The sequence below is a fragment of the Ursus maritimus genome, unplaced genomic scaffold (assembly GCF_017311325.1).
Source record: "Ursus maritimus isolate PB19 unplaced genomic scaffold, ASM1731132v1 scaffold_19, whole genome shotgun sequence".
In the NCBI taxonomy this organism is placed as follows: domain Eukaryota; kingdom Metazoa; phylum Chordata; class Mammalia; order Carnivora; family Ursidae; genus Ursus; species Ursus maritimus.
The window spans coordinates 36,203,693-36,269,552 of NW_024424341.1; the positions used below are offsets into that span (position 1 = coordinate 36,203,693).

Here is a 65,860-nt window from a genome sequence, read left to right on the forward strand (position 1 = left end):
GCAAACAGTGGAGGAGAAGTAGGGGATCGTCCCCTCTGCCAGCAAGAGGGAAGACCGGGCCCCCGGCAGCACTGTGTCGGGGAGCCGGGCTGGCCTGGGTCTGAGGAGGCGCACTCGAACCTAGCTCGGTTGTGGAGCAGAAAGTTGGGCCAGAGCTGGAAGTCTGCCCATTGTGCCCCCAGCCTGGGGCCGACACGGGATGGCGTCCAGTAAGCCCTGGATGGATACATACACAGAGGAACTGAATGGAGTGGGGGACACTCGTGACCTCCCTCTCCAGGGGATCGTGCTTACATGCTAGGACCAGAATCCAAAGGAAAGGACATTTTTGTTCATTTTTCTGCATCCCATGTAGGGCTTACCAGGCTAACGATGAGGATACTTAATTAATGGCCCCCCAGCTCTCCCTTGGAGAGATGGTGGTGGGGGTTACAGGAAATAAGATTTATTTTCTTCCAAATAATTTTCCACACTTTCTAAATTTTCTACAATGAGCATAGGTTGTTTTCATATATTCGTACAAAATATGTCTATCTAAAAAAATCCAAATATACACCCTCCTCTCAAAAAAGAATCCACTCCCATCTTGTCATGCGTGTCTCCAGACCTGTGTGAACACACTTCCTTCATAGTAAAGCCTTGAGGCTTGCTGCACGCCTTTCAGCACGGCCTCAGCTCTCCCAGCAACTGTGAGATATGATTTTACAGATGAGGAAACATGCTCAGAGAGGTTAAGCAACTTGTCCGAGGTCACACAGGGTGATGGTGGGTCTGACACCTGAGTCCTTGCCCTTAAAAATCCTGCTATACTACTCCATCCCTGTAAACATAATATAGCAAAATTAATTTGCAAATGTATTTCTTTTATGTTTTAAAAGGTGAATTTGTTTGTTTGCCTTTGTGTGTTTTTTGCAAGCAAAGGTCAGGATTAGAGCCAGCTGATCGGTGCAGAGGACTTGATGACTTCTTTTCTCGTGGCTGAAAATGGCAGTGGTGAGACCACCAGCCCCAGAGGAGCCTTCTGGAACACCCTGGAACTAGACTTTTATGGTCACCATGGAAAACACAGAAAGCACAGAAATAAACATACCGGTGGGCCTTGGGGCTGGGAAGACCAGGATGGCCCCCTCTTCCAGAGACCCTGCTCTCCCTGGCACACCAGGCTGTCCTTTGTCAACTCTAAGTCCCACCGCATAGGAACTCTCTCCAGGCTCTCCTTTGCTCCTGGTGCACTCTGTGGCCCCTCCAACCAAAAGGCACATGTCACAGAGTGCCCTTGGGCGGGCCTTCTCCCGGTGGCTAAGCAGGCAAGTGGGGAAGAAGGAATGGAAGGTTCTAGCTCAGCCCACTGCCCAGGCTCCGGAGGGAGGAATGCCCAACCCCGCCCCTAGCCCGCGCCCCGTCCCCCGTCCCCCCTTCCCCCGCCCCCAGCCCCGCCCCGCGCACCCCCCCTGCCCCGCCCCGCCCGGGTGCTGCCGGCGCCTACGTGGCTCACTGGCTGGGAAGGTTAAAGGGCAGAGGAATGGCACTTTCTCAAGTCTTGAGCCCTAGGTCTCTGCCCGTCCTCTCGGTCGTTTGGATGGAGCTCCCTTCAAGAGGGTCAGTAATCATTTTGATACCTTCAGATGCTGTTTCCCAAGCTGTGCGGGTGGGATTTAACTTAGCTGTAGCAGGAGTGTAATTGTGCGAAGTTGCACCGCCTTACTCCGACGGCAGGTGTTGAGGGCTTTGAAGATTCAAGTATGAAGAGAAATTAATTATTTAAGGAAAAGCGCTGGAACTGGAGACAGGATAAACCTAGATTAAAAACCGGGAGGTCCAAATTGTCAAACACGGGGCGGCATGCTCTTCATGCTTGACAAAAGACGAGTAGCAGCTGACATCTGCATAATGCGTTATAATTTACAAACTTGGACGATGTGTTTCAGTCTTACTGGATTTGGCAGGTGTTTGATACCGTGGTAGCACTCCAATCTGACAGATGAGGCTGCCCAGGCCCAGAGAAGTTGAGTGCCTGGCCTGGGGTCACACAGCTTCAAAAGACCAGAAGAGAAAAATGGACCCCAAGTTCGAAGGTCCACTGTTTTCTCTGAGGCCAGTTCAATAGAAGAATATATTCATTATCGCAGGAAGTGTTCAGTGAGGGTGTCCGTGACTCTGGCTTTTCCTATTCACGATATATTGATTTGTGGTTGAGAAACAACCATTTGCCAGTGTATTTAGAAAGAAAAATAAATCCCAGGATGTCGATGGGTATACTTAAGCTATCAGGATTTGCACGGAAGACTTACTGTTGCTTTAAGTAGAACGTGGGCTGCTAGTTACGGTCAACGGATGAGGATGATAACGGCACCATAAGCAGGCGACCGAATGGTTTCCCACAGCCCGATTCTGATCCTGGGCGCACAGAGAAGCCAGATTTCCATCTGAGCTCAGAATCATCAAGCCCAATTGTCTTCCAGCCTCGAAACTATTAAACGCCTGGGGTTGATGTAATTTTTAGAGGGTGAGATGGTAACTGTCTCTTAATGGGGCAGAATTTGCAACTGTGGTTAAGCACTGGATAATTGGACAGACCCACACAGAAACCTCCATGCCACCCCCCCCCCCCGGGAGGTGTGGCTTGAGGCAAGACTCTTCGGCTTCTGGGCTAAGCCTCCATCACCCGGTGCCCCCCTTGGGATGCTAGGAGTGTTGCAGGGGAGGTCTGATGGGTGCCTCCTGGGTTCCTAGCAGGTGATCAGTAAACACTCAAGGGCTGCTACTGTTGCCAGTAGCACTGGGTTGTGTGCACACATGCTTGCACACACGTGTGTTTCGAGGCCATGAAAACAGCCAGAAATAAGGAATGGGATCCCAGAGACCTGATTTCTCATTTCAAATGCACAGCTCATCGAGGACTCTGCAACCCTGGGCACCTAGTTTATCTTCTTTGGTCTCCAGTTTCCCCATCTATAAAATGCTCTTAATTGAGGTTATCTCTAAGTTTCCTGTCTACATAAGACATTCGTAGAATCTGCCGTTCTTGTTGCCTCTCATATAGTTGGCAAAAACCTCACCAGTGGGGGAGGGGCTGGTCATTACAAACACAGATGGGCTGTGTGGGACTGGGAGGCGATAGGGAGGGGTGGGGTTTGTGGTAAACGGAGGAGGGTGAGTCCCATCTAAAGGGGTCGCCACTACTCGGAGCTGCCATGTGGAAGAGCTGGCTCCCTAATGCCAAATTTTCTTGTTTGTTCAAGAGAACTGGAAAGACAGATTTTTATGTGAAATTTTGCATTTTTAAATGCTGGCAGTTAGTTCAAATGAAAATTTAAAGACCCGAGATCCCAAACAGAGCTGTCTGAGCATCAGATTCAGAATCAGCCCGTATCTGTGGCCTCCCCAGCAGCCACATCTCCAGGCCAGCATCATGTCCAGGCAAGATGACCCCGAGGACTGGGTGATCTTTTATCTTAACATTGTTTTATTTTAACATTAAGACCCACATTATAGCCTTAACAGCACCAAGGGGGAGATGAAAAAGGTCACTCTTCTAGAAATGGTTCGTCTGTTTTTAGCTCCTGGGTTCGGTGTGGTCGACGACATCATTCTGCAGGGCTGCTCTTCTATGCAGAGTGTTTCAGGGAAGCTGAACGGTCCTGGCGCCCCTAAATCTTCCTCAGACGCCCGCATTTCCACGATTTGTGCTGGTGCCTCCAGCCTCCTTGGATCCAGACAGGGTCCCCCACCTCAGTCTGTTACAAGACATTTTTACATTAGTGCTGATGAGTTTCAGAGTCCTTTGGGGTGTTTAAAAAAATAATAGAAAAATATATCTATAAATACATATTTACAAACCATATAAATAAAAATATGCATAACGTAAAATTGACCATTTTTACCATTTTTAGGTGTCTGGTTCTTTGGCATTAAGTACATTCATACCGTTGTGCAACCATCACCCCCAACCTTCTCCAGACTTTTTCACTTGCAAAACTGAAACTCTGTCCCCATTAAATTCCCCAGTCCTTGACAGCCACCATTCTCCCTTCTGTCTCTATGAATCTTATGACTCTAGGTACCTCCAATGAGTGGAATTATGCAGTATTTGTCTTTTTGTGACTGGCTTATTTCCCTTGGCTTCATGGGCCTCAAGGTTTATCCGTGTTGTAGCAGGTGTCAGAATTTCTCGCTTTCTTTAGGCTGAATACTACCCCACTGTATGTATAGACCCCATTTGTTTATCCATTCATCTGTCGCTGGCCACGTGGGCTGCTTCCATCTTCTGGCTGTTGTGAGTAACGTGGCTGTGAACATGGGTGTGCAAACAGCAGTGCATGTTCCTGCTTTCAGGTCTGTTGGAGGTAGACCTAGAAGGTGGATTCCTGGATCCTATAGTAGTTGTATTTTTAATTATTTGAGGAACTGCCCTACTGTTTTCCACAGCCCCTGCTCCATTTGACATTCCTTCCAGCAACGCACAGGGTTCCAATTTCTTCACATGCTTACCAACCCTTCCTATTTCCTTTTTGTGAAAAATAATAGCCATCCTAATGAGTGTGACGGGGTCCTTTTTTAAGGCTCAACATAAAGGGAAGAGGGAGAGACCATGAAGGCCCTTGAAGAGCCTTCTGTGAAGAAGTCCTTGAGAGGAAGCAGTAGAAACCACTTAGTCACATGACACGAGTGCTCCAGAGCTGTGCTGTCTAATAAATGTCACTAAAAATCCAGTTCCTGGGTGGTACCAGTACATTTCAAGTGCTCAGTAGCCACGTGGGGGAGGGGTGGCTGCCATATTGGACAGTGCAGATCCAGAACATTCCATCATCACAGAAGGTTCTATTGCACAGTGCTGCTATGGAATTTACAAAATGCATGCACGCAAATATGTCTCATTTTGACGCTTGAGCCTCGATATTGGCCCTGTTTATAGGTGAGCACACTGAGGCATGGAGGCCACGGAGATTGATCTAAGTCATGCCACGTCTGGGTGGCAGAATGGAAAGCAGAGTCCCTCAGATTCCTGGGCCAGCATCTCACCGCAAGCTCCCATGAAATACGGAGACGGTGAGGGGTGGAGTAGGTTACAAAGGGTACAGGCTCCACAGCATTTCTCAGGATTGCTTTTTAAAGACGAGTAACCTGTGTGTTGGTTTCCCACGGGCTGTGCTAATATTTCTTGTCTAGTGGTTTATTAAATGTAATGGACCAGATGTTCCAAGGATTATATCGCCCTCATGGCCTGGTGGCTCTGACAGCTTTTAGCTTTAATCAGCTTCCTGACTGCAGCAGGCTCACGAGATTTTGTGACCTCTTTCAGCCAATTCTCTCTTCTGGCGCAGTAACATTATGTCAGCTACGCACGAGGGTGTGCAGAATAAAGACTACATTTCCCAGCCTCCCTTGCAGCCACATGTGGCCATGTGACCAAGTTCTGGCCAATAGGATGTCAGTAGAGGGTCAACATGGAGGCACCTGGGGATCTAGTTTAAGAGATAGCTGGAAGGCAAGTGCGGCCTACCTCTCCCTTTCTCCCTTATCCCTTTCTCCTGTACTGTTGTCTGTAGCTGTCATCTAGGTTCCTGAAGACGAGGTCGAAGGTTAGGGATGGAGGCATGGAGAAGAGCCATCACGCAGCCCTGAACTGCTAACATTTGACGTTTTATGTGAAAGAGAACCAAGCTGCTGCGTGGTTCAAGCCACTGTTATTTGCACGTAAATCTGGTCTTCACTGATGAACAAAGTAGCGACCGCGGGTAACTATATATCAGGCCCTCTCTGTAAACTGTTAACATTCAGAATACTTTAATAAAGTAGGGATTGTCAACGGGGGGGGGGGGATTTTGCCCCAAGGGGACGTTAGGCAACGTCTGGGTTCAGTTTTGATGGTCCTGACCAAAGGGTGGGGTGTGTGCTATTGATACCTAGGGGTGGAGGCCCAGGAGGCGGCAAAATGTCCCGCCATGCCTAGCACAGCCTCTAGGACAAGAACTGTGCGGTTCCAAATATCAATAGTACTGAGGTTATAAAGCTCTGGTCTTTGTTTTGTTACAAAGAAGGCTATTTAAAGCAAAAGGGCTTAAGTCACTTGCCTTGGTGACATAGCTTGTAAATGGCAGAGTCAGGATTCAGACCAGGTGAAGTTTGGTGTGCACCATGAGCAAGGCATGGGATGCATTCAGTAGGTTCCCCAAATACCCTGCATGTTCCCACCTCCTGTCCAGAAGTCCAGCAGCTCCTGTGTTCAGGTCCTGGCTCTGCTGCTCCCTGGAAGACTGACTTTGAGCTGGTGACCTCTCCCGCCCCCCAGTTACTTCCACACTATGAATGGGGATGGTCAAGCCCACGTCACTGTTGAGAGTATTGGTGAGCCCAGCAACATGGCACTGACCAATCAGTGGATCCGGTGGACCGTAGAGTCCCAGAGGCTCCTTCTGTCCAGGGTGAGCCCTTCTGTTTCCATGGGCAATCCGAGGGGGGGGATCATGGAGGCTGGAGTGGGGGGGCACTGGGGATGGAGGGGGATGGGCCGTTTGCTAATTGATATGGTAAGATTTCAATACTTTAACCACAGGTATGGCCATTCTGGTATGCACGGGCCCCATGTCAGCTTGAGTAGGGAGATGTAGAAATTGCTCAGGTTGGGAAGGTTTGGAAGAATGAGACTGCAGAGCCAGTCTCCTTTAACTTCCAAGCTCTCCCACTGCTGTGAGTTTAAAGAAATAAAACACAGGCACCATTCAGATGAAAGATTACGGAGAGAGCTGATGCCTGATGAGCTCCACCTTAGGCCAGGGGCTTTGCTATGGTACTCACTACCCTCCCCTGGCCTGGGCTGGGGGTTTACTAGTTGCTTTCATTCTGTAGATGAGGGAACAGCGACCGGAGGGACTGGTACCACTTCCAGGATTTCAGAGCCGGTGAGTGAACTCAGGCATTTATGGAACCATCCTGTCAGAAGGCAGGGGGGTGGGATTTGGGGTCTGAGGCCATCAGAGATTTGTGTAGTCGGGGAATGTTTACCCCTCAGGAAAAATGGGGAAACGATCTGGCCTCAGCATGCTTTTGGCTCAGTAAGTGCGTTCAGTGGGCCTGGCACCTAGACTTCACCGGGGAAGAGACAGATCATTGGGACCTTGACCCCAGGGGCCTGCCTGCCCCATCTGCACTCCCAGACTGGCTCCCTGGGTCAGCACTAGCCCCAGGGTCTTCGTGCCCCTTCTCTACACTCTCTGGTGGGGTTAAGCCGCCTTTGGTTTAGGGAGGTGCTGACGATTTGATATCTCAGCCCAGGGGTTTAATTGATCCTTTAAGCTCAGCTGGAAAAATTCCCTCCCTCAAATAGCTGTTTTATCTTCCGGCCCGTGCCACCACTTTAATTATACTAAGTCCTCATCAGATGCCTCCAACGAGAGGGAATTAAAAAAAAAAAAAATAGGCAAGCCGTCGGGGCAGGCTGCGTTTCCTTTCTAGACCATTTGGAACAGGATTGCTTGTTATCACCCTTCGAATCAGCAGCGTTCACCTGGAGATTAAAAGGCGCTTCCCCCCTTCCCCCCCTCCTCCACTTGAGATGAACAATGAGGCGCACAGGAGTTTAATCTTCTCTGTGGTCATGAAACCCAGGTTTTATGGGACATCGCAGCCTCCGGCTTCCCATTTCCCTCCGCAGGCTATCAGTCCCCGTGGCAAAAACGGTGCCCTGGGAAAATTCGTGCCTCTACAAAGTGGTTAATGGTGCATGAAACCATTTCAAAAATGCAACTAGAAAGCCATTTCCAACGTTAACCTTCTGTAGAAGGGACACTATGGACAGGACTCAGGGCTTTTCAGGTTTCCGAAGCTGGAGGGTGAATGCCTTTGTTTCTTTGTTTTCTTTTTGGTGTTTGATTTTAATGTAAATTTGACCTTAATAAAATTAAAGACTTACCTTTTTTTTTTTTTTTTTGCTTTTAGCATAACCTACAAACTTTTAAACTTTCACGCTTGACTTGGACCTTAGTAAAATGGGAAAATGACAAGTTGAAACAACAGATGTGTGATTCAGAACAGCTTCGAGACGGAACGCATGATTCACGGAACTGTTCCGGAAGTGGCGTGGGCATCCCAGAACGCAGCCAGCCACATGCAGTTTCTCAGGGTTTGGATGAACATGGTGGGGCCTGACCTTCCGCGGGTTGATACTATAACTCAGCCCTGTGAGTTCTTCAGTAAGAAGCTGTCAGTGCCAATCGGTGTTCATCTTTAGCAGCTAGTGTGTACCAGCGTGCCTGGGTTTTGATGGAAGGGGACAGACTCAGGGTAAGACGTCCTGTCGGCAGCTTCGGCGGCAGCAGGAATGATGAATCCCATCTGTTGAGCATTCCGGTGCTTTCCAGGCAGGATCCCGCCTGATCCTCCCAACAGCCCCATGGAAGAGGCATTATTACTGCCCCATTTTATGGATGAGTCCATTGAGGTTTGGAGAGTCCAACAACGTGCCTGTGAACATGCAGCCTGCGGGTGTGTTGCCCTGTGGCCTGACACAGCTCCTGGCTGCACTTCTTACGTGGCTGTGAAGGTATAGCGATGAGACTTGGACCCCGGCAGCACCCAGGCAGGAGTGTGTTGGGTTGGCCCTTGCGGTGTTATTAAAACACAAAGTGAATGAAGTGGAATTTGGGAGAACCATCGTGAAAACCCGTTGGCAGTATCCACTAAGCAGAGCATACGCCCACCCCATGGCCAGTAATCCCACGCCCGCCTTCTTACTCAGCAGAGTGAGTACTCTCTCCAACAGACACGTCCTGGAAGAAAGTCCGCGACAGCTCTCCTGAGAGTAGCGCCAACACAGATGTGCCCAAATGCCCGTCAACACGGGTAAATGGATTATCGTGTGTTCATACAGTGGAGTACTGTGCAGCCATGAAGCCAGATACCGACATGGGTGCGTCTCACCAGCGCCAAGTGACAGAAGCCGGTCATGACGGAACACACGCTGAATGATCCCGTTCGTAGGAAGGACTAGAACAGGCAAAACTAGTAGACGGTTCGAGGTCAGGATTGCGATGACCTTTTAAGAGTACAGAGAGAGGGCAGAAAACGAGCTGGAATATCGGGGCGATTTGGGACGCTGGCAAGGTACTGCCACTAAGGTGAGTGGTGGGAACTGGGTGCACTTACTTTGTGAAAATTCACCGAGCTCCATCCTTTGTCTTCTATATCATTTTCATTTTCCCAACAGCTTTATTGAGATGTAACTCACCTACTATAAAATCCACCCACTTACGGGGTAAGATTCCGTGGGTTTCAGTGTATTCGCAGGGTTGGGCAACCGTCCCCACATCCAGTTCTGGAACATTTTCATCACCCCAAAAAGAAAGCAGGTACCTGCCAGTAGTCACTCCCCGTTTACCCCCACCCCCCAACCCCGGGCGGTCACTGATCTACTGTACGGGTTACACGCTCTTGATGTGTGTGTATAGGGTGAATTTACAGTGACGAGGTACTGAAATAACCCAGGACACCTGACAGGCATTGCGCTATGCTCCTAACTTCTAGCATTTGTCTGTGTTGCGTAAGCAATCACCCGCCTGGCCCTGTAGCCATTCGAAACTGTGATTTCGGGAACAGACGATCCTGAGAGTGTTTTCCAGTGGGAAAATCCCTTTTCTCTCATTTCTCCTGCGTGGGAGCAGGTCTGGGTCAAATCATCCTTTCATTGAGAGAGTTGAGTGAGGACGCGTTTTAGAGCCAGCTGCTGGCGTGGGTGAGTCTCCTGCACCCAAGCCGTGGCTTTCCCTGGACGGAGGACATGCATCTGGATGGAGTCATTTTCCTGGACTCCTTCCCTGGCCCCCCAGGGCCCGCTGCTCTGGGTGAGTGGAAGACGTCTGTCCCATCCCCACCCCCGTGTGCCTGGCCGGGACAGCCCAGCACCAGGCAGGACACAGGAAGACAAGGCAGGCAAGGGAGCAGCGAGTGTAGATCTGGGCAATTTGGGCACCTAAGAGTAGCCTGGTCTTGTATTGGAAGGAACAGGTTTTCCCTTGGCCGATCCGAAGGTAAAAACTGGCAACCAACAACTGACCATCATCACCTGCGAGGTACTTTCACCGACTCCTCATATCACCCCCCAAAAGTAGGAATCAGTGTCCCCGTTTTTCCTGAGGAGGTAGGGCCTCCCCTGGGGTGGCTCCAGAGCCAAGGGGCTAAGAGGGGGGCTCTGGGGTCAGACTGTCTGTTGGATTCCAATCCCAGTTTCTGTTGCCAAGAGCTTGAGCCCGTCACTTGAGCTCTCTGCCTCAGTTTCCTCACCTGTAAAATGGGGAGAACAATCATCCCTGCTTCACAGAGGTGTTGTCAGGCATACAGGATATGCTTGTAGAGCATTTAGCACCATGTCTGGCACATAGAAGTTCTCAAACGTAAGTTGTCATCGCTGTTATTCTGGTGAACATGACAGTGGTGACGTGATATTGGCGAGGAGGATTACCCAGGCTAAGATGCATAGGAAAGAGTGTTCTGAGTGGAGGGAATAGCCTCTGCTAACACCGGGAGCTGAAAGAACCTGAAGTCTAGAAGGAATTCACAGGAAGCCGGTGTAGCAACAGGCAGAGTTTGGGGGATGGTGGTCACACGCTGGAGGGGTAGGCATGGGGTAGACCAGAAAGCCCTTGCGGGCAAGGTTTAGGGGTTTTGTTCTATGGCTAGCAGTGGCCTGCTGGGACCAGGTTAAGGCTCTGTTGAGGGCGGGCTGGCTGGCTGGCTGGCTGCAGTGGGGCTAAGTGGACAGAGCCAGGATGGGGATGGGGCGGTGGGTGTGGGGACCTCTGCCTCATCCTTGTCAGAGGGAAGGCACCTGGTGGTGGCAGAGAGGGTGGGAGCCTGGGGGGCTCAGGCGCTGCAGGAGCTGGGGCAGCTGACACTTGGCATTTGATGGCGTCCACCTGGGTCTCTGCTCTGGGGGATGGGGTGGATCCTTCCAGGACATGGATAACGCAGGAGGACCAGCCTTGGTCAGGGGTGACAGTGGCTCCTGTTGTGAAGATACTGTCTTTAAGAGACCAGTGGCGCTGCCACGCCATGACACTTGAGCCTCAAGAGTGAAGGCCATTGCCGAGCTGGAGAGAGGGGATGACAGGGTCCTAGCTTGAGAGAACAGTACATATAGGTGCTTGGAGGCCTGGGGCAGCAGGGTCTGTTCTCACATTAGAGAGGAATCTCGTATGGTGGCAACTGAGAAATGAGGCTGGGGAGGTAGGCAAGGGCCAGGATGTGAAGGACTTCGAGTGCCCCAGATTTTGCAACTGTTCTTTGAGCCACAGATTGCTCCTTGGGGTTGCAAGCAGGGAAGTGATATGAACAGGGGTTTTGTTTTTATTTTGGAAGAAGGCCAGAGGGACCCCGCTGGTGGTGGGAGAAGTTGGTGCTAATGCTTTGAACCAGGATTCTCAAGCCCTGTGATAAAGCAGCTAAATCAATAGCTGGGAGTGGGGAGCCAGGCATCGGGTGGGGAGTTCATGAAATATAGATATTTGCTGATGAATTAAGATGACTATGGAGTCTGATTCAGAGGATTAGGGGCACAAACAGCCTGTTGACTTCTGTCACTTGGAAACAAAAGTCCCCATCAGAAAGGTATAGAGCAGCCAGACCTCTTCAAACACAGATGGGAGGTGGTTAGCATCCACAATATAGCTCAGTCTGGCAGCCACCTCTTGGGGGTTTTACATCTCTCCCCCTTCCATCCATTTACCCTTCCGACATCCTATCCATTCTTCCATCTTTCCTTCCATCCACCAGTTTTCTGCCCATCCATCCTTCTATCCAACTATCTACCCATGCTTGTATCTCTCTGTCCATCCATCTGTCCGTCCTTCCATCCTTCCTTCCATCCTTCCTTCCTTCCTTCCATCCATCCTTCCATCCATCCATCCATCCATCCATCCTTCCTTCCATCCATCCATCCTTCCATCCATCCATCCATCCCTCCATCCTTCCTTCCTTCCTTCCACCCACCCACCCTTCCTTCCATCCATCCATCCTTCCTTCCTACCTTCCTTCCATCCATCCATCCCTCCATCCATCAGTATATGGATGCCTACTGTATTCCAAGTTCTTTTCTAGCTATCAGTGTGCAAGATAGACAAGGTCTTCTCTCAGCAGCCGACCTTCTTGAGCAGGAGACAGGCAACACACAAAATAAACAGGAAAATGTGTGAGTCTTAGGTGTGGCAGGAGAATTAAAATAAGGCAGTGGAAGTGATGGGTGGCTACTTTCATTAGGGTGAGCAGGAATTCCTCTTTTTCTGAGGGGTTGACATTTGAACCAAAGCTTAAATGATAAGGGGTCAAAGAGGCAAACACTTTTTTTGGTAGGGGAAGAAGAGCATTCTGGGTGGAGGGAATAGCGAGTGAAAATGATTGGTCCAGAGATGGATTTGGTTGTTTGAGGGACAACAAGGCCAGTGCAACTGGGAAGGTGATGGGCTGGAGGAGGAGGGAGCCAGGGCTGAGAGCACCACTAAAATAAGACCCTTCGACATGTCAATTACAGTAAGCCAAACTGGTGTTCACCTCAGGGCCTTTGCACCTGCTGTGTCCCTGGTCTGGAATATGCCTGACCTTCTCTCTGCACAGGTGATTCTTTTTCATCACTCCCGCTTGACTAGGATGTCACCTGTTCAGAGACATCTTCCACATTTTTCTATGCACACTCATAAAAATACACTTTTCTTTTTGCAAAAGCTGAAATATACATTCTGTTGTTTAACTCTTTTTTATGTCTTAGCAATATATTATGAACATTTCCCCAAGTCAGTGGAGGTACGCACCACTTTGATAGGGCCATGGAGTTCCACTGCCTACATATAGGTAACTCTCTTAAGCAGTTCTCTTATACTTTGTCCCTCCTGCCCCCACCACCTTTTACCGTTAACATACCGTGCGGTGATGGGTGTCCTTGAGCACGTCATCTTTCCCTGTAGTCGTCTGTGCTTCGCAGATCCGGTGGAGGTGATAGATAAAAGGTAGACCAGCGCTAGCCAAGGCATGACGGATTTCATTTTATTAAGGTAGAAAATTAGTTGACCAGGCCCTCCAGCTTGGAACCAGACGGTGTTACCTGCCCTTAGTGGGAATACCCACTCCTTTCTTCTGCAATGGCTGGCCGCTTCCAGTAGGGGGTGTCGTGAGCCAGCCCCACCTTAGTCCTTGACCCGTGCCACCGACTTTGTAATTAATGGTAGGTTCCTGTCCCCACTGGGTATTACCTGGGGCCATTGGCTCTTTCAGGATCTGTTGGCAACTCCAATTCAGATCAATCTCCCTCCTCCCTTCCTCCCTTCCTTCTCTTTCTCTTATTCTTTCTGCAAATTCAATTGTGCTCACTCCCTCTACCCACCTTGGACCAATTTTCCCAGACTTCTGTTAGACACATTTATCAAGAATCAGAGATGTTGCTCCTTGATCGCTAGGGGACTTTAAAAACACACACGGTGAATTAAATCAGGTCATAATCGTAAATGCCTTGAACAGTGGCTGACTCACGGAAGCACTGTTGAAAAATACATGAGGCTGTTTTTAATTACTAAGATTGTCTCAAAAAGGTTATGAAAACTGCCCAGTTTTCTCCAGGGCTGGGAAGTGCTGGATACAGGTGGCTTGGTGCTTGCCCAGAAGGGTCCTCGCTCAGTGAGCAGGTGACACTGGAAGGAGGTGATTGCACAGCTGCTCTGGTTGAAGGAAAGGGGGCTCATGGTTCAGGGCTGAGGGCCTCACCTACTTGTCCTCCAGGAGCTGCCGTGTCCTTTCCCCAACCCTAGGAGGTTCTGGGCCCTGACGATGGGGAGTAGGATTTAGTGAGGAGCAAGGAGGGGCACCAGCAAAAGCAAGTTGGCGGGAGTGTGCCTGCCACACAACGCGCACCGAGGCTTCACCACGGAGATGCTCAGGGAGGGTCCTTGAAGTCCTCGGGGAGCGGGGCAGGGTGTGGGCTCTTCTGCCAGCCTCTGGGAGAGAAAGTTCTCCTCAGCTAGGCCAGGCTGGCCCCAGCGTACAGGTCTGAGCGGTTGTGTTGAAGTGGGGTGCTTGTTTCAGGGAATCCTGGGCTCAGGTGACCAGAGGTACCTGAGTGGGGGGGAGCTCATCCGGGCCTTGGGCCATCACGTGACTTGGGGCTTATCTCCAAGTGAGATGTCAGGGTAGCAAATGACAGAAACCCCAGGTGACAGAGGGATTCTGATTATAATGGAGCCAGTTCAGCCATTAGGCAGATGGGTGACCTTGGGCAAGCCACCTCTGAACCTCAGTTTCTCCATCTGTGAAATGGGGATCATAGCAGTGCCTGCGTCTTAGAGCTTTTATATGCATTAAGTGAGCGTGTGAAGTTCTTGGCTTAGAGGAAGACTAAGTGTGCTGATAACTTCTGTGGCTGGAATCAGTTATTGTAACCCCCCTCCTCCTCTGCCCTGCCCCCAGGCCCCGTGGGTGCAGCATTCACAGCTTCACCTTCAGAGGAACAAGAGGTGGGTGGGGACTTCTTACGTTTTCTATCAGCTTGGAGGCCCCTAGGGCCCCACCTGCCCTCCTTGTGGGGGTGGGGGTCGGACCCTCTGCTCAGCCGCCGTCCGCTGTCTGTGCTGAAGCTGTCTGCTTTGCGGGCTGCTGCCTTTGATACCGACGCGCACGTCTCTTAGTCCCAGACAGGCTTGTCACTCACCCCCGCCTGGTGCCCGTGCCTTCTGGCTGATCTGCAGGCACGAGATCACTCCTCGGCCTTTAATTTTCCCGGTGTCCTCACTGAGTCACTGTGCACCCCCAAATCACAAGCACCGTGAACGCCCGTTATTTAGAGTCTCTTTAGAGCTTCCTACGATGACACTACCATGATTGACACTAACAGAAGTACCATGTGCCGTGTTCTATGCGGAGGACTTCCGAGGAGTTCCTGTTTTAGTTTGTGTAGCAGTCTCCTGGGGCAGGTACCATCACTGCGCCATTTGCTAGAGTGGGAGATGAGTTCAGCGCTCAGGGGATGTTTCTGGAAAGTGGCAGAGCTGGGATTTGAACACATGGTCATCCATTTTCTTAGTAACACATGATCCATTGTACACAAATCAGAAACTTTAGATAAGATTCAATTCCCCCCAGTTCTACCATCCAGAAAAAGTCACCGTGAGCGTTTCTGATGGGAGATCCAAGGGAATCCGCCGTGCACCCTCGCTTGGGACCTGCTTTCTGCCCATTTGTTGTATCACAGGGTGCTCTGGCCTGTGCAGCTGGGTGCCCGCTAACACCACGACTCTCAAACCCACCCCTTAGCAGTTTGCATTTGTTAATGTAGTTGAAAAGGCTTTGCGATTTGGGTGGAGAGAAGAGAGACCAGAGTCTCTGGAAGGAAGAGCTGCCCCCAGCGGACAAAGGGCCTGAGTGCCTGGAGGGACAGCCCTGCTGTGTGGTCCCCTTGAGCCTCAAACCTAGCTTCCTCTCCAGGAGAACTCAGAGCTCAGCGGCGTGAGCTTGGAGTTTGCACAGGCCTGCACAGGATTTTATAACAAAGTGTCCTAATATTGTACAGTGTGGAGCAGGGAGATTCCACATGGGGCCCTCAAGAAGCTGTTTCTTGTTTCTGCACCATTAAGTCGAGACACTCCGACAGGGTCAATTACATTATGAATCTTGTAACAGCCAACCTAGTGTTTGCCTCAGGACCTTTGCACCTGCTTGGAAATATGCCTTGACCTTCTGTCTATACAGGTGACTTATTTTCATCACTCCAGTCTTGACTAGGGTGTCACCTGCTCGGGGACATCTTCCCACCCACCACCCCAGCCAACTCATTCTCACTGCTCAGCACCGTTTTACTTTCTTCATAGTGCCCACCGCTCTGGGATTATCTTGTTCATCCATTTGCTTCTTGTTTGTCGTATATCACTTCCCACCCCCAGTTAGAATGCAAGCTCCCCAGATCCCAGGGCCTGGATGAATGCCTAGCACCTAGTAGATGCTCAGTGAATAAGTGTTGAACCAATGAATGAAAAATTTCCACCATCACTCTGGGTTCTATCAGCTTTTGGGAAAGAGGAGGCAAGGGAAGGGAGAGAATGCAGTCTCCTGTGTGTGTGGCCAGGTGGCTGTGTGGCTGGGTGGCTGGGGGTGTGACCACCTGCACTGGGCCTGGGCCTCTTTGCCCCCAGATCCGCCCTCCTCTCCCCCCTCTGGGGGACGTTCCCAGAGGCCTGACTCCTCAGGCAGCATGTCCCCTGCTCTCATGTCACTGGGCTTAGCCTGCGGGAGGCCCCGATGGGTGGCTGGAGGGCAGAAGGAAGGGAGAAGCCAGGGGGTTTATCCTCGTCTCTGGGCCGTGGAAGGGACTCGGGTGGTGGCTGTGTCTCCTCTGTGGCTCCAGCATCCCAGACAGGCTTCTTTGGGGTGACCCCAGGCCTGAGCCTGAGAAACATCACCCCCTCTCTTTGCCGCCCCCCCACGCCCCACACTGGGGTTGGGGGCAGTGGCATCTTGTTGTTGTCAGTCTGCGAGCTGCTTTCTGTACTGCGTAAAGGAGGTCCTGCCGGAATCCCCCTGGTTTAAATCCCCACTGTCGTTTCCACTTTCCCACTGAAAGATAAGTGAACAAAAGTTGGGAAAGCAGCTGGCTACTGATAGTAGAGGAACGGACGAAGAAGACGGTGGGACATGGGTCCGAGGGGTGCTGTCACCTTTCCCTTCTGCCTGCCAGGACTGGGGACCCTGCATGCTCAGCCAGGCAGAAATCACTTTCTGAATTTATGTGCCCGTCACACGGTGACTTATGGCAGGACAGCTTGTGTTTGCCAAGTGATAGATTTATTTGCACTGGGCACTGAATAATAAGGGTCAAGTATTCTTGCTTTCTCTTCTTTTCCCAAACTCTGCCAAGCTAAAGCATTCTCCAGGGTCCCCGCCAGGAAGGGAGCAAGAAGCTCAGAGCGTTCTGGGATGCCTGGGTGGGTCAGTTAAGCATCCGACTCTTGATTTCAGCTCAGGTCATGATCTTAGGATCTTGAGATCGGGCTTTGCGCTCAGCGGCAGGGAGTCTCTTGAGATTCTTGCCCTCTGCCCCTTCCCCACTCAAGCGCTCACGTTCTCTCTCTCTCTCTAAAATAAATAAAAAAATTTTTTAAAGAAGCAGCTCAGGGTGTCACACTGTCCCTGTTGACCACTCCTGGCCAAGTTGCCTGACTTGTTGACCCCAGGGAGGAAGAAGGAAGAAGGAAGGGTTCACATGGAATGAACATGTGGGTTGTGGCAACGGTGTCTCCACAGTCGGATGGGACCCAGTCAAGTTCCCCGTCTCTCTTGGTGGGCTTCTGGCTCTGGGGCGCTGCTGGCCATTTGGCAGATCAGCATCCTTTTAGGTGAGGACAGATGTTGGCAGAAAACAGTGTTCGGCTCAAGCTGAGGCCCCTCCCCTGCTGGGGTAGCACAGTCCCACCTCTGGAGAGAGGCTGGCCACGGACCGAGGCAGACCTGGTTCACGACCTGGTCCCGCTCCTTGGAATTAGGCAATCAGCTTTCAGCCTGTTTCCTTTTCAGTTAAGTGGGGATAATTGGGTCAGCTCGAAGGACTGATCTGAAAATTAAGGAGGGGCCTACGTAATGTGCCTGGTACAAGTGTGGCATGTAGTGGGTGCTCAAGAAATGCTACTTTACTCTTTCCATGGCAGTCTTGGCTTTCATGGATGCTGGTCGGCCAGGTTAGATGTGAACTTGGTGCGTATCAGTCAGGATATATTTGGCACTCAGTAATAAAAAGCTCCAACTCAATCAGTTTAACCCTAAGCAAGATGAGTCTGTCCCACATAGCATGAAGCCCAGGTGGAAAGCTCTAGGACTGGCCAGACTCAGCGGTTCAGCAAAGTCAGTAAGGACTCAGGGCTTTTTTCCCCCCACACCGCCATTTTAGTATTGGCCTCCCTCTCCCAACTGTCTTCTCATGGTGGCAAAGTGGCTGCTGAAGATCCTGGCATTGCATCCTAACCGGGTAAAGTCCAGATGCACAGAGGAAACATCGCTTTCCTGCATGTCTGTCAGGTGTAAGGACCACCTTCCCAGAAGTATTGCGCCTGACTTTCCCTGATACCTCATTGGTCCAGACCAGATGGCTAACCCACTCCTGAACTGATCACCAGTAAGAGGGTAGGTGGGATACATGGTTGGCTCTGGCCTCCGGGGGAGTCAGGCACCCTCAGCCCTAGGTGACTTTCCTTTGTAATCCTGCTCCCACCACCCCTTTCTCCACTTCCTCCTCTAATCTCTGGATGCAGTGAGAGCTTCCTCCTGCCCCTTAAACCCCCATGATTTTACAGTGTGGCGGTTTTGGGGCCAGAGCAGGTGGCCCCTGCCTGGAAGATTCTTCCCACCACACTCTCCCCCTCAAATTGCTGGGCTCCTTCCCATCTCTGGGTTTAGATGTCACCCCTTGGATGCTGCTCCTTTCCACCCTCTCTAAAGAGGGTCCCCCATCTGACACGGCACCCAGCATGCCTTCCTTAGACTTCTGAGTCCTTAGAGCATTTAGCATAATTTACCTGTTTTCTTGGTCTGTGTCTTCCCACTGGATTGTCTCCTTCCTGATAGAGGGGATCTCTCTCACATCTTCTCCGGGTCCCACTGGGTAGCAGGACCTGTCACCAGAGACTTCCATGTCCCAGATTTCCCAGGACAACACAAGATGAGGCTGCATGCGGAACAGGGGGAGTGTTTACCTCCCTGGAGGGCTGGGCGTTCCCTCTGGGGCAGGGCTGTGAAGTCTCCGGCTCGGCCCCAGGCCGTGAATCCTATCAGCAGAGAGGGAATGGTCTGATGCCCAGCTGGTCTGAAGCCAGAGATTTTTTGCTTTTGTGTTTTTTAAGGACATCTTAGCAAATACCATCTTGGATGGCTTGGCCTGGCTCGGGTTTTGTGGAGTCAACATCAGCATCTCCTGGGGTTGTTTGACCTTGACCCCCTCCATCAGGGACCTTGAGCCCCCACCTGGACCACAAAGGCAGGAGGGGGTGAGGGAGTGGGCCCTAAGCAGAGGGCCGAGTGGCCAGCCTGAAGCGGCGGCTGCACACGGAGCTGAAATCCGGTTCTGCTCACCTAGTCTTTTTTAGTTTTGTTTCCACTTTGCTTTTATTGAAGTAAAATTTGCATTAAAAAAATAACCATTTTAGGGGCGCCGGGTGTCTCAGTCAGTTAAGCGTCTGACTCTTGGTTTCAGCTCAGGTCCTCATCTCAGGGTTGTGAGATCGAGCCCTGCATCGGGCTCTACGCTGAGCATGGAGTCTGCTTAAGATTCTCTCCCTCCCTCTCCCCCTCCCCCACACTGCTCATGCTCTCTCTAAAAAAATTTTTTTAACCATTTTAAAGTGTTTGATTAAGTGGCATTTAGCACATTCACATGGTTGTGCAACCAGCACTTCCGTGTAGTTCCAAAACATCTTCCTCACCCCAAAGGGGGCCCCATCCCCATTAGCGGTCACGGCCCACGCCCCCGGGAACCACCAGTCTGCTTTCTGTCTCTGGAGGTTTGTCCGTCCTGGATATTCTGTGCGGGTCTGACTTCCTTCACTTGGCATCATGCTCTCAAGGCTCGTCCGTGTTGAGGCGCGAATCAGTACTTGATTTATTTTATAGCTGCATTGTAAATAGCGCTATGAATATCTGTTTGCAAGTTTTTATTTGAACACCTGTTTTCAGTTATTTTGGGTATTTACCTGGGAGTGGAATTGGTGGGTCATGTGGTAATTCCGTGTTTACCTTTTTGACGAACCGCCAGATGTTTGCACGGCGGATGCTCCGTTCTCACCAGTGATGGACACGGGTTCCGTTTTTCCACATCCTCACCAAGACTTGCTGTTTCTGCATGCATGTGTGCGTGCGTATGTGCCCATGTGTGGGTGCATGTGTGTGTGCGTGTGTCTGGGTGCATGTGTGTACATGTGCGTGCGTGCTGTGTGCATGCGTGTGTGCATGCATGTGTGTGTGTGCGTGTGTGTGCACGTGCATGCGGGGTGCTCGCCGTCCCAGTGGGCGGGAGGGGATGTCTCACTGTGGCTTTGATTTGCACTCCTCTGGCAACTAGCGATGCTGAGTGTCTTTTCGTGCGCCTGTTAGCATCTGTATATGTTCTTTGGGGACATGTCTGTTCAAGACCTCGGACCATTTTTTAAATTGGGTTTAAATTGTCTTCTTGTTGAGTTGCAGGAACTCTTTATATATTCTGCCCTTTTAATTTTTTAGGCCTCTTTATCTTGATGCCGGTCAAGCCGAGACGTGAGAATACTACAGGAAACATCCACACACCCTCCACCGGAATCCGCCAGCAGCTCGCACCTGGCCCCAGTTGTGTCGTCGTCGTCTGCTCTGCCGGAATGGCACATCTCCGTAACTAGAGCACGTTCAGAACTGGATGTTGGAGGAACGCTGGTGGTGGGGATGCTAAGTCGCGCTCGCACCCCACCGTGAGCTCAGTAACCCAGGGACGAGGGCGGCTGTGGCTCCACTGTGGACGAGAAGCAGAGGCCCGGGAAGAACAGGGCCTCGCTGCGGGCACCAGCCACAGCAGGCGCAGAACCTCAGGCCGACTTCAGAGCCCGTAACCTCCGCTCATGCTTCTGCGGTTTGTTACTGGGTACTGCTTTTTGTTTTTTTCTTTTAATTACGAGTGTGAGTTTATGCGTGTGTGTGTGATTTATACAGACAGACAGACATGCACGCGTGCTCGGTTCGGCCATGACCATAAGCCAACGCCCCGACTCCGCTCTGTTCTATGTGGTCGGCTCCAGTGATGCAGGAGTTCTCACCTGGGAGAGATTTGGTCCCCAGACTAGGGGGCATTTGGTCATGTCTGGAGACATTTTTGGTTGTCACAGCTGGTGGAGAGGAGACCACCACTGGCATCTAGTGGGTAGAGGCTAAGTGTCCTTCGGCACACAGGGCGGTCCCCATGACAGGGAATGAGCCAGCCTCAAATGTCAAGGACGCCGAGCAGACTTCCGGCCCGGCTGGCAGAGGGCAGGTGTGTCCCTGGCTCCTAGGACACCGTCTAGCACAGGTTGTGGCTGGGGAATGATGACACCTTGGGGGCAGGTGTGGCTGTAGGTGTTCACATCTGTCCGATCAGGTCAGGGGACTTTGGTGCCAGGCGGTGGGGGACTCTAGGGTCCCTGACTGCCGTTAGGAAGTCACAGCAAAGTTACCTGGGAGGAGCCCTGAGTGGGGCGTGGGAATATCTCTTTAACCACGCAGTGAATGTTCGCTGAGCTCCTACTATGTGCTGTGGGCATAGTAGGTGAAAAAGAAGAAAACCCAAACAATGAAGAGATGGTCCCTCCCCTTAGAGTACTTACCATCTATTGGGAGATTCAGGCATTGTCACAAGAAACGTCACTTCCACTCTCCCGTGGCGTGGGTCCTTTCCAGCAGAGGCACGTGGTCCATGAAAACCTGTTGTAGGGGAGCCAAGCTGACCTGGAGATCAGGGAACGTTTTGCTGGGAGTGGAGACAGGTGGAAGCCTGAACAGTTTCCTCAGCAAAGACAATAGGGAAGGGTGTCAGGGAGAGGGAGCAGTGCATGCAAAGACCTAGAGCAAAGGGGCAGGTGAATAGCCTGTGGGGGAGGCCAGTCTGCAGTAGCAGGGAGGAGGGAGGGAGCATGGAGGTGGGGCTGGGGGCCCATCCAGGAGACACCAGATGCGTCAGGGCTCCTGGCCCCTGCTGCTCACCGGAATCAGCCAGGGACCTTTGCAAACTACCTGTTCTGATCTCGCGGACCTGGGTTCTGACTTTGGTCTGGGCTTGACCTGGGTGCGGGGCTGGTTGAAACCCCCTCCTGCGGGAGATGCTAACATGCACCCGGTTGCGTGAGTCCAGGTTAGACCTGCAAGACCTGTGGGGTTGTGCCTGTTTGTCCTTGTCCTAACAGGTCCATGCCAAGGTCTAGGGCCTAGGAGGTGGGGCGTGGAGGGGTTTCACAATCAGATTTGCTTTGGAGGGAGAAACAAAAACACGTGGCCAAGTCACATGGAGAAGAAGCCAGAGAAGCTCGGTGAACACCTGGCCTGGCAGCTAGAGAGGCGCTAATAGGACCAGAGTGTCAGCCAGGGGTCGAGGGTGCAGAGAGCCAGGTCAAACCTGACCTTTTGACCCTCATGCATTGGCTTCAGGGATTCCTACTGCTTGAAAGGGGACGCTTTCTCCTGCAGCAACTCGGAATGGGAAGGAAGTGGGGGAGGTCCCATTGGCCAGAGCCAAAGGGTCAGTTCCTGGATGGTCTGGCCCCAGAGGACCGGTCACTCTGGGGCAGGGGGAGGAGGCCAGCAGGCTTGCTGGAGGGGGGACAGAAGCTGGGAGCTCCCTAAGGGGGAGGGCATGAGCTGTGAGTGGAGGGGGAGACAGACAGTGAGAGGAGGTCAGTAACGGGGCGGTTGGGGGGGGGGGAGGTGAATGGAGGCCAGGGTCTGGCTGTCCAAGAGCAAGCAGCTCAGGGGACATCTGTTTTCATTCACTGCCGGGAGCAGAGCTGGGCGGGCCTGTGCTTACGGCCGACTGCCAACTTGAGGCCCTCTTCCACTTAGGGCCGCCCTGGCTCACAGAGGACATGGTCAGGAGGGGCTGGCAAGGACCAGGCACCTCCCAGGGGCCCAGTGGGCTCATGCACACTACCCAGCTCTCTGGCTCAGAGAGTGCAGAGACTTGCCCCATGTCACACAGCGCTCTTTGGACCCACGGCCATTCTCAGGCACGCTGTCTAGGGCCCACGAGACTTTTAGGGGCTCCGGAAAGTGTCTTAATTTCTCTGAAAATCAGAACAAACAAACAAAGAATGTATTCCAGCTTGGGTTCTATTTGTCTTTTCATCAATGCAGTTGCAATAGATCCTTGTTATTTATTTATTTTATATTGAGGGTGGGCCCCGCAGAAGCACTCTAACCAAATCCGTCTGTCCAGCCTCATCCACCAGCGCTCAGGTGTGTGACCGCTTCCCCAGGGAGCCCCGCGAGGGCTCCTCTGTCCAGCACCCCACACCCGCCCCTCGCCTGCAGCTTGGCTCCCCTGTGAGCATGTGGTTTAGTGGTTTTGAGCACAGGCTCTGAAGGGAATGTCTGGGAGTGACTCCCAGCTCTGCCAGTTGTCCGTGATGTATATTCAGGCAAGCTGTTCGTCTCTCCGACCTCAGTTTCCCTGTCTGTAACATGGGGATACTAAGTGTACCCAATAGAGTGCTGATGGATTAAATGAGTGAATATTTTTAAGGCACTCAAAGGCACTGAAAAGTGCCATCTAACTGTTAATGAAAATCATGGTTGGATTAATACCTGACTTGTCCACTCGGCAGGAAGCCCCAGAAGGGCAGGGCTTGGGCCTGGTTTTACTGTCCCCAGTATCCCCAGGCCAGGCACATAGTAGGTACTCAAATGTTTGAATGGATGAATGAATGTATCCTGGTCCTCTTTCTTGTGCCAGGATATTTCTTTCTGCTACAAGTCATTCACACTTCAGTATGACTTATGGATGAATGCCACCCCGGCCCCTTTCCTACAGCACTTACTTGCTTGATCTGATCGCCATGGAAAACATGTTCTGCCTTCCACGAAAAGCTTCAGTGATCAGGTGGGGGAGTTTTAACAGGGGTGGTGGGGCAGGATATCTTCCTAGGCCCCGTAACTGTGAGCCCCGTCCTCTGCTCCGGAGAGGGAGGCCCCTACATACTTGTGCCCTTAATATTTCTAAAGGAGACCGTTTCCTCTTTTCTCAGAAGGAGAGATGCCCTTGGCAGGCAGCCGCTGTCAGACCCCAGGGGGCCCCTCACTCAGACTTGATAAGAGGCCTCCTTGGCTCCAAGGCTTTCCCAGAGGAAACTTCCCCGCCCCGGATCTGCAGGAAGTCACACTCATGGGTCGGTGAGTCCTGGGAGGACAGGCCACGAAGCTCGGGATCAAATCCAGGTCTCCAGAGCTCAGATAAACTAGAAAGACTTCCGCCGCTTGGAACATAAAGTTCTGAGGCCTGGCAGAAACCCCGGGCGGGGCTGGCGGCCCCGCAGGCACGGCAGGCCCCAGGCCCTGGCTGTCCCATCAGCGCCCGCGGGGCTATCCAGCCTGGCTGTCAGGCCTGGGTGCCACCTCGTATCTGATCAAAGGAAAGCGGCTGGTTTTCCGGGCAGATTTGCTCCATGTTTACTTCACTCCTCAGAGCCTGTCTCCTTTCACATCAAACCTGGAGCGCATGTGTCCCTGGGTGTCCCCTCTCCTGTCCTGAAGACTTTGCACAGTCATTTTTATAAGTTTATCTTTGCAAGAAATTACCGAGCTGGTCCCAGCTCGGTGCCCTGGGTCCCTGGGATCCGAGTACTGCTGTGGAGCTGATTTCTCAGCCGAAGAACATGTGTTGAGCACCTACTGTGTGCCAGCCCTGTGCATGTACTGGGACTGACTTTTGCCCTCCATCTCTCACCTGTAGATGAGGCATACTTCCTTGTAGGGTCATCGTGATAGTTAAACTTATTCCGTGCCCTGAGCCCGGACTTGCTGAGGGCTGATGCAGGCCAGGCCCTGCGTAGACAGTAAGAGATGTCTACCTTGCAGAGCTGACAGCCCTCTTGGGGGTGTCCGAGCTGCTGCTGGCACTGTAGCTAAGATCACAAACTTAGTGTTACAGGTGAAAGAACTCGGGGAGGCTTTCCCAGCACCACACAGACACGGGTGAGCTGGGATGCCGCCCAGGCGTGGCTAAGTCTGGGGCCTGAGTCCCTTCCACATTCCTGATGGTAGGTCACAGTGGTCAGACGGGCCTGGGGCCGAGCCCCAACTTGGCTACCTGCTGCCTGACCTCACCCAGTGTTTGTACCTCTGTTTCCCCATCTGTGAAATGGGCATCACAGTCGGGGTTGCTGCCGGCAGGCGGCAGAATATTTGTCATTTACGGAGCATAGCGCTTTATGTATGTGTACAGAACACATACAGGCCGACACTTAGGACACACGATGCGTGTGACCCGGGTCACAGTCAAAACGTCACTGAAGTCTCCCAAGGAACACACGACGTAACTCTTGGCACACCCACATGAGGGAGGAGGACACCAGAGTTCAAGGGGGTGAGTCCTCTTCCCACGGCCACGTGATCAGGCAGTCCCCATCCAGCAATGTTCTCCCAAAGAAGCTTCCATGGGCAGACGGTTTGTCGGCTCAGCTCAAAACTTGGACGAGGTAGAAGCCACGAACCCCCACCCACCCTGCTGGGCTGGTTCCCCTATATGCCCGCCCCCACCCGGCACTGGGCCCCCCAGCCCCGCAGCCAGCACACCTCCTTGGGGAGGAGAGCCCGCCCCAGCCTGCAAGGAAATGCTCATTATCCCAGTGGGACAGGGCCACTCCCGGCCACGTCTCCAAGCAAGCCCGGTGCCCCCTCCTCCTGCCTCCACCATCTGAACTGCCTCGGCTGCAGACGTCTGTGGTAGAGCCTCTGGGGCCAGATGTTATAGGGGCCAGCTAAAAATAACCGGGCGGGCGGGCCACCATCGGGGGTGGGGGTAGGGGTGGGGGCATGTGCTGGGCGCGGACACATGATCTCAGCGACCCGGCTGACTGGAGCTAAGAGTCCGGCAGACCGTGCACACTTCTGCTCCCCACTTACAGGACCCACCCGGCCAGAGGGCCCCTCTTCCCTGAACATGTGGGAGGAAACGCCTTTTTCCAGCCGCGGGGTGGGCAGCGGTAGAAGGAAGGTCATCTGGGCTCTGTGCTTCCTGCTGCTTCTCCTTGAAGCCGGCTCTGCCAAGAATCTCTGGAAACGGGCATTGCACACTAGGCTGGCTGAGAAGTCCTACGTAAGTGCCTGGGAGGGGGAGGTGGGGAGGGGCTAGGCGACCCCCAGATGCTGTATGTTCTGCAAGTGCTCCCCCCAGACTCGGGCAGGGCAGCGTCTTGGTCGGAGCATGCCAGGGTCGGGAGGGGGGCAGATGAGGTCGCCTTCAGAAGGCTCCTTGTCTGTAAGCAGAGAAGCAAGGGGCACACCAAAAATGTGCAGGGGGACTGGGACATGCTTTTGCCTACCCAATGTATTTCCTCCTGACAGCACCTAATTTAAGACTCCAGGGACTTGAAACTGAGTTTTTTGTCTCAACAATCAATAACCAAATGTTTATAAAATATAATTAGACATTCATGCAGTTATTTATTCATTCAGTAAACAGTTAGTGGAAACTGCTCTGGGCCAGGCACTGTGTGTGGTCCTGTGGGGACAAGATGGAGACACCATCTCCCACCCTCTGGGGCGACATAGTTGAGTGGGGGAGGCAGTCGGGTGACACATGGTGGTGGTGTGAAGGGACAGTGCAATGTAGCAAGTGGCAAGAGGCATGCAGCTTAGAGCCAGCTGTCCGGGTTTGCTTCCAGCCTCTGCTGCTCACCAGCTGTGTGACTTCGGGTGCGTTATTTGACATCTCTGAGCACCAGTGATCTCATCTGAAAAAGAAAGAGCGATGCATTCCTTTTGACAAATGTGTTTGATCACTGCTGTTGACCAGGCACTGTTCTAGGCTGTGGGCACACAGACTGCAGATCCCTGCTTCGGGGAATTCACGATTTAGTGAGAGAGGCAGAGAGTAAGTAAGAAATAAGGAAAACATAGTGTGTTTGGTGACCAGTGCCAAGGAGAGAAATAAAGCAGGGAGAGGACTAGGAGAGACAGTGGGAGAGGGAGGGTGTAAATTTAGTGTCCCCCCCCCCAACACACACACAGAGGGAGCACAGAGGCATGGAGGGTTCAGGGAACGGACTCTGGTGCTCTCAGGGTGAAATGACTCACGATGCATGAAGCACTTAACACCTAGCAAAAGCTCAGTGCATTTTGGTGACTTCATTAAATCATTGGGAAATTGGCTAGTGCTTGCCTCCCCAGGTGCAATGTAGGCTCCTCAGGGTGAGGCCTGATTTTGTCTCATTCAGTGCAGTGTTCCTGGTGCCATGCCAGGTGCCTGCCGTTAACTTGGCGCTCGACACATTCTTGTGAGTAAATTATGGGCAAATGCATCGGAAGCACAGAAAAATGGGTTCAGCTCCACCCCGGAAAAGTCGGGGAGGGTTTTCCAGGTTTGGGGACATTGAACATTGGGCTTTGCAGGGTGAATAGGAGTTTGCCAGCTAGATAGGGAGAAGTGGGAATGTTTAATGACCATTGCCATGGTGAGATGCATGAAATGTATTGAGGCTAATCTTAGCCTCCTGGGCTCACGTTCTGCAGGTCAAGCAGGCAGCTGCTGAGAGCAGAACAGAATCGTAGCAAGTGAAAAGATGGGAGATGTTTGGAGAAGGGAAAGCTTGTATGAGACAGTGTAATCACAGAAGGCTTCCTGGGGGAGGTGATACCCTGGCCAGATCTTGAAGAACTATTAAGAATTAGGAGGAAGAAGGACATTCCCGGAAGAAGATTCAATGTAGGCAGAGGTACTGAGGCAAAAACGGTGCATCTGGGAGCCCCTCACTACAGGAGAGGGTTTGTTTGTGCAAGGAGGGCGAGAGACCCTTCTCGGGTTTGACACCCCCGTGCTCTTTGTTGGCCCAACAGGACGATTTAGTCCTCCAGGTAGTTAGCACTTTGGTTCTAGCACCATAGAGGGATTTCCAGCACATCATCCGGTCTGATCCCTGCTTCGTCACAGCGTGTCATAGGACATCTCTGTGGCACCTCTCTAGGAGGAATGGGGAGGCGGGGCAGTCAGGGATGATGTGCATGGGGGCCGGGGAGGTGGGCTTCTGAAACCAAATTGCTTCTAGCCACCATCTGCCGGAACACAAGGGCTTTGAGCGTGCCCCTCCCTGGATTGGCGCTCTCCCCGGTTATCAGCAGGCACCAGTGTCCCTCCCCAGTGCTTGGACCCAGGAGAGGCTGTGCCAAGAACCGGCCTCAGAGAAAGCACCTGGGGAAGGATACAGGCTGTTGACTTGTGGGCACCAGGCCCAGGGAGTCATCTCAGTGGCATCTCTAATGAGCTGTGTAGCCTTGGGCCACTCACTGCCCCTCTCTGGGAAATGAGGCAGAGAACCAGATGACTTTCAGGGCCCCTGCAAATGTCCAACAAGGAAATTAGGAGTATAGGACACAGCTCCCTCACACTAAGAAGCATGACTTTCCCATGCAGCACCCCCCTCACCCCACCCTGAGGCAGGTCTGCAGCCTTGGCCGTGGCCCCTGGAGGGGGTGGGGCGGGTGTCCAGCACTGTGCTGAAGCCAGCTCGTAGCCACTCTGGGGAGTTCAACGGTGCCCTTATTAAAATTAAATCCTATAGGCTTATCATTATACAATTGATATTAAAAAGGAAGTAGGTGCTTCTCATTAGAACTGTCTTATTAGAACTTGCTCCTTATTAGAACTTGCTCATGGTTTTGCTACTTCGTACAATTCCATCTGCTCCGGCGGTTCTTAGTATCTGCGCGCCTGCGTGCTGAAACACGGGGTATCAAGGGGCTGCGCGCGGCCCCACCTGCTCCTGGCCCCCCAGCCGTCCTCACAGTGGCCGTTCTTAGCACGAGGAGTGGGGGGGGGGTGAAGCTGGTCATCCAGCCCTGGGCAGAGCGGGCCCAGGGCCCTTCTTGAACCCTGTGTCTGTTTGATGCACAAGGACTTAGAGACACGGCAGAGAGGGAGGCACTGCGTCTGTCCCCAAGGAGGCCATTGGGGGACTTGTTGTAAAAAAGGGGGCTCCCCTCCCTGAGCCTCGGCCTCCTCCTCTGCAGCGTGGGGAGCGGAGGCCCCGCTGGGCCCTCCAGGGACAAGGCGCCAGGGAGCTTGCTGCTCCGTGCCTGGCCCAGAGCCCCCTTCCCTACGTGCGCGCTATTAAAAATAAAACCAGACCAGACAAATGCACGGAACCAAATATTTGCCAGGCTGGAGAAAACAGAAGCAGAATGTTTGTAAATAGCCCACTGGCCTTTTGTGAGGGAGCTCAGTTCGTTCTGTGGAGCTGGTGTTTGGGGCTTGTCTTTCTTAGCATTTGGTGACAGTCCTTTACTGAGCGCTCGCTGTGTGTCGGGACAGACGTTCACAGTGCGTTAACTCTCACGAGCCTCGACAAATCCTACCGCGTGGGGCCCGTTGCCGCCACCGTGTCGGCCCAGGAACTGGGGCCCAGCGGTCTCTGCGTGTCTCTGTGGCTCAGTCTCCTTTATCCCCTCAGCTCCCACCCAAGGCAGCTGGAAACAGTTGGGCAGTTTGCAGCCTGCCCCGGCGGGCCTGCCCAGCAGAGGGGCCGTGAGGGGCAGCAGCAGCAGGAGCAAGGGGGGCCGCTTCATGATGCGTGCTGCCTCACCAGGACCCCTTTGCTCGGGTAGCTCTTGCCCTGTAGGAGTCGGCCATCAGCCCCTGCCCTGCCCTCCCCAAGCTGGTTCTCCTTCCCCTTCTTATTTCTGTGAGCTCCAGAACCTTCTATTGCCTCTCTTATTTTTTGCTAAGTTAGCAAGAGTGGGAGAGACAGAAGGCCTGGAGCTGTGCGTACCTGCCGTCTGCTCTCATCGTCGGAAGACTGTATCTCTCCAGTGGGGGGCTCGCCCCGCTGGCACCCAGGACTGGCCATGACCCTGGGGGTTCACACTGTGGGAGCAAATGGAACTGAAGGACGGCCCCAGCACCTCATCCTTGGGTGGGACACCTCTGAAGAGCGGTCTGTCTGGTTTCTCAGAGCTCCAGGCGTCCCTCCAGTCTCCTGCGTCCTCACCCCCCTTAGTGGGCCTCGCCCCCTCCCTACCCCCTCCCTGTCTTACTTCCCCGCCTGCTGGAGTATATGCCCTGCACTAGAATCCTAGTCTCAGCTCTGGGTTTAACCGTGTCTCTCAAACACGAAGCGTTCGAATCTTAACCCCCGGTACCTACGTGTAAATGTGGCCTTATTTGGAAACAGGTTGTTACAAAAGATGAGGGCGTATGGGAGTAAGGCGGGCCCTCCCTTAACCTGATGTGGCTGCTGAGAAGAGGGGAAGAGACGCAGAAACAGACCCATGGAGGGAAGGCAGGTGAAGGCGGAGGCAGAGATCGGAGGGATGTGTCCACAGGCCAAGCGATGTCACGTCGCCAGGAGCCCCCAGAAGCCCGCAGATAGGTGTGGCACAGAGTCTCCCACAGACCTTCCAGAAGAAAGCAACCCTGCCAACACCTTGGTTTCCGACTTCTGGCCTCCAGAGCTGCTGGAGCGTACGTTTCTGTAGTTTTCAGCCCCCACCTTGTGGCACTTTGTCAGAGCAGCCCTGGGATACTCCTCCAGGCTACTTCTGGGCACCAACATGGTCAGCTGCTGGGGTCGCAACCAGCACCCCTGATGACAGACATTTCCAGACAAGGAAATCGAGGCCCTGGTGAGGAGTGTTCTGGCTGGGGATAGGTGAAGTGATCAGTACACCCTCAGGGTCCTGGGGACGTCCCTTGCTCCTTGAAAGATGTGAGAGCACAGTCCTGCAGGACCCCATCGTCAGGATCTCTAGGGTGCCTCCAGCTAGAGGAGCAGGTGTGTCTCGTGGGCCCTCGGGTGTTCCTGGCTCAGGCCCCGTGGCTCCTGCCTGGGGCGGGAGAGGGGAGGTGGCATGCGGAGGTGAGACAACCCCACCGTGGGCTTGGCCATGGCCTGGTGTCTAGCACGGAACCAGGCACACATCACAGACATGTGAAACATTTTAAGAATGTGGCGGGGAGGTGGTGAGCTGGCTGGCTGGGTGGGTAGATGGAAGGAAAGAAGAAAGAGTAGCTGGATAGTGTGATTTGGGGAGTGACCTTGAGCAAATCACTTTCTCCTCTCTTGACCCGACTTCCCCATCTGGGGTTCCAGTCCTGAAATGAATCCCAGGTGGAAGTGAGTAAGGGATGAGGCAGCCAGGCCGTGTGTGGTTATGATCTGGGAGCATGCAAGAGAGAGGCAGGCAAGCAGAGGGAAAGTGCGTGACTGTGCGAGCAACACTAGTCAAGAACAGCCACAGCTGGAAACAGCCCCAGGGTCCAGAAGCTCCAAGCAAGGAAATGAAGTCTGACCTCTCTGTGCAGTGGAATATTATTCAGGCAGGAAAAAGGAATGAAGTCTTACACCTGCTACAGGATGGGTGAGCCCTGATAACATAGGCTAAGTCAAAGAAGCCGGTCACAAAAGGCCACATGCCATATGATCTGACGTACAAAACATCCAGAAGCAGCAAATGCATAGAGACCAACAGTAGGTTAGAGGTGCTAGGGGTTGGGGGAGGGGGTGAGGAGGAACTGCTCGATGAGAACAGAATTTCTGATTGGGTGATGTAAGCCCTTCAGAAATAGACGCTCTGGTTACACAATGTTGTGAATTAATGCCACTGAATCGTACACTCGGAAATGGTTCAAATGGCAAATTTTGTATTATCTGTATTTTACCGCATTAATTTTAAAGAAAGGGGACAGTGGAAACTCAAGGTAACTCTTCGGGATTCTGAGGGTCCATGGGTTCCATGTGGCCAGGGCACTGGACAGTGGTCCCCTCTGTCCCCAGCACCCCAGGTGAGCGTTCCCAGTGCTTGCTCTGGGCACCCACCCATCGCCTGGTCATAGTGGGTCTTAGCTTCACACTTTTCTCCTCAGGCTGTTCCCTTAAAGGTTTTCATGGTGTCCTGACCTCTTCATAGCCTTTAGCTGCATTACTATTACCTGCGTGATTATTGTGTTAGTATGGCTTTAGTTTTTCATTAACTACTTTTGCAGGTGACAAAAAAACAAAAACAAAACCAAACACAATGCAGTTCATTTGCTTTATCTGTGTGAGGTCTGGTTTGGGGTTTGTCACTTGTCCTGGAACTGAGCCTCTTGAAGGCAGGGACATCTTCTGGTTCAGCTCAGCTGCCCTTGGAGCCAGCCTGGTGCCTGGCATGTAGTCGGCCTGGGAACTATGAATGTACCATGAAGTGAATGAATTAAATTACGTTAAAACCTTCCAGAACAGGATAGGAGGGGATGGAAAGTTCCAGAAGACTTCCTGTGCACAGCGGTGCGCGTGGAATGCCAGTTTGCTCTCGTCATGCACCGAGATGGGGTTGTCCCTGGCATGAGATCCGGGTTTTTGAGTGCCTCCCTGAGGAAGTCCCCTTAGCCGTGCACCCAGTTCCGCTCCCGGAGCCCAGCGCTGACGTCCCAGGGCGTCAGGAAATGGCATTCATCAAGGCACACTGAACTCGAAGCCTCTGTTCCAGGGAGAGACATATTTTTAGAACTTTGACGTCCAAATTCCAGAGGAAGAGCAAGTAATGCTTGGAGGAAAACTGGCTTTCTTCCGGCACCGAGCAAATCAGTCCTGGGGTGCATTTTTATTGGTCTGACCCTTAAGTGGCTGGAACATTCCAAAGAAGGGTAAAGCTCTTGCATGCGGAATGAAGTGGGGTGGAGACCACAGAGGGAGGGATACGGGTAAATTGGGGCAGCTTTGGAGATTGGATTCTTTCTCCTTAAATGGAAATGGTGCAAAATTGTTTCCTCATTATAAAAATAATGTTTACTGTAAAAGAAATTCAGACAATACAGAAAGTTACAACCGCATAAAAAAGATCTAAATTCTTCCTCCAAGACATAAGCTTTGTTGACATTTTGGTGTGCGTGCGCATAGACTTTTCCACGAAACAGTTACACTCACCCATTTTTTTCTTAATGGTATTTGTTCCTATTGTTGAAGAAGTTTTTTATTGGGATGAGATTCCCATAATGTAAAATTAACCATTTTAAAGTGTGCAGTTCTGTGACACAGAGCACATCCACAATGCTGTGTGACCACCACCTCTATCTAGTGCCAAAGCACTTCCCTCCCCCCGAAAGGAATCCGCTCTCCGTCTCTGTGGATCTGCGGTTCTGGACAGTTCGTGTGAACGCAGTCCTACACTCTGTGGAGTTTGAGTCTGGCTTACTGCTACTGTGTTTTCTACCTTGTGTTTTTCACTGGACAGTATAGGGTGGATATGTTGACCCGGTAGCTCTCTGTCCTCTCCTCGAAGGCTTCTGTGGTGTTCCACGGTACTGGTGGGCAATTACTTCTTTATCCAGCCTCCTCTGGTTGGACACCAGGCTGTTGGCCTCAGTAGAAACCAGACTTGAAGACTTGGGCTTTCCACTGAAAGAGTCCAGACCTGGCGTTTCCTTAACCCGCTTCCTGAGGGTATCGGAAGCACAATGGCTCTGCAGACCCACAGAGGCTTCCAGAACGATCTCCCTGAGGAGTGAGAAACATGGCCACCAGGTGGGAAACCTTAAGGGAGTCATTTTTATCTAAGTAAGGCACGCAGCACTGGTAAGTTCTTGTCTGCGCTGTACCGTAAATGTGTGTTCAGCAGCTGTTTGGAGATGGACTTGGGATCACTCACTCCCTGAGCAGGAGCGAAAATAAGAGATGGAAATCACAGGTTGCCCTGGGATTTTCATGAAGGATGTTGTCAGTCTGGGGCAAGCCGCCACATTTGTCCGGGGGACTTGGCATGCCAGTATTTTATTTTCAGCTAAGTGGCCGCGGGGGGCAGGGCTGATGGGGTTGCAGAGGATGAGGGCTGCGATGAGTTCTTTCTAGAATATGTACCTGGGGGAGGCAGTTCCATGACTGCGTCCTGAGCTGGGGCTGGCCACGGGCAGGCAGGTGGTGGGGGTGTGCGTGGGGGGCCCCCGGAGCTGACCAAGCAGGAGGGAACTCACAGGCAAGGGTGGGAAGCCGCTCCTCAGATCCAAACTCCTGGTGCAGGACAGACCCGGATGTGAATCCCGCCTCTGCTGCTCGCCAGCTGGGTGGCCTTGGGCAAGTGCCCGTCCCCTTTCTGTGCCTCCATTTCCTCATCTGTCAAGTGTGTTAATAACAGCAGCAGCCTTGGAGGCTTATGTGAGGATTCAATGAGATTTTGTAGGGAAGCACCTAGCTCAGCACTGGCACACAGTAGGAGCTTCGTAAATGCTGCCTGCCCTGCTCTTATTATGGATCAGAGCACCCAGGTTCCGAGGCTGGCGCCTCCCGGTGTAGTGACTGTGTGGGTGCCTCAGTTCCCCCACCTGTACAATGGGGACGGCAATTGTAACTACAGGGTAGGGGCAGACAGTACTTTAGGGCATCCTCGGTGCTGGGCATGGCGGTTTCCACATGCCCCCTTCCTTTTAGGAATTCTGCCGGTGGTTTGCCCTCGTCCAACATAGACGCAATGAGGCTGCCAGGTGCCACATGGCGTTGTTGCTCGAACATCTCCTGGAGGTGTGCCTTCAGTTCCCAGCTAGGTCCAGACTCCTCGGGGGCCGGGACAAGCTCTCAGGTTTCTTTAGCATCTGCCTCAGCCTCAGCCCTAAACCATCCTGTGAGCGGTGGAGGGCAGAAAGGAGGCAGGAAGAACGGAAGACCTGGGGAGGTGAAAACCAAAGCTACCATGAGCTGACAGACCACTGGCTGTGGGGCAAGAGGCCTCCAAGGCTGCCAAGTCGACAATAAGAGAAGTAAGCATAATTCCAACAGTTTGGTGTTGCCGGTGACACAGGTGCGAGCTCATGGGCTCCCACCACAAACGCCTGCAGGAGGTGTGACCTTCGTGCCCATTTTGTAGATGAGGAAAACCGAGGCTCAGATAAATGAGTAGTTTTCCTGCTGATCACAGAGCTACAGGGTTCAAACCCAGACTTGTATGAGAGACCAGCTCACACTGGTCAGAATGGTTAAAATGAACGACTCAGGAAAAAACAAATGTTGGGAGGATGCAGAGAAAGGGGGACCCACGTTGTTGGGGGGAATGCAAACTGGTGCAGCCACTCTGGAACAGTATGGAGGTTCCTCAAAAAGTTAAATATAGAGCTGCCCTTTGACCCAGCAGTTGCACTGCTAGGTATTTACCCAAAGGATACAAACGTAGGGATCTGAAGAGACACCTACACCCCACTGTTTAGAGCAGCAATGCCCACAACAGCCGAAGTATGGAAAGAACCCAGATGTCCATTGACAGATGAATGGATAAAGAAGATGTGGTTCACATATACAACGGAATACTACTCAGCCATCAAAAAGAATGAAATCTTGTCATTTGCAACGATGTGGATGGAACTAGAGGCTATTATGCTAAGCAAAATCAGTCAGAGAAAGACAATTATCATATGATCTCACTCATATGTGGAATTTAAGAAACAAAACAGATGAACATAGGGGAAGGGAAGGAAAAATAAAATAAGACAAAAACAGAGAGGGAGGCAAACATGAAACTCTTAACTCTAGGAAACTACCTGAGGGTCGCTGGAGGGGAGGTGGATGGGGGATAAGATAATGGGGTGATGGGCATTAAGGAGGGCACTTGACATAATGAACCCTGGGTGTTGTATGCAACTGATGAATCACTGACCTCTACCTCTGAAACTAAGAATACACTCTATATTAACTAAATTGAATTTAAATAAAAAAAAATTAAAAACAAAACCAAAAAAACCCCAAACAAGCCCAGACTTGTCTAGTTCCTAAGCCTGAGTTAGAGCCCTGCTGACCTCAGCCTGTACTGTTTATGAGGCCACAGGCCTTGGCCCCATCCATCTCGATACACTCGAGAGTCAGACGTAGCTCTGAAGTTCTTGTCCCAAAGAAAGAGGAGGCGTCAGCTGGGGAAAGTTCCGAGTGGGGGAACAGTGTGTGGAAGGCCTGAAGGCCAGGAGGAGTAAGGGATCTGAGCAAACCTTCTGAAATCCAGGTGGCTGATTCTGGATTTATACTTGGGGTCCATTACTTGGGCTTTGGGACAGAGGAGTGGAATCCTTAGGCTCATGACCCTTCTCAGCCTGTGGCCTTGGGCAGACCTTTCCTTCTCCGGGCCTCAGGGGCCTCACGTTTACTGTGTATAGTAATAGGACTTCCCCGCTGGCCTCGTATGACCGGAGGAGGGTTCCGGTGCAGGGTAAGAGAGGCCGCATGGATGCGGTACAAAGGGACGGCTCCTGGTCAGTGAAGGCCGCCCGGACAGCAGCGCCAACCTCACAGGGCCGCTGCGCATGCAGGCTGATCCGTCCCCACACAGAAGCGCTTACAGGGAGGCCTGGGGAACCACCGGCAAGCAGCGGTCCTCGTGTTCAGCAACGTCATTCGTGCAACCTTCGCAGATCTGTGCTGAGCATCTGCTCTGTGCCAGGCACCGCTGTGACTGCCAGGGACACAGGTGGGAACAAAACCCAGGGGGAGGGCGCGTGTCAGTAGAGACCTGGGGGAAGTGAGGGCCGAGCCAGGCTGGTATCTCAGGCAGGAGACACAGCTCGTGCAAAGGCCCAGGGATGGGACTCCTCCAGAGACCTCAGAGAGGCCAGGACGGCTGAACAGGAATGGGCAAGGGAGGCGGTGAGTCTGGGAAGTGGAGGGGCTGGGGGTAGGGGGGCCAGCCAGCTCCATCTGACCTTTAACCCTTTGTCCTTCCCAGGCTGGGGCCGGGGGCGGGGCCGGTGGGGGGCGGGAAGGTGGTGCTCTGTTTATCTCTCCGATAAAAGTCAGTTTTTTCTCAGAACTCTGGGCAACATCCTTTTTCGGGACCCTCTTTGAGCATCACCTCGTATGACATGAAATATTTTCCCAAACATTTAATCCTTTAATCTGGGCCCCTCGGTGAAATCAGTTCTTTATCACCCATGACCATCTGTTGTTTGGGCCACACCGTAAATAACTCGGGAGATTTGACTTCTAAGGCGCTTATCTCTTTTGTTCTCTCCGAATTCTGGGAGACGACAACAAGACAACAACGTTTGAATTTTCCTGGGAGAGGAGAGCAGGGACACATCTAAAATCGATCTCTCTGTACTGCACCCCCTCCCCGGTGGGCCCCTCCTAATGTCCCTGGACTGGGAAGCCGGACTGGGAGGCGCCGGGGGTTGGGGGGGAGACAGTAACTGACCTGTAAATGAAGCCTCGTGTACAAACAGGCTGGGCGGAAAATCCCACCGGGCCTCCCGAGCGCGTGCACACCGGCCTCATCACCCTCCCAAGGAGGCCCGGGCAGCTGTCACGTTGGATTAGAATGAAAATGGTCGGGCCCCAACATGGGTCCAATTTTGTTAATTCTGAAGAAAATGAACTAAGAGCTAATGGCATGGGATTATGTCCCCTGCTTGCAGCTTGAAAATTATTCGATGATACAGGAAATACAGGGGCTGGTCTGAGCAGGGGGTGGTGAAAAGGCTGAACCAGTTTGAAAATCCACGCTCTGGTCTCCCCCTTGTTCTGGGGGAGAACCACCAATTTCCTGAAGCCTTCTTTTCCTTAGAAGCCAAATGTTGGCTTTGTGTTCGTTTCTACATTTCACAAATTAAATGACCGACATATCTATGGGAGAAAAGATGAATTCTCTGGGAGAAGGTGGGGTGGGGCCACGAGCCCCACCCTCCTCAGGCTGCCCCTGCCCCAATTGGTCACTGCTTTCTTGTCCCTCTTGCCCTCCAAGCCCCCGCCGCTCCCTGGGAGGTAGTTTGAAAACCCGGTCGGTATGCTTGCACCAATACCAAGATGCGCCTGGTCGGGTACCTGTCCTCGGTGACCCGACGCCCCCTACAGGGCCCCGGGAGCAGCGCATGGAATTGGCAACCACCGTTAACAGCGGCGGGGGGGGGGCGGACGGGCAGGGGGAAGACGTGGACACATCTTTGATCTTCTCTCTTTTTACTCTGTTGAGGTCAGAGGACATATGCCATTTTGTTCCTTGCTCTATTTTGTTGTTGTTTTAACTAATGAAGTCTTTTTCCTGTCATTAAAAATGCTTCGTAAGTACTAATCTTGTTTTTGAAAATTTTTGATTGCGTTCTTTAAATTGAAAAAATAGCGTGTGCATGGCAAAAATAATATCGAAGCAGGGCAAGTGAACAGGCAATGAAAAGAAATCCTCCTTGGCTTCGGAACTGAATGCTCCTCCCTAAAGGCGGTCTGGGATAACGAGTGTATTCTTGTGTATCTTTACAAAAATGTTCTAGGCAAACCCTATACATATTACATGCGTGTGCATATGCTTATTTTAAAATGTCGTTAGGCGCGTAGCATGCAAACTGTTCTGCACCTTTATATCCCTCACCAGCCACCGTATCTTGGCAATCTTTCAGAAGTGGGCTAAGGGCGCAAGATTCCAGTGTGCAGACGAGCATCTCTTATGTGTGCAGAGGGGCAGGAATTTTAAATACGGATACATTTGCAGGGAGCGCGGGCAGAGGGTAGATAGGGATTTAGATGACAGGAGCACTCTAGGCACAGGCCAGGAGGCAGGGCAAGCCAGGGTGTTTTTCTCCCAATGAACCTCTTCTCTCTCTGTCTCTCTCTGTCTCTCTGTCTCTCTGTCTGTGTGTGTGTGTGTGTGTGTGTGTGTAGCAATGTGTAAGAGCTGCCCTCCACACCGCCCACGTTCAAATCCAGAAGCAGAACAGTGTCCCTGGCATGGATGGGGCCTGGTGTCAGAGGGACCCAGTGTGGGCTGCCTGGTGTGACAGAGGCCCCCGACCTCACCTCTAAAATGCTTATTTTATTGGCCATGTGCCCAACTTTCCTACATGTTAAGTACTGTATCTGATTTTTAACTTTTTATTGAACAAATACCGAAAAGTGGGCAAATCTTGTGTCCAGCTTGCCGCAAAGTCTACACGGTGTAGGCAGCACCCCGATCAGGAAGCAGAACCCCAGAGACCAGGGGTGCCCCTCCTGGTCCCCACCCACCAGATGACCACTCTGCTGACTTCTCACACCAGACATCACTTGTGCCAGTGTTTGAACTAAAAGTGTAAATGGAATCACACTGTGTGTTGTCTTTTGAGCTGGCCTCCCCCGCCCCCCCGCCCAGTATTCTGTGTGTGAGATTTATCCAAGTGTGCGGATGTATCCATCTTCTCTGTGATCGGGAAATCCTCCAGCGCCGCGCGAACACAGGGATTGTAAGAGATACACAGAGAAATCGTGTGTGTGTCTCGGTGTGCGTGCGTCCACAGACCCGCGCACACGCAGACGCGAGCGTGCACGCGGCACCGCGAGGCCGGACGGGCGCGCGCCCCCCGCCGAAGGGCGGAGACAGGGGCGAGCGACCCCCGCGCGGCCCCGGCCCCGCTCCCCGCGGCTGACCGCGCTCTCCCCGCAGGCAGAGGAGGCGGCCGGCCCCCGGCAGCCCCGCGCCGACCGCTGCCCGCCGCCGCCGCGCTCGCTGCCCCCCGGCGCCTGCCAGGTGGCGCGCTGCCAGGCCGACTCCGAGTGCCCGCGGCACCGGCGCTGCTGCTACAACGGCTGTGCCTACGCCTGCCTGGAGGCCGTGCCGCCCCCGCCAGGTAGGCACCCTGGCCCCGGGGGAGGGGGGAGTGCCGCGTGCCAGAGGAGCCCGCGGAGCAGGCACCCCACCGCCTGCCGGCCCGCCACCGACCGGAGCGCGCACAGCCCGGGAGAGGCCCCTTCCGGGGAAGATGCCCCCTCCTGAGAAGATGGGGGAGATTTCTCATTGACAAAAATCCAGGTCTCTGGCTTTTCTTAGAAACCCTGGACCGCATTCCCTGGGCCACCATCTGCTGGGACTCCAGGTGCCCCTAGGTGGCAGCGGGTCTTCCAGGTTTCCCCGACCCCACCGGGCCCACTTCCCTCGCGCTCCTGGCCCCGGGAGTATGTGAGCTGGAGACATGGGACGTCAGCAGTCTGGATGCAGTGTGCCCCAGAGAGGCAGGGCGGGATGCAGGCTCCTGGGTTCAAGTCCACTGGCTAGCAGGTCATCCCCCTGAAATCCTCCCAGCGGTGAAACAGGACTGAAACGAGAACGTGCAGCCTCTGGAGGTCTCTGAACATTCTCGGCGATGGCAGGCAGCAGATCATCAGTAAGATGTTTGTGGAATCTTAATGACGATTTCTTTGGGAGAAACAGCCCTCAGGGACTGGTTCATCTTTGAAGGGAAGGAGTTTTAGATCCTTCTGGAGAGGTGTCGGAGGGGAGGGAAGGGAGCCTGTGGGGATACTGAGGGAGAGGGTGGCAGGGCGACCGGAGGGTGGAGAAAAGGTACTCCTAAGTGGGTGGGATGGGGGCAGTAAAGTCTCCTCCCCTCTCAGTTCTGCTTGGGGCTGAGCCTCTCGATAGCAAGAGCCTGCTTGGAACGCACCTCTCAGGGAGAGGCCTCTAGGTGCTGCGGGCTAGATTGCTGCAGGCGGCTTGAGACGGCAGGCCCAACCCCTCCTCCCAAGGCCGAAGCAAGAATGACCGCACTTTGTTTTCTTTGGGATGAGGTCACAGAGGGGACAAGGTAGTCAACACCCTCAATAATGGTGGTAATTACAGTCCACCTGCGTTTGAGCACTGTCTCTTGGCCAGGGGCTAGGCAGGGCCAGGAAGGCTTCCATAGAGCCCTTTATATATATATAAAAAAAAAGACAACATGGCACCCCCTCCTCGTGGAGGAAGCACATAAAGGTACTTCCCTCTGGGTGGGTAAGTCAAAAAAGGTGGCCCTTCCTCTAGACTGTGACAGTGAGCAAGGATTCTAGCCTCACTCGCCACCTATGCCGGGAGCTTTTGAGCAGTGCACGAACTATACAACTGTTCATGACATTCCCAATAGCCNNTCCCTACATCATTTCATTTAATGCTCACACGGCCCTACAGTGTGGAGAGACTGTTATCAGCCCTATTTTAAAGCTGAAGACACACAAATTCAGGGAAGCTGAGTTGCTTGCCCAAGATCACACAACAGGCAAAGCTGGTATTTCAATCCATCTTCTGACTGTGGAGAAGTGTCCTGTGCTTTAGGCCCTGAGGGCAGGGACGTGGGGTTCTACTCCAGCATCTGGGCCCATACATGGGGGTCCCTCACTGCCTGGAACATCCTTCCCCCAGACACCCACACAGCTCACTTCCTCACCTCCTTCAGATTTTTCTCAAGAGGTGGTTACTTTTTCAGGGAAGATTTCCCTCTCTAAATGGCACGCCCTATTGTAGCCATTCCTTACCCTCCTTTCCCTGCTTAATTTCTCTTTATAGCACAATCTAGAACATTGTGTTTTATTTGTTCATTGACTGTTCTCCCCTGACCTGCCCCATAAGGCAGGTTTTGGTCGGTTTCATTCACTGCTGTATGCCTACCATCTGAACTATTCTCTGGACACCTGAAAAGTGCTCAATGAATATTGAATGAATCAATGAATCAGTGAATGACTAGCTTTCACTGGCCAGGCAGAGCAGTCCAGCTGTTCGTTAGTCATAGTAACAATTATAATAATAACATATAACACAGGGTTTCTCACCCTTGGCACCCTGGACATTTGGGGTTGGATAATTCTAGTTTGGGGTGGGGTGGGAGCTGACCTGGGCACTGTGGGATGTGGAGTAGCATCCCTGGACGTCCCCCCCACGAGATGCCAGTAGTCCCACACCCCACACTGTGACAACCAAAAGTAGCTCTAGACTTTGCTGTATGTTCCGTGAGGACAAAATCACCCCAAATTGAGAACCACTGATCTAACGTGAACAGATGACCTGAAATGCACCAGGCACTGTTCAAAGCAGCTTACACACTTCACGGCAATCTTCGGGTACGTTCCCTCCAAAGCATATCTTGAGATAAGGATGTGGGTGCAGGGAGTTCATTTAGCAGGTGATCCCAGAAGGTTCTACTGAGGCACGGAGAGGGGAGACCCCGCGCCTCCAGGCCTTTGGGAGTCTGCAAGTTAAGGGGAGACCTTGACCAAGTTTCAGTTTCAAAAAATTCAACACAGTGTCTGTACATCTCCTGCTATTCAGAAGCCTTTGACCAAGGCAAAGAATACAAATAGGAAATAGTAATACAGTTTCCTATTTGGTAAAAACTAGCATTGAAAACATTTTCTATCACATGGTCCGAGGTGGTAGGAAGGAGGAGGGAAAAAGCAGAAGACTGGAAATCAGCCTACAGAAACTCCTCATTTCATCCCTCCACCTGGAAGCTGAAAACTGCTCGTTTGCTCCTCTGTTCCAGTTTGCATGCTGTGAGCCACTGTCTTACGATCATCTTGTGCTCTTCTAAAGAAAAGGCTAACCAGCAGTTTTACCAGTATCCACCTACGTACTTCAAAAACGCTAGACAGCACAGCAACCTCTTTATTTTTGTCATATCTTGGAGTTCAACAAAAGCAGAGGTCATAAATAAATGTGATCCCAGACCAGTTTTATTTGATCTACATAATGCATAAAACAATTTTTTGACGGGGGAAGGTCAGAAGGAGAGGGAAAGAGAGAATCCCAAGCAGGTTCCATACTCAGCATGGAGCCCGACGTGGGGCTTGAGCTCACCACCCTGAGATCATGACCTGAGCCAAAATCAAGAGTCGGACACTTAACTGACTAACCCACCCAGGTGCCCCTGTAATGCATAAAATTTTTAAAAATTAATTGCCAACACTTAAAAACCAGGAGTTCGTATTTTTAAAAATATCTACAAAGTTAAAAAAAAAAAAAACCCACCACGGGCTGTAGGAACATGGGGAAGGGCTGGCCAGAGCTGACCAGCAGCTGACCCACTGAGGCAGGGACTGTCTCCAGTTTGCCATGGTCCTCCTTGACCTGCTTTTCTTATTTATGTTACCTCCCTGCTCCCTGGAACCATTTGGGCTCTTCACCCCTGCTTTGGGATTTTGAACACTTTACAGTCTACCATGTGGGTTGTTCTTCTTGTTAAAAATGTATTGGCCACAGAGCAGGCTATGCCGCTATGACAAAAAGACCCATAAAGCCAGGAGTTCAACCTATTAGGCATTTACTTCTCTCTTGGTTAATAGGCCAGTGTAGACAGGTGGCCCGTGGCAGGTAGTTGGCTCCAGACCAGTCTTCCAGGTACCTAGGTTCCTTCCATCTTATTGTTCTGCATGATCCAAGTGGCTCCCCAGCTGCAGGAAGAGCGAAAGCCAGAGGGAGGAGAGCAAACAGGCATCTATGCGTTGGCAAGACGCAGCATCACCTTTGCTCATATCCCATTGGCTGGAGCTCAGTCATGTGGCCATACCTAGCTGCAAGGAAGGCCGGGAAATGTAGTCTCCATCTTGGCCACACAGTGCCTCGAGAAGACTCAAAGTTCTGTTGCTGAAAGGTGGGGCAAATGCATGGCAGGCAGCCTCTGGGTTCATGAAGTGTAGGCTCCCCCAGTCCCAGAGGCTGGGGCGTTTCTCAGCTGCCTGACCGGGGCAGAGCAGGGGAGGGCTCAATTTAACCACGTATTATTTTGTTAGTTTTAGACTGGCTCGTGCAGCCGAAACCTCGATGGCTTGGTGGCAACGGCTGGCTTCTGGACGGCCCTGAGGAGGTGTTGCAAGGTACCTACAGGGTGAAGCCCACCCTGACGTCTGAGCCAGCGGCCCTCCTTCTCAGGCTGCCTCTGCTCCAGCAGGCCGTCTGCACTCAAATATCTCAAATACTCAGCCCTCCCCACCCGATGTAGAACGGTGGTGGCTGGGGCTTGGCCAGGCTCTCAGAATGCGCAGAACTGTATAGGGCTTGACGTTCCCTACGGATGGAACCTCACTCCCCCCGCTGACCACACCGGGGTGGAGACTTGAGAGGGAGGGGGTTGCGGTTGGTTTTCAAATGCCTACAATCATCATCAGTGGTTCAGTGCTCCCTGAGGATGAGGTTTTCTCTGGGTGGGTGGAGAGCAGGCAGGCCGCCCCGGGGTGTAGAGAATTGGAGTACGAATGTGTGCACTTGTGTGTATGTGGCTCTGCCCGTGACTCTGCACACATCCGTGAGCACGACCGCATCTATGGAGGGTGTACAGCTGTGCCTGCACGTGTGTGGCTGTTCTTGTGCTGTGTGAATGTTGGTGCATCTGCGTGCATGCAGACGTGTGTGACTGCAGGTGTGAATGTGTGTGTTAAGAGCCACGGTGGTGAAAATGTGTGTGTCAGGATTTGTGTATGAATGTGTGTGTACGCCTGTGGCTATAAATGTGAGTGCATGTGTGTGTGTCAGGATTCGTGTGTGTGAGCATGTGTGCATCTGTGAGTGTGTGCGTGTGTCAGCCTTTTGTGCGTGAACACACGACTGTAAGTAAGTGTGAGCATGTGTGTAGGTGAACGTGTATGTAGGTCGCTCTGCCCATGAGGGTGTTTGGGATCGTGTGACTTTGGGCTGCCCCATGTGTTGGTGTGTGTGTGCATATGTGCGTGCGTGCACTCACGCTGCTGTGAGTGAGACCCGAGGCACAGCCTGGAAGGTGGGGTGCCGATCAGAGGCAGGCCCTCTGGCTCGCTGCCTCCACCTGACACCCAGGCGCATGTCCGTCCCACAGCCGAGGCCTGCAGCACCACAGAGGATGGGGCGGAACCCCTCCTCTGCCCCTCAGGCTACGAGTGCCACATCCTGAGCCCTGGGGATGTGGCTGAGGGCATCCCCAACCGCGGGCAGTGTGTCAAGCAGCGCCGGCAGGCAGGTGAGTGTGGGCGCCCCAGCCGTGCTCCTGGCTCCTGCCCCCGTCTCCCTAGATCACCCCACGTGGGACACCTGTCCCAGGGAAAAGCACCGGCGCCCCCCAAGCCTGGCCGAGAGCTCCTCCTGTCCTCCTACTTCGTGCTTCTCCCTTTGAGTCTCCCACCCTTTCCCTCCTTGCCTCATGGGACACAGGGCTTTGAGCCCTGCCACCTCCTAGCTGGGATCGGTTGCTTCAAATCCCTGAGCCTCAGTATTCTCATCTGTGAAATGGGGCCACTGTGTGCTGTTATGGGAATTCATGTAAGTCATACATGTAAAGCCCTCAGGGCGGAGCCAAGCAATAATAGGTGCTCAGCAAACATCAGAGATTTTATATCCATCTATGTATATATTTTTTAAATTGTCTGAGAACCCTTGACTTCCCAGGGTCTCTGCTGGGAGCATTCGGTGTGACTTAACTCGTCTTTGTCCCTGGACGTGAATAGTAAATAGCAAATCGATCAGGGAAGGGCATGAATGGCATTGCTTTAGTTTGCATGATTTTCCCAAGGAGAGCCAGGACCACAGAGCACAGACTGCTGGTGATAGCAAACTAAAGCCCCCCGAGCCTCATGCAAGGTGTAATGTCCACAGGACTTGGAAGAAATGCGTGACAAGCGAAGAATCTGGAATGTCAGGGAGATGTGAGTTGGCCTTGTCACAGATGAGCTCCTGGGACTCTGAGAGCCCAGAGTCAGGGTCCAGTCCCCCCTCTGCATCTCGCAGCCCGGAGAGCTGGGGCTGGCACCCTGGGTCAACACTGAGGCCCACAGAACGCAACAGGGCACGTGATCTGCGGGAGCATTTCTTTTCCTGATGGGAGAATGTATTTCCCGGAAGTGTTTCAAGAAGGACACGTTTAGAGCCATGCAGTTAGCACCATCATCACTGCCAAGAACACAATTATGACACATTACTACTGTCTCTAGAAGTCTGGTTCCTGGAAAGCTGAGCTTCGAAAAAATTGCCCATAAAAAGTGGCTCAGTCGGTTAAGCATCCTACTCTTGATTTCGGCTCAGGTCATGATCTCTGGGTGGTGAGATCGAGCCCGGCATCAGGTTCTGTGCTGGGCGTGAACCTGTTTAAGATTCTCTCTCTCCCTCTGTTCCCCCCCAAACTTGAGCTCTCTCACTCTCTCTCTCTCTCTCCCTCTCCCCCATTCTCTCTCCCTCAAAAAAATTGCTCATAGTAGGCATCTTGGTGGTTTCTCCTACGCGCCACCTGCTGTTTGGGGTTATGAGCTCGTTCTCTAACCAGGCAGCCTGGGCTCCAGTGGCCACTTGGCCCCTCACGGCTGCGTATGGCAAATAACCTAACCTTTTTGGGCTTCATTTTCCTTACCTGTAAAATGGGCTCATAATAGGCTACTTCATGCTGTCATCTTTCTTACGGAAGAGGAACTTTGCTACAGTGTGCGCAGCTAACAAGGAGCAGAGGGGGAGTTCTGAGCCTGTCCCTGGGCTGCAGAGCCTGTGGGTGTGTGTGGGTATGTGTGTTCTCCCCTCCCTCAGCAGTGATTGGAGCTCTCCAGATGGAAATGTAAGCGAAATTCCTCCTAGCCTTGCTCCCAGGGGCTGTCGGGGAGCAACAATTGTTGGTAATTATATGGGAGTTTGGACATGTTGTGATCTCCAAGAACTTCCTTGGAACAATAGCCTCAGGGAGGAACAGGGGCACTCGTCCCAGGTTAACTTGAAAGAAGCCTTTTATTTAAGCTTTATCTTTTCAAACTACATATTTGAAATAATTTCAGACTTCAGGGCTCCTGGGTGGCTCAGTCAGTTAAGCAACTGCCTTCAGCTCAGGTCGTGATCTCAGGGTCCTGGGATTGAGCCCCACAACAGGCTTCCTGCTCAGAGAGGGTCTGCTTCTCCCTCACCCTCTGCTGCTCCCCCTGCTTGTGCTGTCTCTCTCTGTCAAATAAATAAATAAATAAATAAATAAATAAATAAATAAATAAAATCTTTAAAAAAATTTTTTTTAAAAAGCAATAATTTCAGACTTCAAGAAAGTGGCAAGATTAGTACCTTGAGCCCTCCACCCCAATGACCTATCAATTGTTAAAATATGGTCACATTGGCTTTACCATTCTCTCTCTTCCTCTCCCCAGTCCCCACTGTCTGGCTGTATAAATCAGCATATTTATTTTGGGGACTATTTGAGAATAGGTTGCAGATCTCATGCCAGTCTCCTCCGGGATGCCAGCGTCTCCTCCGGGAGCCAGCGTCTACAGGGTGCCAGTGACTGTTCAGGTTTTATGGGCCATCAGCTTGGAACCCAACATTTGAGGGGTTCATGTCTTTCCCAAGAGGAAAATGAGCGTTGACACAGGCAGTAAATCTGCCTCTTTGGAGAGCAGGGTCCGGGGAGTCAGTGCATTTCTCTGAGTGGGTTTGGGGTCACTCAGAGGCTGAGCGTCCCGTGTCCCCCAGGCTTGCCTCCGACAGAGCAACATTGCTGACACTGCATGGGAAGAACAGAGGATCGTGCAGCCTTGAGCAGGGAAATCTATTTTGTTAAAATGACCTGTGATCATGTTTGGTAAACGTGGAGGTGTGAGGGGGGGTGTCCAACTCCACGTAGACCTCTGTCTCCTTCCTGCGGCACCAGCCTTCGTCCAGAGAAGGAGGGCACAGGAATGCTTCATTGCCGCCAGCCGGGAAAAACCGAGCCATTTGCTTGAGAAAATAGTTGTGGCCCTAGTTGCTGATAAGTTCTCAGGCCGAGGGTGTGGATCAGCCCTGCTGGGTTCTAGCACCTTGTACTATAAATGTCGGTGCTGACCCCAAACACCCTGATGTTTTTTAGGATGACCACAAAACAAAAGGAAACAAAATGTCTAGCTGTTGCATACATGCGGTCTTTACAAACTGAGACGTAACTGACCTGTAACCTTACATGAGTTTCCGGTGCATTGTTGTCTTTGTTGACAAGGCTGACGTGCTGAGGTGGAGGAGTGAGCTCACCCCTGGCAGTGTTGCCCGAGAAACTTCTGCGTGACCTGGCCAGGCTTCTCAGGCACAAATGGTTCACTGCAGTGATAGGCTGGGGGCAGAGGGGGTGGCATGGGGTCGATGACAGCCAACAGTGGGAATCCTTAGTAATCCAGACTATGAAGGTCCCAAGAGTCGACCACTTTTCACGTACAAAAATGGCAGTTTCGTGTGTTTCCTCCTTTTATTTGCATATTGGTAGTTTACATGAAATTGTTTATCTTCATCCTCATAATAACTTTATGAGGTGCTAATTTTTGAAGATTTATTTATTTGAAAGAGAGAGAGAGAGAGTGCACGAGCAGGGGGGAGGGGCAGAGGGGGAGAGAGAGAATCTCAGGCGGACTCCTTGCTGAGCATAGAGCCCAATGACGTGGGACTCAATCCCAGGACCCTGAGATCATGACCTGAGCTGAAACCAAGAGTCAGAGGCTTAACCAGCTGAGCCACCCAGGTGCCCCATGAGGTGCTAATTTTATGCCCATTTCCAGGTGAGCAAACTGAGGCCCAGAGAGGCTTAGTGAAGCAGTGCAATGAGATTGCTACTCATTACTTGGTCACATGTAGTAAGGACATTTAGGACTCCTTTGAACAGACTCAGAAAAGTACCCTGTGTTCCGCGTGTGAATTGCATAGCTTGTAATCACACTTGCTGAATAATACGTTGAAATTCTGCCTCCAGTTCATCTGTTAAGACAGTGGTTCCTAAACTTTTTTGGCCTGGGGACCCCTGTACACTCAAAAAACTTCAGGGACCCCATAGAGTCTCCCTTGTGTGGCTCTGGGTAATTACCATATTAGAAACTAAAGCCAAGGCATTAAAAATATTTCTGTGTTAATTCATTTAAGAATGACAATGATAAACTCCTTATGCATTAAACAGAAATAACTTTTTTTTTTTTACAAGTGACTATACTTTCCAACACACATAGAAATGGAAAACTGGCATTGGTTTACTGTTCTGCAGTTCTAATGTGTGCGTGAAGAGAAGAGAGATTCTCACGCCTGCTTCTGCATTCAGTCAGCCATGACATCACACGTCACACAGCCTCTGGAAACTCCATGCGCACTTGGGAGGGAATGAGAATGAAAACACAAATAACTCCTTGGTGTTATTATGAAACAGTTTGACCGTATGAACTCACTGGAAGGAGTTTAATCCTCTCATGTGTTTTCCAGATGGGCGATTCCTCCGACACAAATTTTACAAAGAATACCCAGGTAAGAGAAGAAACCATTCTTCCCTTGCAGAGCGCACTAAAAGGAACAGTAAGGATTTCTTGGATGAAAAAGAAAAAGAGAATCCCATTGACTGTTTCGAGAGCTACAGTCTGAAGCAGCTGTGAGGAGAAATACCCATATTCTTCCCAGTCGCTTTTATGCCATGAAATGGCCCTTGGGTGGTGGGATGCCAAGATGCTTTTGGTGTGAAAATCTCTCCTCCATCCTGAGCAGCCCTCCAGGTGGCATCTGACATGGGCAGGAGCCATTCTAGGCTGCAGCCCAGGACTGAGGCAGCAGCTTAGGGATGTCTCACTGGGGACAAAATGAGAACTACGATTAGAAAATAAAGTAGAAGCCCTGTTTCCTGATGGTGAGCAGAGGAGGTGGGAACCAAAGAGGGGCTCATATAAGAAAAATGGCTTCGTGTTAGATGTTAGAACTTGGGACCAGATATACTTAAGTCCCTCCTACTTTCATTCAGGGTATTGAAAATGTGGCTGACACTGTTCTATCCAATCATTCATTGATCCATCTATCCAGTCTTCCAGTCTTCCATCTATCCATCCTTCCATCCATCCGCTCAGCCCTTATTCTATTCTTCCATCCATCTTTTCATCCTTCCATCTATCCATCCATTCTTCCATCCATCCATCCTTCCATCTGTCCATCCTTCCACCCATCCATCCAGTCTTCCATCTACCCATTCTTCATCCATCCTTCAATCATCTATTCATCCACCCCCATCTATCCACCAATCTTTCCATCCATCCATCCATCCATCCATCCATCCATCCATCCAATATTCCATTCTTCCATCCATCTGTCCATCCATCCATCCATCCATCCATCCATCCATCCATCCATCCAGTATTCTGTTCTTCCATCCATCTTTCCATCCTTTCATCCATCCATGCATCCTTCTATCCATCCATCCTTCCATCCATCATATCTTTATTAAGAATTTATACCATACATTTATCAAGCATTACCCTTTATTCTGTGCTAGAAGTTGGGACTACATTTGTGATCATGGCAGCCCCAATCCCTGACATCAGGCAGCTAATATCAAGCAGGAAATACAAACATGAATAGCCCCAAGTAGTTATTTAGTAATAATAGTGATTAGGGTGATTGAGGTCACATATAGGACACTATGAAAAGGACACCTTAGACTTGGATGTCAAGGAAGGCTTCCTAAGGAGGGGATTTTTAAGCTCAGCCTAGAGAATAAGAAATAGTGCACAGAGGAAGAGCCAGTGTGAAAATCCTGAGGTTGGAAGCAACTTGGCCATCACTGCAGCTGGTGTGTAGTGAGCAAGGGGGGAAAGGCAGTAGATTGGGCCAGAAACACAGGCAGGAATACACCGCACATGTGGCCATGGTGAGGAGAGTGGAGAGGCTGTAGGTTGGGTGACCTTGTTTGGGGGAGAAGAGGGGACAGGGCCAGGGCACCTAGTATTTGGACTTCATTTGGCAGTGGCTGATGAGCTATGAGCATCTGAGCAGCAGAAGACATGCCTACCCTGACAGAGCCCTGGTCTTTTTGCAGAGGGTGATTCCAAGAATGTGGCAGAGCCTGGAAAAGGACCCCAGAGGCACTTTCAATAAGGCTGCGGTGCTGGTAAGTGGGAGGAGTGGTGGCCGATGGCACGGGGAAGGGTTTGTGCAGCCAGGTGTCCCGGGAGCTTTAATCACCAAGTTAACCAGTGCGAGGAGAGACTGGGGTTTTACCTGGGGGCAGAATTTAAAAACTCTCTTACAATATCAAAGTAAACATATGAGAACTTGGTGTGTGGCCAGAAGTGGAAGTTTCTATACCATCTGGACCTAAACGCAAACACTAGACCAGGTTGCAACTTTCCTTTCCATTCCTTGTCTTAATGCCTCCATGAACAGCAGATGAGTTCTCCTTTGTCCCCTGAAGTCTATCCCTCTGTCTCTCCCTCTGTCACATGATACTCTCAAGTGCCAACTCCTTGACAGGCAAACAGTGAACAACCAGAGTTCCTGCTCCCAGGGTCTCACCTCTTTGTGGGAGGCTAAACAAGTCAACAAGGAAATCAGCCCACAATAAGTGTTGTGCAGGAAACGGACAGGGGCATGAGGAAGAGTAGCCAGGTTGGGGAGGGACCATGCAGAGGTCACATCTGAGTGAAGATCTGCAAGGAGAAGCAGCTGCCTTGGGAAGACCCGGGGAGCGGGGTCCACGCAGAAGGAGCTGGAAGAGCAGAAGTCTCCAAGCAGGAGAGATCTTGGCTACGAGCCACAGGGAGGTCGCTGGGGTAGGAACAGAATGATGGCGGTGAGGCTGGCCCCAGAAGGGGGGGTCCTAGAGAAGACACAGGCCTTGCTCTCAGACACTCTCCAGGGCGAGATGCATGCCTGTGGATGCCAAAGACTGGGAGCATGTCTGCCAGGAAAACCCGAATGCCCACCCCACCCTGGTGAAAGCCAGACGTCTGCACACAGCAAACAAAGGCCCTTGAAAGCAGCTGATTTCCCCAGAATGTCCTTGAAAGGCAAACATCGGATTTCAGATTCCAGAATACTCTGGTGCGAGTCCCCTGGGAAAGTCTTGAGCCCTTGGGGATGGGTGCCAACATGTCTATTACCTGCTGATGACAGGACTCGTCCTTGGAATGGGTCTGACCCACCGAGGATGGCGAGCTTCCACGGGGAAGCGCTGGGGGCCGGCAGGGGAGAGCCGGGCATGAGAGGCAGTTTGCGCTGGCATCTGGGAGCAGCTGGCCGGCCGAACTGGGCTTAAATTCCTGACCCACCGCATGTGACCTTAGGCGAATGCCTTCAATTCTCCACGTCCCAGTTTCCTTATCTATAAAATGGGAATGATGGGGAAGGATGTGTTAGGATCTAAACAAGACGATACCCAGAGGGACTGAAAGTAAGTTAAGAATTCAGTCTTAGGGAAATTGGCATCTTACTGGTGTATGTTGGGGGTGACAAGGAAGTAGGTGACGCGGACTGTGACCTCGTGTTCTGCCCCAGCAATGGCTCATGTTCCTTCCTTCTCTGCTTCTCTTCCAGCCAATTGTGAGAACATTCTTCCATTTTTCTACTAAGTCTTGGAAACAGTTGGATAAAACATGATTTGATCCCCGGAGGTCATGCCCAGCTCGACAGAGCATGACTGCAGAGATACAAGACACCTGGCTCTCAATGCCAGCATGACCTGCCTGGCTGGGTGATCTTGTGGGAGCCCCTTACCAGCCCAGGTCCCTGCCTTATCACACCTAGCAGTCCCACTTGATCTGACGGCCCCACAGACCCCACCTCGGGAAGAGGTCACTGCCTTTGTGAGCTGTATGAAGCCCCTTTCTCAGACAGAGTTCAACATCTTGTTTACTATACATTTCTTCCAGATTTGTCTCTGGGAGCCATGTACCCATTCCAAATGTTCTCAAAATAAATTGCTCCTTACAAATTGGAGACAAATTTAGCTACTCAGGCGGATTCATAGTTTTAACCCCCCATGATCTTAAATTGCATGTGCTGAAGCCCTTGAACCCTGGAGGTGGGTGGGGGTGGGGGATCCTGGGATGAGGTGTCCTCTCAGCTCTGCTTCTGGAACCCTGGAATATCCAGCCATGTGCACAGTGCTCTGGGTTGGATCCCTCTGAGGCAGACCCTGGGAGGAGGATTCATTGAAAGTGATTTGTTAGTAAAGTTCCTAACTTTCCTGGGGGAAGGGTAGGGCGGTGGGGCTGTTCGTTTTGCAAAGAGTGTAAGCAGCCCTGAGTCACACTGTGGAAATGGCCCCGTTGAGGGGCATGGGTGCCAAGTGTGTTTGAGTCTCCGGCACCCTTCAGTGACAAGATAAGGGCTGCCCCTAGGGGAGGGATGGTCACTTCCAGGGGCAGCCCACCCCTGCCAGGGCGGGGACCCCAAGGGGCTGTGGGCAGAGCCCTGGGAGCATGAGAACACATCTCAACAGTGGCTGCACAATACGGACACACACACACGCGTAGGCTTGTGGAGAGAAATGGGTCCGCTGACCAATAACTCATCCCTTTCAGAACAGCCCCGAGGTGATTGGTACTCATCAGTCATTTGGAGGGCTCGACCTTTCAAATTCCAGAATGGGCTTGTGTGAAGACAACACCCAGGCTCCCCCTGGCCCCGTGCACCTCCCCAACCACGGATGCACGCTTTCTCTTAGAAAACACTCCAAGCCCACTTTAAAGTGGAGACAGGTGACGGACGGGCCTCAGCGCATCCACATTGCTGAAGAACTCTTTTGGGGTTTTGTTCTGTTCTGTGTTGTTTTTGTGTGTGGAACATGAAAGAGAAGAAGCCCAGCGATTCATACGCAAGCTGTATGAAGTGTGCCTTTGTCACACGGTGAGGGTGACGGTTTTGACTTTCCCATTGATGGAGTAGAAGGACAACTTTCTGCAAGGATGGCAAGTCCGATAAGAGACAGATCCGGTTTCCATTTTGGGGAGAGAGGTTCATGTCTGTCCATTCCAGGCATGAGCCACTTTGTGAAATTTACTCACAGGACTGCAGGGTTCGCAGCTTGGGTCACCCATGGAATCCCCAGTAGCCCCCCTGTCCTGGAGGGTTGATCTTACTGGGCTGGAAGGGACCTGGACCTGAGGTTGGCTGAAGCCTCTGGGGGTGGGGGCTCCACTGAATAGCCAGGCTGATCAGGGCTGAGGGCACAGGGCTGGGGGACTGTCCACTCCGTACCGGCCGCACACAGTGGAAGCAAATGGGTACAACCAGCAGAGACCAAGAGTGCCAGACACCTGAAGGTCACAGGTAGCAAGTGCTGGAGCCATGGCTCCCACAGCTCGGGCTCCAGAGACCCAGCTTCTCCGCCAGTTCTGGCCTGTCCCCGCCACTCTCTGCAGCCACTGAGGCCCCAAAGGGGACACTGCTGGTGTGCAGACCTGTAGGGCTCTGGGGACGGGGCTGAGCTCACCCCCATTGCCCCATCACTTCCCATGAGGAGGGGTGCAGAGAGTAGAGACAGGTCAGCCTGGGTTCCCATCCTGGGCAAGGCACTTAGCCTGTCTGAGCCTCAGTTTCTTCTTCGGTGGAATGGGCGTGGTAGGAGTCACTGCCTATCAGTCTTGTTGGGGAGGCGTATGGGAGATGATGGACAGCAGGTGCTTGGTGGGTCTGGCTATAATTCCTTATCACCAGCCTGGCACTGAGGTCCCCTCGAAGCACAGCTGACCCCCACTGAGAACTCTGGGGAAGCCCAAGTAATGAGACTATAATTTGTGTCCCTTCCTCCATCTGTAAATTGCACTGGCACACTGCCCCTCAGGTGCAGGTAAATTCACTAACTTCCCCACTTGCTTGTCCCTCATTCATTCACTCATTCACACATCCATTCTGGCAAGAAATATTTACCAAGCACTAACCATGCTTGTTTGGTGAATCCAATATGCTCTGTTTTTTCACCTCCCTGCATCCCTGAAGTTGTGATGTGTCAGCATGCGTCATTGCCCACACACAAGTATGTCGAAACGTACAGGTTGGGCATAAGCAAGCTTGGTGGAAACTTCCAGGAACAACAGAGGAATGGCCTTCTGGGAAATTTTGTGTCACCAACACTCTTGGGGATGCACAGAACCATACTGGCAGAAAGACTCGGACACTGGCAACCTGGAGTGGAAAAATCCGGAAGAGTTGGATCCGTACGTGATGACGTTCTAGGAAATACCTTATTCCATCCATTTCACTTGTATTTTCTTTGTGAGGTATGCATAAGAATGGTACGTGATGGCTCTGACACTTGCGGGCTGTGTGACCCTGCACAGGTCATTCGCCATGCCTCAGTTTCCCCATCTGTAAAAGGGGGCGAAGTTACCTCTTGGTACTGCTAGGAGGAGGAAAAGTGTTAGTACATATGCGGCTTTCAGTGCCCGGCTTGTAGTACGTATGTGTAAGTGCTCCCTGCTATTATTGTTACTATTATTGCCTCTAAGGAAGATCTGATGGCCCCCACTTGGAAAGACGGGACCTCGCCTGGGCTTCAGGGGAGGCAGGAACCAGGGATAGAGTTCCCCAGTTCTCTCTGTCTTCTCTGGGTAGAGTGGCCGTCTTCCTCATGATGTGAGACGTGGCCCCGGCAGCTCCAGACTCCATCCTACATACCTGCCCCCTGCCTGCCGCCCCTCTGGCACCCTGGGGAAGTCACCCATTTCTGAGCGCATCCACCGAGGCCAAGGGAAGGCTGATGAACGAACTGGCAGCTCTGCCATTAGCAGTGGTGATGAGGGGAGCGGTGGGATGGTGCGCCGGGAGGGGGTCCCAGGATAATGCACACATCAGGGGCAGGCAGGCAGTCTCCTAGATGTCCACGCCACAGACCTCATTTTACAAAGGAGGATAGCAGACCCCAGAATGTCTTGTAACTTGTCCAAGGTCATCCACAGCCAGGCAGTGATAGGTGGGCAATGAATCCTTAGGAGGAACTCGTTCTGTTCCCAGCCCTTGCCCTACGACGGTATAACATTACTCCTCACGGCAACCTCCGCGCAGGGGCCAGCTCTTTCTGAGTTCTTACTGCCTTCGGGTACCTCTATGAGCCTGCAAACAACTCATCTGAACTATCCCAAGCCACAAGGAAAACACTATCAACACCTATTTTACAGGTCAGGGAAACTGAGGCACAGAGAAATAAAGTCATTTAGCAAGTGTCCCACAGCTGGTAAATGGCAGGGTAAGAACGCAGACCTAAGTAATCTGATTCTAGACTTTGGGAGCTAGGGATTTTTTTCTTTTTCTTTATCAAAGAGACTAAGCCTGTAATCTGTGTAGTTATATGAATACATGAATTATATGAATAGATAATATGATATATTATGTATGAATATATCTCATATAACCTGCATTATATGAATACCTGACAGGTACTGAGTTTTGAATAAAATAGTTGACTTGATTATGACATTCTCCTACCTACAGTCATTCAGGGAAGAGAGCTATTACATACTTATTGTTGTTCTCCTTGGAAGTACAAATTACAGGAAGCCTTTCTGGAAAAGACTGCAGAAAAGAAAGAACACATTTGTTCTTTTTTTTCCCCCTCCATTAATTGTCAAAGTCAGATTATACCTTATACTAAGGTTATCTGCCTGTTTTTCTTTTTGAAAAATAATTTTTTAACACTTTTTATTTTAAATAATGGTACATTTATAGGACGTGTGAAGAGACGGGGGCGTATGGGGAGGCCCACCTCGTCCGCGGAGACAGCTTGCATAATTAGCACACAGTGGAACCAGGAAGCTGGCACGGAGCCTCTGCGGCTCTGGAGGTTTGCTCTAGTCCCACAGGGTGAAGCAGCTTGCCCAAGGCCCGAGGCTTGGAACGGGCCTATCAGGAGCCCCACCTCCCATTTTCCTTCTTTCACTGGAGGAGGCCAGCTCCACTTCTCCGAATCCAGTCTGGAGTTTTCTCTCTTGCCATATTGAAGAGGCAACAGAGGCTGCGGCCACCCCGGTGGCTGCCTGAGAACCGGTCCACTGCCCCTGGGGGCAGGGTTGGCCTGGGCTCTGAAAGGGCTGAGTCCCTCCGGACAGCAAACAGGGCCTAGGAGCAGGGCCTCAAGGAGAGACGCGGGGAGCTGGGAAACAGCGGGCTTGCCCGGGGGGAGACAAAGGGTCTCATGCAAGGCCCCTGAGAAGTGGCTGGACCCTGGGGGCACTTGGCTGATGGCAGGGGTTTGGCCAGGGGCCTCACCCACTGAGAAGGCTCTTCCGTAACAGCAAACTTCATGAAACAATCCCCTTGTTCCTTGGGATGACCGATTTAGCTACAGTCTTCTCTGGGGCCATTTTCCAACTGAGCTGCCAGGATTAACAAACTCCCCCACCCCAAGCCTTTTCTAGAAGAACATTCACACAGAGATCAGCAAGATAGTCTAAAAAGAAGGCAAGTGGGGCCCTTCAGGTAAAGATAGTGTAGACCAAATCCTATCTTAGAATCCCAGGAAAGGCGTCCCCATGCTTTCACCTGGGAAGAGTTGAGTAGGCTCCTGGATGAGAAGGTGAGAGTGACCCAGGCCAAAACAGATTTCCTGCAATCACCTGTGGGCTGCTGCCTAAAATTCCAGCATTATCGTGTGATCTCTGCTCTGTCTTCACGTGGCCTTCCCTGCAGTGTCTTTGTCCCTCTGTGTCAAGTTCCCCTTGCCTTTTTTCTGTAAGGACACCTTTCATTGGATTTGGATCTCATCTCAACATCCTTAATTTAAGTACATCTGCCCTATTTCCAAATAAGTCCACATACACAGGTTCTGGGGGTTAGGAGGTGAATACCTCTTTTTGGGGGGAGCACAATTTCACCAACTATAGGGAGTAAGTTAGCTCACTTAGATTGGGGAAGTAAAGGAAAGGCATCTCAGGCAGAGGGAACAGTATGTGCAAAGGCACAGACCAGAGAAGTTCAAGGAACTTCAAGCAGTTGGGCATGGTTTGAAAAGGGGGGCCTCTGGGAGTGCCAGTCAGTTCTCTGCTAGAGTTTGAACTCAACCATGAAAACAATGGGGAGCCACAGAAGGGTTTGCCTGGGTCATTAACTATCTCATTTGATTCTCCCTACATCTCTGAGAGGCCAGTATGCTATCTTCATTTACAGCTGAAAACACTGAGGCTCAAAGAGGTGAAGTCATTTACCCAAGAACAGACCATTAGAAAAATGTCAGAAAGAGGATTTGAAATCGAGCATCATGTACGCCTTACGTGGGAAGATGAATGCAGCAGAGCTTTGCATGTCCACGTAAGGCTGTTCAGGAAGGAGGAGGGTAACAGAGGTGGGATCAGGCAGCGGCCAGGCACTAGGCCCACCACCCTATGTGAGAATGGTTTTCTCACACTGGGTCTGGGGGACGCCATGTTGGTATGCCGAGACCCCGCCCCAGACACAGCTGATTGGTCCAGGTATGGGTCACCTGACTCAAGATAAACCAATCAGACTCCCCTATCCCACTGTGCTCCTGAGTCTTTTTGACACCGGAAGGAACCTAGGAGCCTCGCTCAGGACTGAGAGACCCGCACATCTGGGCTCTCCCTCTGTTCTGGGGTGTTTGTCCTCACACAACTTCTTGAACCTTTCTTCACTTCAGTTTCCTTCCCTGGAAGTCCGGGAAATGAAAACAGCACTTTCTGCAATGGCTACTGCGGGATACCGTGAAATCCTGGTGGAGAAGCTTTTTGCCCAAGACCTGGCATGCAGGAATTCCTGGCAAATGGCAGCCGGCTCTGCTGGTTGTATGAACAGAGGTAGGGGACTCGGGGCTGTGCAGAGGCCACCTGCTGCCTTGTTGTATAGGAGGAGGAAGAGGAAGACGGAGACGGAGAAAGAGCCAGAGAGAGAGAGACACCGTAGGGGTTCTTGACGGCGTTTCAGGACTTGAATCCAGTTGATAAGAGTTTTGGCTGCCCTCCCTGTCCTGAGGTCCTAGGAAAGACTTCGTGGTTCCCCCGCTCCCGCTGGTCACCCGCCGCACGCTGCCCCTGACTCTGGCCTGGGCTGGCATAAATGGGTTTCTGTTATTTGCAATCAAAACCAAACCCAAACAAAGCAATACGAAACACCAACCAAAACAACAAACACCTTGATTGGGACATTTTGGCAAGCCGAAGCCCCCTTAGAATCCACCGGAACAGCCTTTGAACTGGATGCCAGGGAATTCCTTCCCCAGTCTTGGTTACCACATAAAGAAACAAGTTTAAGTGTACTGTGGGGCAGCCCCCGAGGCTGGTGAGAGGCCTCACCTCCCAAGGAACACGCATGTGATTTGCCGCCCCGCAGTCCACACCCACACCTCCTGCTCCAGATGGGCAGGCTTCTGGCAAGTTCCATATTCAACCCAGGAACCTGTTGAACAGGTGCCTTGAGGTGGGAGAGTCCCCTACCCATTAGGCACTACACATCTAGGCCCAGGCTGGAGCGTGTACGAGAGGGGAGTAAGTCGGGGTAGTCGTAATTTCCCGAGTTACGTGCCAAGATGATTGCCTAACATCCGTCACCTCCTCAACCACCAGGTTGGAAGGATGCCATCATCTGCACTGATAGCAGAAAGACTGGAGGCTCAGATACTGCTAGCTTCTTGCTCAAGCTTATCCAGTTACTACATGTGGGAGCCGGAGCTTTTTTTTTTTTTCCTGCATGGAATCAGCAAGATTTATCATGAACACCTTCAAATACAAACAAGGTGTAGAAAAGCGGTATAAAGAACCCCTTGGGACTCACCGGCCAACTACCATTGTTGCATCCATACCCTCAACTTTTTTGCAACGGCAGAGACTGGAGTATTTTGAAGTAAATCCTGGACATCCCATACCTCACCTATGAAGGCTCCAGAATGCATCTCTAACAGATGAGGATTTTTTTTTTTTTTAACATAACCATATGCTCATTGTCACAAGACCACTAGGTGGGAAAGTACGTGTTGGAACCACTACTCCCTGTGTCCCAGGAGGCGGCAGACAGCCCAGCCAAGTCCTGTTCTTCCAAGGTGGGCAAGGGCAGTAGAGCAGCAGTCCCCAAGCAGGTTCCCCGGGCCGGCAGCAACACTACGGAACTCATTAGAAATGCAGATTCTCAGGCCCACCCCGCACCTACTGAGCCAGAGACTCTGAGATTGGGAAAACATTCCAGCTTGTGTGTTTCAACACCCCCTCCCTGGGACTCTGAGGCCAGCTTCAGTTCGAGAACTTCTGCTCTGGAGAAAGACGGACAGCCCATGGAGGTGATTGCATACTTGCATTTTGTTGGTTTATTATTTATTCAGGTTTAGCTCCTGCCCCCAAAGGATGCTGAGGGTCTGGTCTTAAGTAGTGTTGTTTTCTGGTTAGAATTGGCGACTCAGGAGCCCGATGGTTAGTGGGTGGGATCTGGCTCCTCCCCTCACTTCCTGGGTGACCCTGGGCCAAAGCCTCATCATCCATAAAATGTGTAGCTGACAGCACGTGCCTCCTGGGCTGGCTGTGAGAAGGGCGAAAGGTCTAGAAAGCACCTAGAATGGTTCCCGGTGCACAGCAAGTGTTATGGAAGGACCAGCTGTTCTTACCAAACACGGGCGGCAAGGCCAAGATAGGATGAGGAGGAGCCTGATTCTCAGGGGCAGAGCTGGGGGTGGGCCTCTGGGGAGGTGTGAAGGAGATTGGGGGGCTGCTGGGAAAAGCAAGGAACCCCCCTGAGGCGGGAAGGCTGCAAGGCAGTGACGTAGCAAGAGATGGAGGGGAAGGAGCTCACTGTTGCCCAGGGTGATAGGTTTCCCAGAGTCCCAGAGAGAGGACGGGAGGGGCCCGTCCCGCTGTATGAGCTGCGATGCCTCTGGGAGCCCCAGGAAGGTTCTCCAGTCCTCCAGGGCCCAGCGGGGAAACAGGGACAAACAAGGAGACCTAGGGGGGCTCTGGACTCCAGGAAGATTCGGGGCCAGGCGGCTGAGGCTGGGTTCAGTGCAAACACAGAGGACAGTCGCCCCGGGTGTGGCTGTCCCCGAGGCTTGGAAACATGAGTTACATATTGTTGATTTAAAGAGGATCCTTCGTTTAAATGAGCAATTGGACAGAGTGATAGAAATCTTGTTTCCTCGTCCGTGCATGTGAGAGAAGAGTCACAGGACTTAACCTATGCGAAGGGGGAGATGCCAACCCAGTGGCAGCATCAGGACGAGCTTTGAAGTAAGACCCATGTGTGGGCATCGTGAAGGTTCGTAGTATGAGCTCACCCGGGATGTCATTATTTCCCCTTCACCTGTTCGGCTGACCCTCCGCTCCCCTCCCCTCTGGAGGCTGCTAGTTTGTTCTTTGTACTTACGAGTCTATTTCTTTTTGTTGTTTGTTTTCTTGTTTTGGTTTTTTGGTTGGTTTTTTTTTTTTTTAATTCTACGTATGAGTGAAATCGTATGGTATTTGTCCTTCTCTGACTGACTTCACTCAGCACAATGTCCTCCAGGTCCATCCGCGTCGTTGCCAGCGGCAGGATGTCCTTACAGCCGAGCGAGAGCCCATTGTCCGCGTACACCCCCCTTCTGTAGCCATGCATCTACCGTTGCACGCAAGTGGCTCCCATATCCCGACTATGACAAATGACGCTCCGGTAGACAGGGGTGCCTGTATCTTCCCAATTCCTGTTTCTGTTTTCTTTGGGTAAATACCTAGAAATGGAATTGCTAGATCATACCGTACTTCTAGTTTTGGTTTTTTGGGGAACCTCCATACCGTTTTCCGCAGCGGCCGCACCCGTTTGCATTCCCACCAGCAGGTTTCCTTTCCTCCGCGTCCTCGCCGACACTTCCCTCTTGTCTTCTTGATACCAGCCGTCCTGACAGCCGTGAGGTGCAAGCTCACTGTGGTTTTGATTTGTATTTCCCTGACGGTGGGTGATGTGGACCATTTTCTCGCGTGTCTGTTGGCCATCTGGATGTCTTCTTTGGAGAAATGTCTATTCAGGTCCTCTGCCCATTTTTAAAAATCAGATTATTTGGGTTTCGATGTTGTCATAGGAGTTCTTTATGTATTTGGTTGTCAACCCCTTATGCAATATGCAAATATTTTTTGCCATTCAGTAGGCTGACTTTTTGTTTGGTTGAAGTTTTCCTTCACTGTAAAAACTGTTCAGTTTGATATAGTCCCACTTATTTATTTTTGCTCAGGAATTTCATTAAAAAAATACATTTAGGGGCGCCTGGGTGGCTCAGTCGGTTAAGCATCTGCCTTTGGTTCAGGTCATGATCCCAGGGTCCTGGGATCGAGTCCCACATCAGACTCCCTGCTCAGCAGGGAAGCCTGCTTCTCCCTCTCCCTCTGCCCTCACCCCGCTCGTGTTCTCACTCTCTCTCTCAAATAAATTACATCTTTAAAAAATACACTTATATTTGCTATAAAGATCTATGAATCTATCCATTAAAGTCTGTGTTTAAATTCATGAGTTCACAAAAATATTTTTAAAAATCTAGTGGATCTGCTTCAGAGGATGATGAAGAATCAACGTGTTACCTTGCAAACTGGTAAAGGGCGGGGATCAAGGGGCGGCTCGGCCTCTGCTGTTCCAGTGGGTAACCCAGTTGGAGAGGAGGGAAGGCATCGCTTTAGGAAAGTGTTCCCAGTGATACTTTGAAGGAAATGTTGGGATTCGAATATCACGGTTTCGCCCAATGAATTACTGAATCCAGACGTTGAGAGCCAGTGAGTCCCAACATCACAAAAAGAGACAAGCAGACATTAGGAGCCAGGGGGATGGCTCCTGAGCCAGCCTCCGGCTCACAGTCACGTTGCCAGTTTGCAGGAAGTTCAGAGCACCGTGCAGAGCTGCACTTGGAGTGTGTGATCTGACAAATGCAGACTCCAGCCATGCGGCCTGGGTTCCCCAACAGGTGACTTGTAAGGGGGGAAGTTAGATGGAGTGACAGGCTGCAAAATGGCCCCTAAAGATGTCCACGTGACGTGGCAAAAGGGACTCTGCAGTGTGCTTGCAGTAAGGCTCTTGAGAGAGGGCGATGGTCCAGATGGGCCGAGGGTAATCAAAAGGTCCTCGTAAAATGGAGGCAGGAGAGTCAGAAGCAAGGTGAAGCAGCACGAGCCAGACTGGACCAGCTATTTCTGGTTTTGAAGATGGAGGCCTCGTGTTCAGAGGAATGCAGTGGCTTCTAGAAGCTGGAAGAGATAAGAGAAGGTATTGTTCCCTGAGCCTCTGGAAGGAATGCAGCCCTGCCAACCCTGGGATGTCAGTCCAGTGGGACTCATTCAGACATCTGACTTCCAGAACTGTGAGGACTCAATTTGTGTCATTTAAGGCCACTAAGCTGGTGATGGTCTTTTACCGTGGCAACAGGAAAGGAATACAGGTAGGAAACCTGTCGCTTAAAGAAATTCAAAGGACACACCAAGTTAGCAACATGCACAAGACCAAGGTAGAGGGGCAGGTAAGGAAGCCAGAAACACTCGCACATGAAAAGTCAGGAGAATGGGCACATCTGTGGGGCGGGGGGCAGTTGCTGTTGGCGGAGGGCACGTGGCAGAGCTCCCAGGAAGGGTGACCATGTCCCGCTGTCTGTCCCAGCTGGCTGGTGTCTGATAATCATTCATTAGGCTGCACCTTGGTTTTGTGTGATTCTTTAAGACTGTTCTGTTTTACACTTAACATGGTAACTGTCATAACATTTGCGAGGATGGTTTTGTAGTGTAGAATCGGACCTCGTCTGCAGCCACCGAAGATGGGCATTTTTCTCCCGATCTTGCTGAGATTTCTTTTTTTTTTTTAAAGATTTTATTTATTTATTTATTTGACAGAGATAGACAGCCAGCAAGAGAGGGAACACAAGCAGGGGGAGTGGGAGAGGAAGAAGCAGGCTCATAGCGGAAGAGCCCGATGTGGGGCTCGATCCCATAACGCAGGGATCACGCCCTGAGCAGACGCTTAACCGCTGTGCCACCCAGGCGCCCCATTGCTGAGATTTCTTTTGCCAGCAGCACAGAAATGGCACAGAGGGAAGAGGCCACTTTCCCACCCATGTTTCATTCGCTGACAAGTCCACTCTGCCCCGCTCCTGGGCACAATGTGAGTCATGACCTCTGCAGACCTGTTTTTCTTTTCTCATCTGCCACTCTCCATGGTGGGGACAACTGTCCTGTGCCATTGTCGAAGGTTTCCTGGCAAGATGGTGCTCTGGGTGCCCAGCATGGCAACGGGCTCCACGAGGCCCCGTTCTTGGTTCCTTCCCTCCCTCCTCTGCTTCATTTCCCTGCTCCCTCTGCCGGAGTTTCAAGGGGTCACCCCCCAGATAAACCCCTTGTTCTCAAACAAAGGTTTGCTTCACCCAAGGCAAGACACTAAGAAAAGGTTTAATGAGGTGGGAGGAGACGGTTAATCAAAAATACCCGGATGTAGACAATGCCTGTGGCTGTTTACCTGGCAGCTTCTGCCCTGGGCTGGCCTCCCGCGTTCCAGGCTCCGCACACAACCTCTGTTGTGTATAGCTATTGGTGGACAGACAGGTGGGGGTCTGAAAAGGGCACCCGTTCCCCCCCCCCCCCACCAGGAGCATCTGCGAATCCATAAAGGTGTGGCTGGTGCCCCCTAGCCTCTCCCCAGCCTGTCCGAGCTGACTGGGTAGCCCTGCTGGGATCTGTCCCAGGTATACGCAGGGCCGGGTAATTCTCACGTAACCTGGTCGTTCTTCATGACCACCTGCAAGGTGTGTGTATTTTTCTTCCTTTTAGAGATGAGAGAGGCCAAGGCTCAGAGGGTGAGATATGAGGCCCAAGGTCCCAAAGAAGTGGAGAAGCCATCAGAGTGGGGCCTGGGTGCTCGGGCCACACAAAGGGCTTCCCACGGGACGGTGTGATGCATGGCCCCGCCGGTGAACGGTGGAGGGCCGCCTCTGCGGGTGTTTCCTCCGGGGCCAGGCCAAGAGCATGATTGCTGTGAGTACGTGTCAGCCGGGAGCCCGAGATATTGTGCAACTGCCTTTCTCCTGGCCTGTGCATCTCCTCCCCTTCTCCCCGGCCAGGCTCCTCGGCACCACCTCCTCGGGAGTCTTCCCTGAGCTCCAGCCTAGACTGTCACCTGCCCCTTTGGGCTCCCGCGGGGTCCTGCACGCAGTGACGTTGTGGCATGCGCCATGTGGTTTGCTCCTCCTCTCCCAGTCCCAGAGCTCTTGGAGGACAAGGACTCCATGTAACCCATCTCCCTGGTGCGGGCACAGAGTAGGTCCTCAGTGTCGGATTGTTGAATGGGTGAATGATTGAATGGATGAGGAGGAGTCCGCTTCCTAAATAGGCTGCGAGCCCCTGACAGCAAGCTTCTAAGTGTCCCGTGTGCCCTCATTGGCTCCATGCCTGGCACATCTGTGAACGAATGAACGAGTCTCTGCGTGGAGGCTTATAGCATGGCGGTTCTGTGGGCAGGTTCTCACATCCAACTCCATCTTTCCCTCTTCTCTTAGCTGTGTGGCTGTGGTCAGATGACTCAACCACTCTGGACCCTCCAACTGACAAAGGTCTGCAGGTACTGAATGTTAGAAGGGGAAGCCCCCAGTGCTGAGGGAGGGGAGCCCCAGAATGGGGAAAACGAATCCCAAGGGATCTGGGTGGGGGACCACGCTGTCGGCTATAGTTTCCTCTTCCGTGGCATGGGGGTGCCGGGGAAGGTATGTGTGACAAGGCTTACATGAAGGCAGAAATCTGAGTGAGCGTGGACCCCGACCAGGTCGGCAGAACTGTTGGCTCATGTCATTGTCAACCCACTGCGGGGGCCCTCTGTCCTCCCTGCAGGCTCTCAAAAGGTATTTGTCGAATGAACGAACCAGCTTTCCTCCTGGTGAACCAGGTTCCCAGGGCCCCTTCTTGCCAGGGGCTGGTCATCAGAAGTCTCTGGGGCCAGGCTGGTGGGTACAAACAGCAGCGGGGTGAGCGCCAGGAGAAAGCTGCCTGTTGTGGGTGTCCCTGCAGCGTCTGTCCCATTCCCTGGGGGCACCCCGATTGTCCAGAGGGACACGGCCGTTGTCCCTGGGCCTGGCCTCCTTTCCACATCGGAGGCCCTCCGTTGCCTGTGCCTACGGCTTTCTCGTTTATCAGTTCAGCCACATTGCGAGCACCTTTGTGCCCGGGCACTCCTCTCGCCGGTAGCAACAAAGCAGGAAGGATCCAGGGTCCCTGCTTGCCCTCACGGAGCTGACTGCCCACTGGGGCGGGGGAACCGCAGGTAAAGGAATGAAGCAGTGAAGTCCGTGAGCAAGAACAAATCAGGACAGGGGACGCAGGGTGATAAAGGTGGAGCACCGTTTCTTTTAGTTTTTGAACTTTTTATTTTGAAGTGATTTCAGATTCGCAGGGTACTGCAGAGATGGTACAGAGAGGCTCTGTGTCCCCCTAACTTGGGATCCCCCAGCGGTCGCATCTCACATGGTCCCATGTTAGGGAGCTAGTGACTTCGGCACCACGTCAGAGCCGGGAAACACAGCTACAACTCGGTGGGAGGTTTCTAGCCTTCCGATCCCATGCCTCGATTCCCACAAGCACCTTAGCCAGGACACAGACCTGCTCCTCCCAACAGAGACTCCTTCTTCTACCCACAGAGGCACACCCGCCCTCCTCCCCGCCAGTCCCAGACCACCACTCGGCAGCTCTCCATCTCTATTGACAGTGTGCCATCAAGAATGTTCTAGAAGCCGAATCGTATCACTTGTGACTTTTTCAGATTTGGGTATATTCGTCACCAGATTCTCCAGGTCTGCACATGTGCTTGCCCCCCCCCCCCC

General features: G+C 52.0%; 1 protein-coding gene across 2 annotated transcripts; it reads left to right on the forward strand.

Moving 5' to 3' along the window:
- The first annotated feature begins 25,185 nt into the window (after window positions 1–25,185).
- WFDC1 (WAP four-disulfide core domain 1) lies at window positions 25,186–52,072 on the forward strand. Of its 2 annotated transcripts, none has more exons than XM_040633664.1 (8): window positions 25,186–25,196; window positions 25,626–25,816; window positions 39,070–39,253; window positions 43,161–43,244; window positions 44,219–44,359; window positions 48,571–48,612; window positions 50,165–50,236; window positions 51,661–52,072. In XM_040633664.1, exons 2-7 carry the CDS (start codon window positions 25,661–25,663, stop codon window positions 50,221–50,223), a joined length of 666 nt encoding a protein of 221 aa, XP_040489598.1. In that variant the 5' UTR covers window positions 25,186–25,196; window positions 25,626–25,660; the 3' UTR covers window positions 50,224–50,236; window positions 51,661–52,072. The 2 variants fall into 2 exon arrangements, with proteins under 2 accessions (XP_040489598.1, XP_040489597.1); XM_040633663.1 differs by lacking the exon at window positions 25,186–25,196 and adding an exon at window positions 25,392–25,443.
- Window positions 52,073–65,860: the final 13,788 nt, after the last annotated feature.

Bases quoted from the DNA above. Each gene is read 5' to 3' on its own strand.
- WFDC1 (XM_040633664.1), top strand. From the start codon at position 25,661: ATGTGGGAGGAAACGCCTTTTTCCAGCCGCGGGGTGGGCAGCGGTAGA. The intron at 43,245-44,218 runs GTACCTACAGGG...TCCGTCCCACAG, and splicing joins CCCTGAGGAGGTGTTGCAAG to CCGAGGCCTGCAGCACCACA. The intron at 44,360-48,570 runs GTGAGTGTGGGC...TGTGTTTTCCAG, and splicing joins CAAGCAGCGCCGGCAGGCAG to ATGGGCGATTCCTCCGACAC.